This window comes from Salminus brasiliensis, chromosome 16 (genome assembly GCF_030463535.1).
Source record: "Salminus brasiliensis chromosome 16, fSalBra1.hap2, whole genome shotgun sequence".
Lineage (NCBI taxonomy): Eukaryota > Metazoa > Chordata > Actinopteri > Characiformes > Bryconidae > Salminus > Salminus brasiliensis.
In genome coordinates, this window is record NC_132893.1 from 14,526,082 (window position 1) to 14,598,170 (window position 72,089).

The following is a 72,089-nucleotide window of genomic DNA, read 5'->3' on the forward strand; positions in this document are numbered from 1 at the left end:
AGAAAAGGAGATAAAAACAAAGATAAATCAGACAAATAAAAATACAAAATACAAAGAAGAAAAAGATAAAGAAGACAAAAAAAGCCAAATAAAAGACAAAAGACAAAGACTATGAAAAGAAAAAAAGAAAAATAAGATAATTACAAAGATAACAAAGAAAAAGACAAAGAAGACAAGAAAAAGATGAAGACAAATAAGAAGACAAAGAAAAAAAAGCAAGAATAAAAAGACAAAGAAATCAAATACAAAGACAAATAATAGAAAAAAAAATTAAAAAGGAACAGAAGATGACAAAGAAAAGAGCAAAAAAGGAAAAACAACAGAGACAAAGTCAACCCCCCCCCCAAAAAAAATGAAGACAATGAAAATACAAAGAAGAAAAAGACAAAGAAGTGAAATACTAAGAAAACATAGAAAAAGAAGAAAAAGACAAAGAAGGACAACGATAAAGATAAAGACAAAGACAAAAGAAGACAAAGTGAAAATACAAAGAAGAAAAGGATAAAGAAGACAAAGACGAAAAAGAAGAAAAATATTAAAGAAGACAAAGAAAAGAGAAGGAAGATGACAAAATCAAAGGAAGTGAAAACAAAAGAGAAAAAGAAAAAAAAGAAGAAAGACAAAGACGAAAAAGAAGACAAAAAAAAACAAATACCAAGAAAAGAAATAAAGAAAAACAAAAGAAAACATGAAGACTAAGAAAACACAAAGAAAAAAAAGACAAAGATAAAAAAAGAAAGACAGAACAAAAAGAAGATGACAAAGAAGACAAAGATGACAGACAAAGAAGAAAAAATAAAGAACACAAAGAACACAAAGAAAAGAAAAAAAATAAAGAAGAGAATGGAAAGAAAAGACAAACAAAAAAGAAGACAAAGAAAAGAGGAAAAACAATGAAAAGACAATGAGGACAAAGAATAAGAAGACAAAGACCAAGACAAGAAAAGGAGCAAAAACAAAGGAAAAGAAGAAGGCAAAGAAAATACAAAGAAGAAAAAGACAAACAAAACAAACATGAAGAAGAGAAATACAAAGAAAATCAAGACAAAGAAGAAAAAGACAAAGAAAAAGATAAAGACAAAAGATAAAAAAGACAAATAAAATGAAACATACAAAATACAAAGAAGAAAAAGATTAAGAAGACAAAAAGCCAAAGAAAAGACAAAGATGAAGACCACAAAAGAAAAGAGAAGAATAAAAGGAAACGAAGAAGACAACAAAAAGACAAAAAGACAAAGACCACGAAAAGAAAAAACAAGAAAAAGAAGACAAAAAAAGACAAAGAAGAAAAAGACAAAGGAGAAAAGGATAAAGACAAAGATAAAAACAGAAAAAGACAAAGAAGACAAGAAAAAGATGAAGACAAATAAGAAGACAAAGAAAAAAAGCAAGAATAAAAAGACAAAGAAAAGAAAAAAGAAAAACAAAGGAAAGGAAGAAGAAAAAAGAAAAGAGGAAAAAAGGAAAGACAATAGAGACAAAAGTCAAAACCTCAAAAAAGACAAAGAATGAAAATACAAAGAAGAAAAAGACAAACAAGACAAAGACGTCAAATACTAAGAAAAAGAAGAAAAAGAGGAAGATCAAATAAAAAAGATAAAGACAAAAGATAAAAGAAGACAAATAAAATGACAGAAAATACAAAGAAGAAAGGGATAAAGAAGACAAAAAGACAAAGAAGAAAAATATTAAAGAAGATAAAGAAAAGACAAAGAAGGTGGATCAAAGGAAATGAAAACAAAATAGAAAAAGAAAAAAGAAAGAAGAAAGACAAAGATAAAAGAAGACAACTATAAAAACAAAGAGAATAAAGAAGACAAAAAAGACAAATACAAAGAACAGAAAAAAAAGAAAAACCAAAGAAAATATGAAGACTAAGAAAACACTAAGAAGAAAAAGACAAAGATAAAAAACAAAGAAGAAAAAGGAAAGACAGAACAAAAAGAAGAGGACAAAGAAGACAAGTACTACAGACAAAGAAGAAAAAAAAATTGGTAGACAAAGAACACCAAGAAAAGGAAAAAAAAACAAAGAAACAAATAGAAAGAAAAGACAAACACAAAAAAGAAGACAAAGAAAAGAGGAAAAAACAACAAAAAGACAATGAGGACAAAGAATAAGAAGACAAAGACCAAGAAAAGAAAAGGAACAAAAACAAAGGAAAAGAAGAAGGCAAAGAAAATACAAAGAAGAAAAAGACGAACAAGACAAAGACAAAGAAGAGAAATACAAAGAAAATCAAGACAAAGAAGAAAGACAAAGAAAAAAAAGACAAAGAAAAAGACAAAAGATAAAAAAGACAAATAAAATGAAAAATACAAAATACAAAGAAGAAAAAGATAAAGAACACAAAAAACAAAGAAAAGACAAAGATGAAGACCACAAAAGAAAAGAGAAGAAAAAGACAAAGAAAAAAAGAAGAAAAAGACAAAGGAGAAAAAAATAAAGACAAAGATAAAAAAGAAAAACACAAAGAAGACAAGAAAAAGATGAAGACAAACAAGAAGACAAAGAAAAAAGCAAGAAGAAAAAGACAAAGAAATCAAATACAAAAATAAAGAAAAGAAAAGAGAAAGTCAAAACCTCAAAAAAGAAAAAAACAAAAAACAAAAGAAGACAACAAAAATACAAAGAAGAAAAAGACAAAAAAGACAAACACATGAAATACAAAGAAAAAGAAGAAAAAGAAGAAAAAGAGGAAGATCAAAGAAAAACATAAAAATAAAAGATAAAAGAAGACAAATAAAATGACAAATAGAAAATACAAAGAAGAAAAGGATAAAGAAGACAAAAAGACAAAGAAGAAAAAGAAGAAAAATATGAAAGAAGACAAAAAAAGACGAAGATGACAAAAAATCAAAGGAAATGAAAACAAAAGAGAAAAAGAAAGAAAGAAAGAAAGAAAGAAGAACGACAAAGACAAAGACAAAAAAGACCAAGACGACAAAGATAAGAGAAGACAAAAAAGACAAATACCAAGAAAAGAATAAAAGGAAGACAAAAAAAAAATATGAAGACTAAGAAAACACAAAGAAAAAAAAAGACAAAGATAAAAACAAAGCAGAAAAAAGAAAGACAGAACAAAAAGAAGAGAACAAAGAAGACAAAGATAAAAAAGACAAATAAAACAAGACAAAGATAAAATACAAAAAAGAAAAAGATAAAGAAGAAAAAGATAAAGATAACAAAAAAGAAGACAAAGACAAAAAAGACAAAGAAAACACAAAGACAAAGAAGATGAAGAGAAATGCAAAGAAAATGAAGACAAAGAAGACAAAGAAAAGACAAACAAGACCAAGACAAAGACAAAGAACACAGAGGAAATAAATAGAAGACAAAAGGGAAAAAAGAAAAGACAAAGAACACAAAAACAAAAAAGAAACACAAAAAACAGAAGAAAAAGATAAAGAAAACAAAGAAAAAACAAAAAGAAGACAACAAAAAGACAAAGAGGATGAAGACCAAGAAAATCAAATTTAAAAAGGAAAAAAAAGACAAAGAAAGATCAAAAAGAAGACAGACAAAGGAGACAAAGACAAAAAAGAAACACAGAAACCAAGGATGAAAAAGATAAAGAAAACAAAGATAACAGAAGACAAATAAAAACAAATTTAAAAATACATAGAAGAAAAAGATAAAGAAGACAAAAAAGACAAATACCAAGAAAAGAATAAAAAGAAAACAAAAGAAAATATGAATTCTAAGAAAACACAAAGAAAAAAAGACAAAGATAAAAAACAAAAAAGACAAAGAAAACAAAAAGAAAAGCCAAAGACCAAGAAGACAAAGAAAAAAAGACGGAAAGAAAAGATAAAGAAGAATCAGACAAAGATATATAATATACAAATAAAAAACAATAGAAAGATATAATACAAAAAGATAAAGAAGACCAAAAAAAGAAAAAAACTAAGAAAAAGAAGACAAAGAAGACAAATTCCAAGAAAAGAAAGACAAAGAAAAAAGATAAAGAAGAAACAGATAAAGAAGAAAATACAAAGAAGACAAAGATAAAAGAAGACAAATAAAAACAAGGCAAAGATAAAATACCAAGATGAAAAATAAAAAAGAAAAGACAAAGAAGACAGAAAAAGACAAATAAGACAAAGAAGACAAAGAAAGGGAAAAAAGAAGAAAGAAAAAGAATAATGACAAAAAAAGGAAAAAAGAAATATAAGTTATGTATAATCTTTTCCATTTGCCCTCTTTTATCATTCCACTCTGTAGTAAGACCCGACTAAATAACAAAATGATAAGAGAAATAAATGTTAAAACTATAATAAGAATAAATAAGAATAAGAATAGATATTCTAAATGGTTCCTTCTTCACCAGTTCATCTCCTATCACTACTTCCTCATCATCGTCAATGTCAGTCCTGAGTCCAGTCCAAAAATGCAGAAATTGGACCATTTCTACTTATATGCAACAAACCCACTCATAAGGTGTCATATGTATTTCACACAGCTCACTTGATCTGACTCACCATTAACACCAAGACGCTGTTTAATTTCTCATTTTTACCTGAGGATATCCAATCTAGAAGTCCTCACCTGCTCATGACTTCTCTACACAAACACTTGGCAATAGACTGAGCATTCTACCATATAAACATCCTTTGCCAAACATCAGACTTACGACTTCTAGTTTACTTCTCAGTGGTTGGGGCAGCCCCCTCTGTATTTTAGCTTGTAAAATGGACTGTTCCATCTGATTTAAGTCCGGGTCATTTCCTGTGACATTTCTCCACACTTGCTGTGCTCTGGACACATAGGCCATCGAGTTCCCTTCTTGTCATTGATAGAGAATGTTTGTGGGGTGGTGGTAATCTTAGTAAGACACTAGTTTGAGTTTTTTGCTTCTTTACTGTATGAGTAACATTTAAACTCTTTAAACTCACGACACTTTTTGTTTTCATTGGTTGGAAACTCTGTTATGGGGTAAACACACTGGGACTGCAGATGTTTGGTTTTGTTTTTGCTTGATGTTTAGAGGAAATTGGTGTTAGGTAGGGGAAGGTCCATTGGAAGGTCCAATGGATCGACCAGCAGGAATTTGGACATTTTTTAATTTTATTTATGAGGTTTCAGATGTATTTGCTTAAGTCATATCCCTATACACATTGTCAAAGATCCTCTATTATAATTTGATCTGGAGTGCTGTAGGTGGTCGCCTAGGCAGAGGGGCTGTGAGAGAATTTTCTGTCTAGATTGTTTGATGGACATTAAGGAAAGATAACTGCCTGACAGGTTTTCACTCTTACACTCCTTAAAGTAGCTGTATTGTTCAGGTTCTGTTAAAGGAAGCATGTGCAGGAGGAGCTGCAATTTGCCACAACTGTAAACATGTGTTGCTTTCTTTATTTGTTTGAGACTCTGTCTCATCTCAAAGGGGGAAATATGTAGTGTATTCCGCTTCCTGGCTAAAATGTTTCATGCTAAAACTACTTAAGAGAAGCTAGGGCTGTTTAGGCTTGGATTTCATAAATACTCTTCTATATTCTGAAGCAATGTAGGAAGTCTTTAATCCCTTATTTTCTACTTATATATGTTTAACATTTGCTGTTGTTGTGTTCTAGTGGTTGGAGTTGGTCTCTTTGTAGTATGCCAGGTCATTTATAGCCATAAAAATATTAAACCTGAACTGGTCACTAATGCTGACAGAGGTTTCTGACAGGATTTTCACAACAGGCCAGAGCATGTCACAGTATGGTAATTGACAACTGGTTGCATAACAGTTACGAATGACTTTATATTAATTAATTTACTAAGAAGTGAATACTACATTCATTCACTGAACACAAATTTACATACGCTTTTATGGTAAATCTATCTTTACCCCTTATGTATTTGTTTATTTTTTTTCTATAATCTTCTCTTGAATTGAATTTAGAGCATATATTAACCTATGATTTTGGCTAAATGTAGGTCAAACTGTGAAACTCATTTCCTTCACTAGAATGCCAGGACTGAAGAAAGTTTCGACTGCCAACTAAACAAAATCTTCTACCTTGGCACTCAGGAGCCGAGCATGCAATTCTTGTTTCATTCTCTTTTTTTGTAGCACAGCCAGCCATTGCAGTGGCTTAAATCATGCTAGATATGACTGCAGAGGAGCATTTCAATATTTCTACATCAGAGTCTGTACTCTTTTGTTGGATGCAAATGCTGACATTTATTGACAACATATACAGTGGAGGAAATAAGTATTTGACCCCCCCTCACTGACTTTAAAAGTTTTAATAAAAAAAAAAAAGAAATGTCTCAATTTTATGCCAGCTTTATTTTAACAGTGACACATAGAATATCAAAAGAACTGAGAAAATTACATGAAATGAGAAATAAAAATTAACTTGATTTTCATTGAAGGAAATAAGTATTTGACCCCCTGGTAAAACATAATTTAGTACTTGGGGGCAAAAACCCTTGTTGGCAAGCACAGCAGTTTGCACACACTTCAGGAGTAATTTTGGCCCACTCCTCTCTGCAGATCATCTCCAAATCCTTAAGGTTTTTAGGCGTGCATTTGGAAACATGAATCTTCAGCTCTCTCCATAGATTTTCTATGGGATTGAAGTCAAGAGACTGGCTAGGCCATTCCATGACCTTTATATGCTTCTTATGGAGCCACTCCTTTGTTTCCTTGGCTGTATGCTTCGGGTCGTTGTCGTGCTGGAAGACCCACCCACGACCCATTTTCAGTGCCCTGGCAGAGGCAAGGAGGTTGTTACCCAGGATTTTACGATACATGGCCCCGTTCATCTTTAATGCGGTGAAGTTGGCCTGTGCCTTTAAAAGAAAAACACCCCCAAAACATAATACTTCTACTACCATGCTTGACGGTGGGGATGGTGTTCTTAGGGTCATGTTCTATATTTTTCTTCCTCCAAACACGTTGAGTTGAGGCCAAATAGCTAAATTTTGGTCTCATCTGACCACAGCACCTTCTCCCAGTCTCTCTCGGAGTCATTAATATGTTCATTGGCGAACTTTAGGCGGGCCTGGACATGAGCCTTCTTGAGCAGAGGAACCTTGCGTGCACTGCAGGATTTTAAACCATTACGTCTCAGTGTATTACCAATGTTTTTTTTGGAGACTGTGGTCCCAGCTGCCTTGAGATCATTAGCCAGCTCCTCCTGTGTAGTTCTTGGTGATTTTTAATCTTTCTCATGATCAGTGAGACGCCACGAGGTGATATCTTGCATGGAGCTCCAGGTCTAGGTTGATTGACCGTAATGTTGTACTTCTTCCACTTCCAAATAATTGCACAAACAGTTGTCACCTTCTCATCCAGCTTCTTACTTATGGCTTTGTAGCCCATTCCAGCCTTGTGTAGGTCAACAATTTTGTCCCTGACATCTTTAGACAGCTCTTTAGTCTTGCCCATGATGGAGATGTTATTGAGTCTTTTGGCAGTTGGCCTTTTACACAGGTGACAATTTGGGACAGGTGTCTCTTATGCAGGTAACGACTTCACTGAGATTAGGATGTGTCAGTGGTCTGTGGGAGCCAACATTAGTCATGGTTTTTAGGGGATCAAATACTTAGAGAGGTATATCTGTCCAGTCCTGGAGATTTTTCTGGTTTTGATCTAAAAATGGCTACGTACAACTCCTCATTATTCTTATAAAATATTTCAAAACTTTCTTGAATTTTCTGCGTTTTAGATTCTAGCTCTTCTAGTCTTTTGGATTCCTACTTTTATCAATAATATTATCCGCTTGATGTTTCCCTGTTTCTTGTGAGTTTAGCTATCTTCCTCCTACCTTGTAATGTCTTTGTTTAAGGTATAAAACTGCCTCCTGTGTTTTTAAACTATATATCTCAATTCATTTCATGATTCAAGATTGGGGCATGATCGGAAAGATCTATTCTACCATTATCACTGCCCCCACCTTATCTCGAGCTCTGCTAAAAATAAGAAAAGTCTATTGTTGAGCAGGTTGAATGTGGAGAAGAGTCATGTGTATAGTCCTTACCGGACGGGTACATTTCCCTCCAGATATCTGTTGATTCCAATTCTTTCATCATCCTATTTATTTATTTATTTATTTACTGGACTTTGTTGTGCAGTCACTCTAGAAGAATCAACTTTGGTTTAAACAAACATTCCAGCCCCCACCACAAATCAGTGTACCCTGTGAGCTAGTCATCATACCAAACCATCTTTTATAGAAATTCAGTTCACTTCCCGGAGGGGCATATACAGTGCCCTCCATAATTATTGGCACCCCTGGTTAAGATGTGTTCTTTAGCTTCTAATAAATTGAGTTTTTTTTCTAAATAATCTAGGACCTCGATGGAAAAAAGAGCAAAATCCAACCTTTAACTCAAGTGAATTTTAAGGGGGAAAAAAAAATCCCTGACTAAGAAATAATTATTCTTCATAAAATCACCTGTTCCATAATTATTGGCACCCCTAACATTTCTTTGGAAATAAATGTAATGAAAGTATTTCTGTCAATTCTACAATAGTTTACGAAGTTGATCAGAGTATGTAGGAACATTTCATTAGTAATTCACAACTTCCTGTTTCCCTGGGGTATAAATATGACGTGACACAGAGGCCATTTCTCTTCAACATGGGAAAGACAAAGGAACATACCATTCAAGTAAGGCAGATGTGTGTTGACCTCCACAAGTCAGGTAATGGCAAAGAAAGAAGACAAATATAAGGGACAAAGAAGAAAAAGACAAATAAGATGAGAAGAAATAGAGGACGAAAACAAAGAAGATGAACAAGAACAGTAAGAATAAAAATACAAAGACGATGACAAAGAAGAGAAATACAAAGAAAACTAACACAAAGATGAAAACGATAAAGACAAAAGATAAAAAAGACAAACAGAAAATACAAAGAAGAAAAAGATGAAGATGAAGACCAAGAAAAAGAAGAACAAAAGGAAACGAAGAAGACAACAAAAAGAAAAAGACAAAGAAAAGACAGAAGAAAAAGAAGAAAAGGACAAAGATAAAAAAGACAAAGACAAAGAAGAAAAAGGAAACAAAGGAAAAGACAAAAAACACAAAGAAAATACAAATAAGAAAAAGGCAAACATGACAAACACAAAGAAGAGAAATACAAAGAAAACAAAAACAAACTAGAAAGACAAAGAAGACAAAGACGACAGACACAGAACACAAAGAAAAGAAAAAAACAAAAGAAAAGAAGACACAGCAAAGACAAACACAACAAAGAAGACAAAGAAAAGAGGAAAAAACAACGAAAAGACAACGAGGACAAAAAAAAAGAAAAGAAAAGGAACAAAAACAAAGGAAAAGAAGAAGACAAAGAAAATACAAAGAAGAAAAAGACAAACAAGACAAAGACAAAGAAGAGAAATACAAAGAAAATGAAGACAAAGAAGAAAAAGACAAAGAAAAGGAGATAAAAACAAAGATAAATCAGACAAATAAAAATACAAAATACAAAGAAGAAAAAGATAAAGAAGACAAAAAAAGCCAAATAAAAGACAAAAGACAAAGACTATGAAAAGAAAAAAAGAAAAATAAGATAATTACAAAGATAACAAAGAAAAAGACAAAGAAGACAAGAAAAAGATGAAGAAGACAAATAAGAAGACAAAGAAAAAAAAGCAAGAATAAAAAGACAAAGAAATCAAATACAAAGACAAATAATAAAAAAAAAATTTAAAAGGAACAGAAGACGACAAAGAAAAGAGCAAAAAAGGAAAAACAACAGAGACAAAGTCAACCCCCCCCCAAAAAAATGAAGACAATGAAAATACAAAGAAGAAAAAGACAAAGAAGTGAAATACTAAGAAAACATAGAAAAAGAAGAAAAAGACAAAGAAGGACAACGATAAAGATAAAGACAAAGACAAAAGAAGACAAAGTGAAAATACAAAGAAGAAAAGGATAAAGAAGACAAAGACGAAAAAGAAGAAAAATATTAAAGAAGACAAAGAAAAGAGAAGGAAGATGACAAAATCAAAGGAAGTGAAAACAAAAGAGAAAAAGAAAAAAAAGAAGAAAGACAAAGACGAAAAAGAAGACAAAAAAAAAACAAATACCAAGAAAAGAAAAAAAGAAAAACAAAAGAAAACATGAAGACTAAGAAAACACAAAGAAAAAAAAGACAAAGATAAAAAAAGAAAGACAGAACAAAAAGAAGATGACAAAGAAGACAAAGATGACAGACAAAGAAGAAAAAATAAAGAACACAAAGAACACAAAGAAAAGAAAAAAAATAAAGAAGAGAATGGAAAGAAAAGACAAACAAAAAAGAAGACAAAGAAAAGAGGAAAAACAATGAAAAGACAATGAGGACAAAGAATAAGAAGACAAAGACCAAGACAAGAAAAGGAGCAAAAACAAAGGAAAAGAAGAAGGCAAAGAAAATACAAAGAAGAAAAAGACAAACAAAACAAACATGAAGAAGAGAAATACAAAGAAAATCAAGACAAAGAAGAAAAAGACAAAGAAAAAGATAAAGACAAAAGATAAAAAAGACAAATAAAATGAAACATACAAAATACAAAGAAGAAAAAGATTAAGAAGACAAAAAGCCAAAGAAAAGACAAAGATGAAGACCACAAAAGAAAAGAGAAGAATAAAAGGAAACGAAGAAGACAACAAAAAGACAAAGACCACGAAAAGAAAAAACAAGAAAAAGAAGACAAAAAAAGACAAAGAAGAAAAAGACAAAGGAGAAAAAGATAAAGACAAAGATAAAAAAAGAAAAAGACAAAGAAGACAAGAAAAAGATGAAGACAAATAAGAAGACAAAGAAAAAAAGCAAGAATAAAAAGACAAAGAAAAGAAAAAAGAAAAACAAAGGAAAGGAAGAAGAAAAAAGAAAAGAGGAAAAAAGGAAAGACAATAGAGACAAAAGTCAAAACCTCAAAAAAGACAAAGAATGAAAATACAAAGAAGAAAAAGACAAACAAGACAAAGACATCAAATACTAAGAAAAAGAAGAAAAAGAGGAAGATCAAATAAAGATAAAGACAAAAGATAAAAGAAGACAAATAAAATGACAGAAAATACAAAGAAGAAAGGGATAAAGAAGACAAAAAGACAAAGAAGAAAAATATTAAAGAAGACAAAGAAAAGACAAAGAAGGTGGATCAAAGGAAATGAAAACAAAATAGAAAAAGAAAAAAAGAAAGAAGAAAGACAAAGATAAAAGAAGACAACTATAAAAACAAAGAGAATAAAGAAGACAAAAAAGACAAATACAAAGAACAGAAAAAAAAGAAAAACCAAAGAAAATATGAAGACTAAGAAAACACTAAGAAGAAAAAGACAAAGATAAAAAACAAAGAAGAAAAAGGAAAGACAGAACAAAAAGAAGAGGACAAAGAAGACAAGTACTACAGACAAAGAAGAAAAAAAATTGGTAGACAAAGAACACCAAGAAAAGGAAAAAAAACAAAGAAACAAATAGAAAGAAAAGACAAACACAAAAAAGAAGACAAAGAAAAGAGGAAAAAACAACAAAAAGACAATGAGGACAAAGAAAAAGAAGACAAAGACCAAGAAAAGAAAAGGAACAAAAACAAAGGAAAAGAAGAAGGCAAAGAAAATACAAAGAAGAAAAAGACGAACAAGACAAAGACAAAGAAGAGAAATACAAAGAAAATCAAGACAAAGAAGAAAGACAAAGAAAAAAAAGACAAAGAAAAAGACAAAAGATAAAAAAGACAAATAAAATGAAAAATACAAAATACAAAGAAGAAAAAGATAAAGAACACAAAAAACAAAGAAAAGACAAAGATGAAGACCACAAAAGAAAAGAGAAGAAAAAGACAAAGAAAAAAAGAAGAAAAAGACAAAGGAGAAAAAAATAAAGACAAAGATAAAAAAGAAAAACACAAAGAAGAAGACAAACAAGAAGACAAAGAAAAAAGCAAGAAGAAAAAGACAAAGAAATCAAATACAAAAATAAAGAAAAGAAAAGAGAAAGTCAAAACCTCAAAAAAGAAAAAAACAAAAAGAAGACAACAAAAATACAAAGAAGAAAAAGACAAAAAAGACAAACACATGAAATACAAAGAAAAAGAAGAAAAAGAAGAAAAAGAGGAAGATCAAAGAAAAACATAAAAATAAAAGATAAAAGAAGACAAATAAAATGACAAATAGAAAATACAAAGAAGAAAAGGATAAAGAAGACAAAAAGACAAAGAAGAAAAAGAAGAAAAATATGAAAGAAGACAAAAAAAGACAAAGAAGATGACAAAAAATCAAAGGAAATGAAAACAAAAGAGAAAAAGAAAGAAAGAAAGAAAGAAAGAAGAACGACAAAGACAAAGACAAAAAAGACCAAGACGACAAAGATAAGAGAAGACAAAAAAGACAAATACCAAGAAAAGAATAAAAGGAAGACAAAAAAAAATATGAAGACTAAGAAAACACAAAGAAAAAAAAAGACAAAGATAAAAACAAAGAAGAAAAAAGAAAGACAGAACAAAAAGAAGAGAACAAAGAAGACAAAGATAAAAAAGACAAATAAAACAAGACAAAGATAAAATACAAAAAAGAAAAAGATAAAGAAGAAAAAGATAAAGATAACAAAAAAGAAGACAAAGACAAAAAAGACAAAGAAAACACAAAGACAAAGAAGATGAAGAGAAATGCAAAGAAAATGAAGACAAAGAAGACAAAGAAAAGACAAACAAGACCAAGACAAAGACAAAGAACACAGAGGAAATAAATAGAAGACAAAAGGGAAAAAAGAAAAGACAAAGAACACAAAAACAAAAAAGAAACACAAAAAACAGAAGAAAAAGATAAAGAAAACAAAGAAAAGACAAAGAAGACAACAAAAAGACAAAGAGGATGAAGACCAAGAAAATCAAATTTAAAAAGGAAAAAAAAAGACAAAGAAAGATCAAAAAGAAGACAGACAAAGGAGACAAAGACAAAAAAGAAACACAGAAACCAAGGATGAAAAAGATAAAGAAAACAAAGATAACAGAAGACAAATAAAAACAAATTTAAAAATACATAGAAGAAAAAGATAAAGAAGACAAAAAAGACAAATACCAAGAAAAGAATAAAAAGAAAACAAAAGAAAATATGAATTCTAAGAAAACACAAAGAAAAAAAGACAAAGATAAAAAACAAAAAAGACAAAGAAAACAAAAAGAAAAGCCAAAGACCAAGAAGACAAAGACAAAAAGACGGAAAGAAAAGATAAAGAAGAATCAGACAAAGATATATAATATACAAATAAAAAACAATAGAAAGATATAATACAAAAAGAAGACCAAAAAAAGAAAAAAACTAAGAAAAAGAAGACAAAGAAGACAAATTCCAAGAAAAGAAAGACAAAGAAAAAAGATAAAGAAGAAACAGATAAAGAAGAAAATACAAAGACGACAAAGATAAAAGAAGACAAATAAAAACAAGGCAAAGATAAAATACCAAGATGAAAAATAAAAAAGAAAAGACAAAGAAGACAGAAAAAGACAAATAAGACAAAGAAGACAAAGAAAGGGAAAAAAGAAGAAAGAAAAAGAATAATGACAAAAAAAGGAAAAAAGAAATATGTTATGTATAATCTTTTCCATTTGCCCTCTTTTATCATTCCACTCTGTAGTAAGACCCGACTAAATAACAAAATGATAAGAGAAATAAATGTTAAAACTATAATAAGAATAAATAAGAATAAGAATAGATATTCTAAATGGTTCCTTCTTCACCAGTTCATCTCCTATCACTACTTCCTCATCATCGTCAATGTCAGTCCTGAGTCCAGTCCAAAAATGCAGAAATTGGACCATTTCTACTTATATGCAACAAACCCACTCATAAGGTGTCATATGTATTTCACACAGCTCACTTGATCTGACTCACCATTAACACCAAGACGCTGTTTAATTTCTCATTTTTACCTGAGGATATCCAATCTAGAAGTCCTCACCTGCTCATGACTTCTCTACACAAACACTTGGCAATAGACTGAGCATTCTACCATATAAACATCCTTTGCCAAACATCAGACTTACGACTTCTAGTTTACTTCTCAGTGGTTGGGGCAGCCCCCTCTGTATTTTAGCTTGTAAAATGGACTGTTCCATCTGATTTAAGTCCGGGTCATTTCCTGTGACATTTCTCCACACTTGCTGTGCTCTGGACACATAGGCCATCGAGTTCCCTTCTTGTCATTGATAGAGAATGTTTGTGGGGTGGTGGTAATCTTAGTAAGACACTAGTTTGAGTTTTTTGCTTCTTTACTGTATGAGTAACATTTAAACTCTTTAAACTCACGACACTTTTTGTTTTCATTGGTTGGAAACTCTGTTATGGGGTAAACACACTGGGACTGCAGATGTTTGGTTTTGTTTTTGCTTGATGTTTAGAGGAAATTGGTGTTAGGTAGGGGAAGGTCCATTGGAAGGTCCAATGGATCGACCAGCAGGAATTTGGACATTTTTTAATTTTATTTATGAGGTTTCAGATGTATTTGCTTAAGTCATATCCCTATACACATTGTCAAAGATCCTCTATTATAATTTGATCTGGAGTGCTGTAGGTGGTCGCCTAGGCAGAGGGGCTGTGAGAGAATTTTCTGTCTAGATTGTTTGATGGACATTAAGGAAAGATAACTGCCTGACAGGTTTTCACTCTTACACTCCTTAAAGTAGCTGTATTGTTCAGGTTCTGTTAAAGGAAGCATGTGCAGGAGGAGCTGCAATTTGCCACAACTGTAAACATGTGTTGCTTTCTTTATTTGTTTGAGACTCTGTCTCATCTCAAAGGGGGAAATATGTAGTGTATTCCGCTTCCTGGCTAAAATGTTTCATGCTAAAACTACTTAAGAGAAGCTAGGGCTGTTTAGGCTTGGATTTCATAAATACTCTTCTATATTCTGAAGCAATGTAGGAAGTCTTTAATCCCTTATTTTCTACTTATATATGTTTAACATTTGCTGTTGTTGTGTTCTAGTGGTTGGAGTTGGTCTCTTTGTAGTATGCCAGGTCATTTATAGCCATAAAAATATTAAACCTGAACTGGTCACTAATGCTGACAGAGGTTTCTGACAGGATTTTCACAACAGGCCAGAGCATGTCACAGTATGGTAATTGACAACTGGTTGCATAACAGTTACGAATGACTTTATATTAATTAATTTACTAAGAAGTGAATACTACATTCATTCACTGAACACAAATTTACATACGCTTTTATGGTAAATCTATCTTTACCCCTTATGTATTTGTTTATTTTTTTTCTATAATCTTCTCTTGAATTGAATTTAGAGCATATATTAACCTATGATTTTGGCTAAATGTAGGTCAAACTGTGAAACTCATTTCCTTCACTAGAATGCCAGGACTGAAGACAGTTTCGACTGCCAACTAAACAAAATCTTCTACCTTGGCACTCAGGAGCCGAGCATGCAATTCTTGTTTCATTCTCTTTTTTTGTAGCACAGCCAGCCATTGCAGTGGCTTAAATCATGCTAGATATGACTGCAGAGGAGCATTTCAATATTTCTACATCAGAGTCTGTACTCTTTTGTTGGATGCAAATGCTGACATTTATTGACAACATATACAGTGGAGGAAATAAGTATTTGACCCCCCCTCACTGACTTTAAAAGTTTTAATAAAAAAAAAAAATGAAATGTCTCAATTTTATGCCAGCTTTATTTTAACAGTGACACATAGAATATCAAAAGAACTGAGAAAATTACATGAAATGAGAAATAAAAATTAACTTGATTTTCATTGAAGGAAATAAGTATTTGACCCCCTGGTAAAACATAATTTAGTACTTGGGGGCAAAAACCCTTGTTGGCAAGCACAGCAGTTTGCACACACTTCAGGAGTAATTTTGGCCCACTCCTCTCTGCAGATCATCTCCAAATCCTTAAGGTTTTTAGGCGTGCATTTGGAAACATGAATCTTCAGCTCTCTCCATAGATTTTCTATGGGATTGAAGTCAAGAGACTGGCTAGGCCATTCCATGACCTTTATATGCTTCTTATGGAGCCACTCCTTTGTTTCCTTGGCTGTATGTTTCGGGTCGTTGTCGTGCTGGAAGACCCATCCACGACCCATTTTCAGTGCCCTGGCAGAGGCAAGGAGGTTGTTACCCAGGATTTTACGATACATGGCCCCGTTCATCTTCAATGCGGTGAAGTTGGCCTGTGCCTTTAAAAGAAAAACACCCCCAAAACATAATACTTCTACTACCATGCTTGACGGTGGGGATGGTGTTCTTAGGGTCATGTTCTATATTTTTCTTCCTCCAAACACATTGAGTTGAGGCCAAATAGCTAAATTTTGGTCTCATCTGACCACAGCACCTTCTCCCAGTCTCTCTCGGAGTCATTAATATGTTCATTGGCGAACTTTAGGCGGGCCTGGACATGAGCCTTCTTGAGCAGAGGAACCTTGCGTGCACTGCAGGATTTTAAACCATTACGTCTCAGTGTATTACCAATGTTTTTTTTGGAGACTGTGGTCCCAGCTGCCTTGAGATCATTAGCCAGCTCCTCCTGTGTAGTTCTTGGTGATTTTTAATCTTTCTCATGATCAGTGAGACGCCACGAGGTGATATCTTGCATGGAGCTCCAGGTCTAGGTCGATTGACCGTAATGTTGTACTTCTTCCACTTCCAAATAATTGCACAAACAGTTGTCACCTTCTCATCCAGCTTCTTACTTATGGCTTTGTAGCCCATTCCAGCCTTGTGTAGGTCAACAATTTTGTCCCTGACATCTTTAGACAGCTCTTTAGTCTTGCCCATGATGGAGATGTTATTGAGTCTTTTGGCAGTTGGCCTTTTACACAGGTGACAATTTGGGACAGGTGTCTCTTATGCAGGTAACGACTTCACTGAGATTAGGATGTGTCAGTGGTCTGTGGGAGCCAACATTAGTCATGGTTTTTAGGGGATCAAATACTTAGAGAGGTATATCCGTCCAGTCCTGGAGATTTTTCTGGTTTTGATCTAAAAATGGCTACGTACAACTCCTCATTATTCTTATAAAATATTTCAAAACTTTCTTGAATTTTCTGCGTTTTAGATTCTAGCTCTTCTAGTCTTTTGGATTCCTACTTTTATCAATAATTATCCGCTTGATGTTTCCCTGTTTCTTGTGAGTTTAGCTATCTTCCTCCTACCTTGTAATGTCTTTGTTTAAGGTATAAAACTGCCTCCTGTGTTTTTAAACTATATATCTCAATTCATTTCATGATTCAAGATTGGGGCATGATCGGAAAGATCTATTCTACCATTATCACTGCCCCCACCTTATCTCGAGCTCTGCTAAAAATAAGAAAAGTCTATTGTTGAGCAGGTTGAATGTGGAGAAGAGTCATGTGTTCCCTCCTGGGGTATAAATATGACGTGACACAGAGGCCATTTCTCTTCAACATGGGAAAGACAAAGGAACATACCATTCAAGTAAGGCAGATGTGTGTTGACCTCCACAAGTCAGGCAATGGCTACAAGAAAATAGCCACTCACCTACACCTGTCCATATCTACTGTCAGAGGAATTATTAAGAAGTTTAAAACAACTGGAACAGTGGTAAACAAGCCTGGACGAGGACGCAAGTTTATTTTGCCACCACGCACAGTGAGGAGGATGATAAGAGAAATAAAAAGGTCTCCAAAGCTCACTTTTACAGAATTACAACAAATGGTAGCTTCTTGGGGTCACAAAGTCTCCAAAACAACCATCAGGCGCTATCTGCATGCCAACAAGCTGTTTGGGAGGCATGCACAGAAAAAACCTTTTCTCACTCACAATCATAAACGCAAACGTTTGGAGTTTGCTAAGCAGTACTGGAACTTCAACTGGGACCGTGTGCTTTGGTCAGATGAAACTAAGATAGAGCTTTTTGGCAACAAATGCTCTAAGTGGGTCTGGCGTAACACAAGAGCTGAGTATGCAGAAAAGCACCTCATGCCCACTGTGAAATATGGGGGAGGATCATTGATGCTGTGGGCCTGTTTCTCTTCCAAAGGCACTGGGAACCTTGTTAGGGTGCATGGCATCATGAATGGTTTGAAATACCAGGACATTTTAAAACAACATCTGGTGGCTTCTGCCCAAAAGCTGAAGATGGGTCGTCACTGGGTCTTTCAGCAAGATAATGACCCAAAACATATGGCCAAATCTACACAGAAATGGTTCACCACACACAGAATCAAGCTCCTCCCATGGCCATCTCCGTCCCCAGACCTCATCCCCATTGAAAACCTGTGAGGTGAGCTGAAGAGGAGAGTGCAGAGGAGAGGACCCAGGTCGCTGGATGATTTAGAGAGATTGTGCAAAGAGGAATGGTCAAAGATCCCTCCATCTGTATTCTCCCATCTTGTATAACATTATAAGAGAAGATTAGGTGCTGTTTTGTTGGCAAAAGGGGGTTGTACAAAGTATTAACATCAGGGGTGCCAATAATTGTGGCACACATGATTTGATGTTAAACAATTATTTCTTAATGTAGAATTTTTTTCCTACTGAATAAATTCACTTGAGTTAAAGGTTGGATTTTACTCTTTTTTCCATCGTGGTCCTATATTATTTAGAAAAAAACTCAATTTATTAGAAGCTAAAGAACACATCTTAACCAGGGGTGCCAATAATTATGGAGGGCACTGTATATATATTTAATAGTGTTTCTACTAATCCTTCTATTTTCCTTGTGACATCACAAATCTCCCATCAGAAATATCTGATGTGTTCAAATAACAGTGTATTCCATATCAAAAGAGCAACACCTGTTCTATACAAGTGCTTGAAACCCCTAGATTTTAGTTTCACTGAGACACTACTGGTAGATTACTACTGGTAGACTACTGGTAGATGTGACTTCAAACGTATATCTCACATGAACAATTTTCAGGTGTTTTCTAAAGACTGCAAAACTTTGGAACTGCTGAGAACAACTATCATGAGCACATCAGACCAAATTTCTTTCCTGCATCTGAACCATGCAACAACTTAATATGCCGAATCAAGGTGCCAGGTGTGTCATGCAGTGATCTGCAAATGTAACATTATTCAACAATATTCAAAGAACTCCGTTCTCTCTTGTGGTGCCTACATCAATACTGTACACTGTTGTCTGGAGAAATTTGTACATGCTGCTGAGTGATTCTTCATAGCTTAGACTGACTATAAAATGAACCTTGAAAAAGTTAATCGAATGCTGCCAACGAGGTCCTTCCCTGGCTTGGTATTAGCTTCTTGTCCTTGAAGTTGCTGATGGCCTGCTAATAATATCTTATTAGTAATATCTTAATTGTTGTCATAACAAATTGCAAGCAGACATTATCGAGTAGGTCACTCACTTCGCAGAAACCCCTCAAAACCACACATATTCGCCAGTCGCTTAAAACCTTTACATTTATTTCATGTTAGTCATTTTCATTGTAATATATATATTACATTCAAAGTATTGTCTAAATAACATTGTCGGCAGAATCCAAGAAAATATTGATCTAAGTTTTTGTCAAGATTGCACACCCCTACTGTACACTAACTCTTACTTCCACTAGGTAAAATTATACAATATATTATATAGCATAACCCAAACAAAAGTGGCGGAAGCTATTACACCCAGTTAGCTAAGCATGTTCTATACACTCGTCGACAAAAAAAGCCTGCAAAACAGCCACTCTGTCCGTCATTTACATAATTGCCTGTTAAGACGTCCTAACTGCATATCATGTTTTACAATAATCCAACATCTCTAATAATCCAATAGCTGGGTGCATTTATTTATTTATTTATTTATTTTTTTTTGTTGTTGTTGGTCAAGGAGTGTAAGAAACCTCAAGTTAAGCCTGAGACTACAAACACCAATTGTGAAATAAACTGAAAAAAAGAAATTTTGTGGTCACTACAGGAACACACAAAATCGAGGCAATCGATGTTTGCCAGATAAAATTAATCCGGTCCAAATAGGGCTTTAAACCAGCTTAATTAGCAATACAAATGTATATTATTGAGTGTAACTACAGCTGCAAGTTATGAATGTCTTCATAATTTTACTAAAGTCAAGATACAGCAAAAGGGTTTGTCTGTGTGTTTTAGATCCACATCACTGTCAGACACTTCTGTCGGTTACGTCAGTAAGTGACAACTCTGACTTTCTTTTTTGTCTTACAGGTTCTCAGGACTCCAGTAGCACCTCCTTCACCGAAGGTGGATCCGGCCAACAAGTGGTCCCGGCCCGGCTCCCTTTGCCTCCATTTAGCCCCCTTGACACTCACCACAGCAGGATTAAAAGGTAAGTACATGTAACCTGTTTACAATAATACATTTAAGGTGTCCTCCACCCTAGATACTCATTTACACTGGCTGACAACTGTGTGTGACTGACTGTCTATTCATAGGCGACTCTGGTTGGTGGTCTCCATTCGCAACTCTGGCTGGCTGTCTGTCTGGCTGCCCATCCAAGACCATCTGCAACTGTGTGTGACAATTCAGACACAGTTGCACGGGTAGAGTCTGACCTGCATTAGAGAGTCATCCGCCACTAAATACACATGCTGAGAATTTAGGTTTTAAGCCCAGCCCCAGAATAAACCAGTACGTCCTTAGAGGGATGACGTCAATTATGTTTAAACATGCAAACACCCTCAGCGCTATTACCATACACATTCCTCAAGACATAACAGGTAAGTGATCATTCAGTTTCTATACATGTATTGACTTTCTTTTTTGTCTTACAGGTTCTCAGGACCACCTCCCTGGCTGAAGGTGGATCCATCCAACAAGGACAAGGTATCCCAGCTCCCTTTGCGTCCATTTTGCCCCCTAACACTCGCTGCAGCAGGAGTAGAACTACATGTAACCTGTTTACAATAATACATTTGAACATATCTTCCACACTAGAGTCTTACTTAAACTTCTTTAAAGCTACCTTGCCTCATCACAGCCTGACTATCTGTCTGCAACTGTGGTTGGCTGTCTTCATGCCCGTGTGCAACTCTCTTGCTGGCTGGCTGGCTGTCCATCCGTGTGCAATTCTAGATTGATGTCTGTCCAACCGTCCATGTGCAACTTTTTGGCTGGCTGTCTATACATGTACAGCTGTGTCTGACTGGCTGTCTACAACTCTGTGGCTGACTGGATGGCTGTCTCTCTGTGGGCAACGCTGGCTGGTTGTTTGTCTGGGTGGCTGTCTTTTTGTTAGTGTACAAATCTGGCTGTCCATCCATCTGTGGCTGTCTATATACTTGGCAAACTTTCTGTCTATCTTTAACTCTGGCTGACTAGATGTCAGTCTACAACTTCGTGGCTGGCTGGGTCACTGTACAACTGTTTATGGCTGTCTGCATGTCCATCTGCAACTCTGGCTGGCTGAATGTCCGTATACAACTGTGTGGCTGTCTGGAAGGCTGGTTGTCCTTGTGCAACTATGTGTTTGTCACTCTGCTACTGTCTGGCTGTCAATCCATCTGTTGCAGTTCATTCTGTTAAGACTCTGGCTGCAATGCTGGCTGGCTTTTTTTTGTTGTTTATCCATGTCCATCTGCAATGGTGTCTGGAAACCTAACCCTAGTCTGTACACTGTAGCCCTATACACTGTAGCCCTGTATCTGTTTCTCCATCTAAAACTTTGTGGCTGTCTGACTGACTTTGACCATACACCTGCACTCTGTCTGACAATTCTCTATGTGAAACAGTCTGATTTTAGTTCTCAAAGATGATTTTTGTTTAAGTGTGACCAGTTGCCAAGGGCTGCGAGTATGAAGTTGTACTGAATGTTTCGGGTCATGTCTTGTGCATCAAGTCATTTATTAATTCACACAAAGAGAAGGTGGATCCGCCCAACAAGGATAAGGTATTCTGGCTCCCTTTGCCTTCCTTCTGCCCCTCTCACACTCACTGCAGCAGAAAGTACATGTAACCGGTTTCCAATAATTCATTTAACATCATCTTCCAGTCTAGATACTTGTTTAAACTGGGGATGAGCTACCTTGTCTCAATAGTTTGAATATTTGTCTGCAGCTGTGTGACTGTCTGCATGCCCATGTGCAACTCAGGTTTTCTGTTCATCCGTGTGCTACTCTGGCTGGCTGTCTGTCTACATGTAAACTGTGACTATCCATCTACAACAGTTCTGGCTAGCTGTTTGTCTGTCCAAGTGGCCGTGTGCAAATCTGGCTGTCTGGCTGTCCATCAGCAATTCATTCTGTTTTACCTGCCTACAGGTCTGTAGCTGGTTGGCTGTCTCTGTGATGTGGTAGTGTGGCTTCAATATGACACAGCCAAATACTTTCAGTTCCAGTGATACTAAACTGATACAATTCAATAAAAAAAAAGTAAAGGGAAAGTTTATACAAAATGAAACCCAAACCAACTAAGTCGCACTCTTTACATGATGAGGCCTCAGCGACCTTTATCTGAGGGCTGCGAAGCTTTACAGATTTCTGCCATGACTTCAGCTTAATCTGCACAACCTGACCTCCTATTGCTTCCTACGCAGTCTTTGGCGCTCCTCCTTTCCTTAGTAAATCCCCCTGTTTTGCTGCGCTCCTCCTAATCCTAATGTTTTTCCTTCCCCCTCTTTCTCGCTGCCCACTGATATGCTGTCCTGCTCTGGGTTCTCATATTGAGTCATTCTCTCTTCACTGCATAGCTGTGCATATGACTATTTACCTGCATGCACTTTCACATTGCTCACTCTCATTTTTGGCTTGATGTCACCTTTGCAGCAGCTTAAAATTCACTATTGTTTCTTTTGTTGATTTTTATTCTTGTTCTGTCATTTGTTGTGCTATCCGGTGTTGACCAGGGGAGAACTGGTTCCCCTTTTGAGTCTTGGTTCCTCTCAGGGTTTCTTCCTCTTCTACTTTTGAACATATGAGATTTTACTTTATTTTATGATAAATTACCACAAATGTGTAAAAACCTGCTTTGACTTTGTCATTGTGTAGAGTTGTGTAGAACTGTCTATTGTAAAATAAGTGTGTAACAAAATGAAATGTGGAGAAGGTGAAAGGAGTGTGCAGACTCCGGCTTGACTGTATGTACTCCTTATGTACTTGATCAATGTGTAGTTCTCTTCAAATGACCGGAGTGGCACTTGTTATTGTTTGTATTTTAAGATGTGTGTGATCAGAAGATGTGACCATCTGAAGAGTCAATGGCAACGGCTGGTAAACAATCATCCTGACTCCATCCTACGTTGACGACAGTATAAGGTGTGAGCGTAGTGCCGCCTTTGCTGCCTGCGATGACTCTGAAGGGCAAAGACTGTGACAGGACAAGTCTTGACACAGCATCATTTGAACAACGGCATTGGACTGATTGTGTTGCTTGCTTCCCACCATCCGATCAGATCTGATCCAGGACGCTTTTTCAGTTGGAACAGAAATGGACTTTTAGGTTGGGGATGTGCCCAGAACAGAAATTAACTCTGGACTATTTTGAACACTTTCTGCGGAATATGGCCCAGAACATTGTGCACCCTTGGCATCCTTTCAGGAACCCAGGACTCTGATAGGAACCACAATAATTGTAGCAATCAAACAAATTGTTCTCAGGCCACATTTTCACACACCAGGAAAATGTTTTGTCAATCCTACCAATGTCTCTTGTAATTTTCTGGGTGTTGCGTCCAAACGGGCTGAGCTGTTCTCATGTTTAAGACACTTACCAATGCTACTTTAAGGAATGACATGTGGGTGTCCTATGTAGCTTTTACAGCCAAAGTGCTTCAGGACTGAAATTAGGGTTGAGTACAGCAGTCTTTATGGGATGGTTGGATTCCATGTTTTGTAACTGGAAAAGGTTTTTGGTCATTCTCTCTAGTCTCATCATATGGATTGCAATGCTTGTGCTTGGTGGCTGCTGTATTATCCTGTGCATTCAAGGCCTTATTATCTGAGTGGTAAATAAGTCTGTTTCTTTCCCGTGTATTTTGGCCACAATTCTGTTTCTACTGTGTTGACCCTGATTACTTCTGCCTGTGTCATTTGTACAGTCCCATGCCAAAGGAGGCCTGTGTTTAGAGAAGGACATTTTATTGTATCCAGTCCTTTGAGTATAAATGTGTAGTCAGTCCTTGTTTTCTCTAAGATGTTTTAATTTGGCTTGAAACCTTTAGTGTTTTCTGCTCACCGTGACTCAGAAGACACGTGTAGCTTCACTGGTGGGTTTGGATAGGAAATAAAATGGCTATATCGGAGTTGTAGTCATGGCGACCGACATCTGGTTCCATTCAAGATCACTGCAAAGAAATCAGAGTGGGTAGGTTTCTCTACAGTGAAGCACAATTTCACTGCAGTGACCCTGTCTGACCTGTCCAGCTCTCTGAATCACTGCTGAATCTGAACGTCCTGAACAGCAGATTCTCTATAATAAAAATCTGATGGTTTTGATCTTCTCTTACTCCTCACTCTGGTCTTCACTCTGTAACCAGGTTTGTTTCTGAGAGAACCACAAAGGTTTCTGTGAGATTTTAAGCTTTTATATTTTAGAGTAGTCTGTCCTTGTTTTCTCTAAGATGTTTTAATTTGGCTTGAATCCTTTAGTGTTTTCTGCTCACCGTGATCTTGTCCCACTGTAACCCTTCCCCCAACTACCCTCTTCACCCTCATCCACCCATCCACTATCCTCATCCACCCATCGCAATGTTGCCGCGCTTCTCCTAACTTGTGTTTTCCCTCCTTTCTTTTCTTTCCTCCACTACCCTGCTGCCCGCTGTCCTGCTCTGGGGTTTGGCATGGATTCATCCTCTTCTCACTGCATGACCATGCATACCTGCCTGGACTTTAACATTTCACTCACCTTCATCTTTTATGGCTTAACCGCAAATTTGCATATTCTCTTAATTCAATTATTGTGCTATCTGATGTCGACCAGAGGAGGATGGGCTCCCCATCTCAAGTTTTCTTCCAGGTCTCTGTAAAGCTGCTTTGTGACATTTGTTGTAAAAAGTGCTGTATAAATAAACTTAAATTGAATTGAGAAAAAAGAAAAATATATATCATGGTAAAAAAAGAAAAGAAAAGAAGAAAAAAAGAAATTATAAATTGTCCAGACTGACATGTTATCCACCTTTATGCTTTCTGCCTCAGCTAACTTACTTTAGCCAGTCACTTCACTGTAAAGCTAAAAACAATTACATGAGCAAAACTAAGGTGATTTCTAAGCAAACTTTAGACAATATTAAAGTACAAGTTAGATTTAACCCATTAAGATTACATACAGATAATCTTACTTACATAAATATAATCTTACATACATAAATATAATATTACTTACATACAGATAATCTTACTTACATAAATATAATCTTACATACATAAATATAATATTACTTACATACAGATAATCTTACTTACATAAATATAATCTTACATACATAAATATAATATTACTTACATTTACTTACTTACTTACAGATAATCTTAAATCACAAATCAACTTCTGTTCAAATCTCCATTAGTGAGGCAGGTGAAGATTTTCCACCGGGGCCGCTGTTACACACAGCTCCGTGTGTAAAATCCTTAACATTACATCTCACTAAAATGGTGGAGGGATACATGCTGCTGGGCGTTGTGCTGCAAAAAATAGTCCTGAAAGAAAATTGTACTGTTCTCAGATCAGACACTTTTTCCCCATCATCATCCTCTCTCCATATAAAACGCAGAAGACACGTGTAGCTTCTCTGGTAGGTTTGGATAGGAAATAAAATGGCTACATCTGATTTGTAGTCATGGCAACCAACTTCTGGTTCCATTCAAGATCACTGCAAAGAAATCAGAGTGGGTAGGTTTCTCTACAGTGAAGCACAATTTCACTGCAGTGACCCTGTCTGACCTGTCCAGCTCTCTGAATCACTGCTGAATCTGAACGTCCTGAACAGCAGATTCTCTATAATAAAGATCTGATGGGTTTGATCTTCTCTTACTCCTCACTCTGGTCTTCACTCTGTAACCAGGTTTGTTTCTGAGAGAACCACAAAGGTTTCTGTGAGATTTTAAGCTTTTATTTTTTAGAGAGGTGAGTTCAGGCTCCTGTAGGGGGCGCTATTAAACCCACACAGTAAAGCATCACAGTGCAGAATGACACACACACTCTCTCTCAATGTGAGATTTTAGCTTTTACGATTCCTTTAAGACTAAATAGACAAAAAAATAAATAATTCTCTCAGCTCTTCTGTTTCACTAAACCAGCTGACCCCAGCCTGCACTGGTCTTACTGGGAGGTCTGTACTGGTTTAGAGGCAGAGCTGCTGGTAAGGGAAAGTCCAGTCAGCAGTGAACTCCTGGCACTGATCCCAGTGCAGCTGCGTCGGTGGACCTGGGTCGGAACCCTCCTTTATGACATCATCTGTGACGTCACAGCGAGGCCCAGTGCAGTGTGCCATTCTCTCCAGCAGGTCAGGGTCAGTAGGTGTCCTCCTGCTGACCTCCTACAGGACCTTAAATAGTTCTCCGTTTAGAGGAACTTCCAGTCGCTGTTGGAACCAGTATGTTAGAGTGGGAGAACACTGAAGAACGTAGCAGCAAAACCCAACAGAGGCATCAGCTCTGTGAGTCCAAACCTGTTTTTTTTTTTTTTTGTGGAGTTGAACTCTCCCTCACTCATCTCTCCTCTCATTTCTTCTTCTAGATGTTTTATTAGGTAATCTAACGTACTCTGTTAGGATCCAGAATCAGGCCTGTCTGTCACTGAAAGAGTCTAATAATGTAATTGATCATCAGAACAGAGAGCAGACATTAACATTAGTTCACCCTAATCCAGTTGTCTAAGAAGAAAAAAATTAAAGAAGACAAAGAAAAGACAAAGATGACAAAAAATCTAAAGAAATGAAAACAAAAGAGAAAAAGAAAGAAAGAAAGAAGAAGGATAAAGACAAAAACAAAAAAGACCAAGACGACAAAGATAAAAGAAGACAACTATAAACACAAAGAGGATAAAGAAGACAAAAAAGACAAATACCAAGAAAAGAATAGAAGAAAAACAAAAGGAAAATATAAAGACTAAGAAAACACAAAGAAAAAAAGACAAAGATAAAAAACAAAGAAGAAAAAAGAAAGACAGAACAAAAAGAAGAGAACAAAAAAGACAAATAAAAACAAGATAAAGACAAAGATAAAAAAGAAAAAGACAAAGAAGACAAGAAAAAGATGTTGAAGACAAAAAAGAAGACAAAGACAAAGGAAAAGAAGAAGAAAAAAGAAAAGAGGAAAAAAAGGAAAGACAATAGAGACAAAGTCAAAACCTCAAAAAACAAAAAAAACAAAAGAAGACAACAAAAATACAAAGAAGAAAAAGACAAACAAGACAAGACGTGAAATACAAAGAAAACAAAGAAAAAGACAAAGAAAAGGATAAAGACAAAAGATAAAATAAGACAAATAAAATGACAAATAGATAATACAAAGAAGAAAATGATAAAGGAAACAAAAAGACAAAGCAGAAAAAGAAGAAAAAGTTTAATGAAGACAAAGAAGATGATGAAAATCTAGGGAAATGAAAACAAGAGAGAAAAAGAAAGAAAGTAGAAAGAGAAAGACAAAGACAAAAAAGACCAAGACAACAAAGATAAATGAAGACAACTATAAACACAAAGAGGATAAAGAAGACAAAAAATACCAATACCAAGAAAAGAATAAAAGAAAAATATATATATATGAAGACTAAGAAAACACAAAGAAAAAAAGACAAAGATAAAAAACAAAGAAGAAAAAAGAAAAAGACAAAGAAGACAAGAAAAAGATGATGAAGACAAATAAGAAGACCAAGAAAAAAGCAAGAATAAAAAGACAAAGAAATGAAATACAAAGAAAAATAATAGATTTTTTTTTTAAAAGGAAAAGAAGAAGACAAAGAAAAGAGGAAAGGACAATAGAGACAAAGTCAAAACCCCCAAAAAAGAAGAAAAAAAAACAAAAGAAGACAACAAAAATACAAAGAAAAAAAGACAAAGACAAAGAAGTGAAATACAAAGAAAACAAAAAAAGAAAAGACAAAGAAGAATGACAAAGAAAAACATAAAAGAAAACTAATAAAATGACAAATAGAAAATACAAAGAAGAAAAGGATAAAGAAGACAAAACGACAAAGAAGAAAAGACAATAAGGACGAAGAATAAGAAGACAAAGACCAAGAAAAGAAAAGGAACAAAAACAGGAAAAGAAGGAAAAGAAGAAGGCTAAGAAAATACAAAGAAAAAAAGACAAATAAGACAAAGACGAAGAAGAGAAATACAAAGAAAATCAAGACAAAGAAGAAAGACAAAGAATAAAGACAAAGAAATCAAATATAAAGACAAAGAAAAGTAAAGAAAAAAGAAAAACAAAGGAAAAGAAGAAGAAAAAAGAAAAGAGGAAAAAAGGAAAGACAATAGAGACAAAGTCAAAACCTAAAAAAAGAAAAAAAAAAAGAAAAAGACAACAACGACAAAGATAAAAGAAGAAAACTATAAACACAAAGAGGATAAACAAGACAAAAAAGCCAAAGAAAAGACAAAGATGAAGACCACAAAAGAAAAAAGAAGAATCTCTCTGCTCCCTGTGTTACTGTGCAGTACTCAATAACGATTGTTTACGTTTCTGTCTGTGTTTACTCTCGAAAAACTTGGCAAACATGGAGGAGTGATCTATCCAGGCGCTCTGCAAGGAGGTCGTCAAACTTAACTGCTGCTGTTGTAGAGGCAGTCCAAACTCCACAGACGGAAGACGAGGCTGGAGGCTGCCCATAACTCCTCCAACGCTGCTGTCTTAAAACCAGCACTACGGCGTGGTGGACACAGCATTGTTGTCTCCACTCCTGCACCGGAGAGGGCCTGGGGGTGTCTGCATGGCCTGGAAAAGCAGAGGGCTGCTCCACCACCACAGCTGGTTTTCACCTCAACTAACTGGTGCGAGGTTCAGTTCACTTATAATTTGATGTTTAAGCTGTGTTCAGTTCTTTTGGAGTTTGGAAATTAAAAGTCTTGTTATACTTGAGTTTATTTTTAATCTTTATGGTTTTGAATGTCTTGAGCTGAAATATTTTAATGGTTTAAACGTTCATAAAATGAATTCACCTTGGTCTGATTAAAGAGCCCCATCTAAGAGATTTTGATATTTCCAAATGCAATAAATTCTATAGAGTTGCTTCTTATGCAACTGCAAATAACAACTAAAGGAGTTCTTATCTATGTACAGAAGAATTGGGAGATTACTATTTGAAACCAAGGAAGGGGTGAAGAAAGGAGAATAACATACATTACAACAAAAGTAAGAAATGGAAGTATTGCCTTTATTTCAGTTTACGCTCCAACTCTAAGAGATACCAGTTCTTTTCTGTTAGATGATCTAACAAATATATTGGACCTTCGGTTAGTGGTGGGAGCAGATATGATCATTTCGGTTAGTGGTGGGAGCAGATATATAATCATTTATTAATTAAACAGGTCAGGGGGTGATATTTCTCAGTCAGCTGGCCGCTAGCTCCAAGCTTAAGCTATGTATTACCACATTGTCTTTACTCGACTGCTTGCAACATCTTAATCCGAGCACTAAGCAACATACTTTATCTGCAAGCACAAATCTTTCGGCTCTGAATTTACGAGTGAATTAACCAAATTTCTTCTGTTTAATCAGGGTTCAGTGGACGATCAAAGGTTTGTTGGAAACAGTGAATGGTTTCTTTAGGAATAATTATATTGCTTTTGTATCTTGGTGACAGAAAAGACACACAAATCTGGACCTTTCTTGTGCTTCAAGTTGAAATTCAAGTGCAATCAACACTTTCTGGTGATATTGCAATACAAAAAAAGTTTTATTTAAAAATGAGCTCAATATTATTCTATTCAGAATTCCTTATTATAAGGGTTGTATTATAATTAATGTACCTTATTATAATGTCTATTTTAATGGAAGCAGGCCCAGTCACCTCATGGTGCTAAAACTCAGTAATGAGAAATTTTCAAATATTGCAGCAATAAGGTCTCATGATGGAGAACTACTTACAGAACATGCACAAAGCAATGAAGCTTTTTACAGGTTCTATTCAGAATTATATAAATCAGATGTCCCAAAGGAAACCTTAGATATTGCCCCCCTTTTCCTTTCCTTAGATTTGCCACAATTGTCCACTGACAAGGCGTCTTATTTATTTAGTTCTGTTATGATACCTTTGCCCTTCCTAAAAAAATTGGGATACACTCTAAGGTATTATCCATGTATATTTGGAGTGGTAAATGACCTAGAATTAAATTATCCACTTTACAGAGATGTAAGTAAGATGGTGGTCTTGTGTTTCTAGATTTTAAAATGTATGCTCAGACATTTACCTTAAAACCTCGATCAACATGCCTGAGTCAAAGTGCTCATAATTTATGCTGTTCTTGTAGCCCCATATAAATTACAAGGTCTTATTTTGTGATGTTTCCACTAGATACTGTAAACTATATTTTGGACCCATAATTTCACACCATATATTAATTTGGCATTAACAGTTGTTAGGGAAACAAACTCTAATATGGCATGAGCCATATGCAGCTTTGGATTTGTCTTCCTTAGGTGACCTTAGCACCTTTCTACATACATTTTGGATTGGATTTGGATTTGGGTTTATTATTTATTTATTTATTTATTTATTGGCATCAGATTTCTACCAATCTAACTGCACAACTGGACCATGATGATCTGTGCTCAGCGCTTATTTACCTTTTGAATGATTTCTCCTCACACCCTTTTTTTTTACTTGGATTTCATCTTTAGCTTGTAAGGTAGGCTGGTTTTTAAATATACTTTTAACTAGATTCTGCAAAAACTCTTGTCTTTGGGTAACATAGAAGCTTGGTGCTCATTAGTCAGGACACGTCCGCTTCTTGTTTTTCCACACCTCGCTCCTGGCGTTCCACAAGGCTGGGTTCTTGGTCCTCTTTTCTCACTCTACACTAGCTCTCTTGGTAAATCTCATGGATTCTCTTACCACTGTTACACCGATGACTCTCAACTCATCCTTTCTTTCCCACCGTCTGACACAGGTTTCTACCCGCATCTAAGCATGTCTCGCTGATGTCTTTTCTTGGATGGCAGCTCGCTACCTCAAACTCAACCCCAGCAAGACAGAGCTGCTGTACATCCCGGGAACTGCTGGACTTCAAAACGATCTTGCCATCTCCTTTGAGAACTCACCGGCCACTCCATCTACAGAAGCTTGACGCCTTGGTGTAGTCCTGGATGAGCAGTTATCTTTCTCAAGCCATGTTGCAACTGTAACTCTGTCATGCAGATTTCTCCTGTACAACATCAAGAGAATTCGACCCTTCTAGAGAGGACACCCGGGTGCTTGTTCAGTCTTTTGTCAACTTATCCAGAATGCAACAGCATGGGTCACCTTCAATGTTTCAGCCACGTCACTCCTCTGCTGCGTTCTCTTCACTGGCTTCCTGTTGCTGCCCGCATCAGATTCATAACCCTGATGCTGGCCTACAAGGCCAAGAACGGACCAGCCCCTCCGTACTTGATGGCAGTGGTCAAAGGATGATCCGCACCAAGAGCCCTTCAAGCTTCAAGCACGACTCTGCTTGACCCGCCATCCCTCAAAATCCACAAAAGACAAGCGTCCAGGCTTTTTTCTGTTCTGGCACCAAAGTGGTGGAACGAACTTTCCCCTGGGCGTCCGAACGGCAGAGTCGTTCGCTGTCTTCAAACGCAAATGGAAGATCCTCCTCTTCTGACAAAAACAAAACACCAAAGCGCTAGCACTTTGTACAGCGGCCTTCATCTGAGGGCTGCAAAGCTTCACAGGCATCTACTTCTGCTTCAGCCTATTCTGTACAAGCTGAACCCCCTTATTGCCTCCCACACAGCCCTTTTAAGCCGTACGCTCCTCCCTCATCATCCTGGAGTGGACCAGGTGTCTACTAAGGGGGTGGTTATCACAAACGATGACAATACAACAGATAACATGGACGTTATAAATGATGCTAGCTGTAATTATATGTATATCCTAGGGTTATTGGTTGTGTGTGGGTTTCTCTCTGATAACGTTGTGGTGTACAATATGTTGCTTTCTTGGAGAGACGCTAGAAAATATATTGAAGTCCCTAATTGTATCTCTTTATGGTCACCACTCTCCTTAAATCCAGATCTATCCCTTCAGCTTGGGCTTGACATTGGGCTTAGTAATTGGACATTAAGGGGCATAGAGGATTTTTCTAGTTTAGTCACAGCAGGAGTTTTAAACTTATTTGAACAACTCAAAGCACTTTCTGGACTCCCTAATACTGAGCTTTATCATTTTCTTCAAGTCAGACTTTACCCAGTCCTGTCAGAAAAGTGGCAAGTTTAGATTTCAACTCAACGAATTGGAGGAACAGCTCACCTCAAACAGCTCAAAGTAGAATCTCACCCCTTTACATTACTTTATCCAACATGGACCCATGTTGAAACTAACTTGGGAGAGGGATCTAGGATTGACATTTGAGGTCTGGGGTCTCGGATATTTGTAATTGGACCTTTTCTTTACACCTGTCTGCCTGCACAGTAGATTCCCTAATACTTCAAACATGTGTTTTAAATGCTTTTCTGAAGTGGTCACAGTTTTACATGTTTTCTGGTTGTGTGTGAAGTTGCAGAACTACTGGAAGGAAATTAATTTTCCCATACAAAAAAAAAACTGGCATACAGTTTGTCTCCAGCAGTGTAACTCTGAAACGCTGTAGACCCCTCACTGGAAGATGACTCCATCAGTCTTTTACATATTCTATTTTATCTAGTTAAAAAGTGTATTCTGTTATTCTGCTCAAAATCAGATATTCCTTCCAGAAGGATGTGGTTGAAGCAGATTGCCAAATGGTTCTATATGGAAAAGCTAACCTGTGAGTTGCATCAGAACTCAGAACGCTTCAGCAGAATTTGGTCCCCTGTACTTGGAAAAGGCCTGAACTGAACTTTGTTGTCTCGGTTCGTCTTTCTCCGAAGGAGGTCTTTTTTTTTTAAGAAAGGAGACTCATAACCACCGTCTTTTAGTTGTAACAATGAAATATTTTATTCCAATTAAAAGTACAGTGTGGAGAGAGTCTGCCAATTCTGAGTGCCCCTCGATCTCTCTCTCCCCGACATAGGAATGCCTTGAGTTTTTATACCCTACTACACGTCATATTCTGTTGGATTGTTCCCATATGCAGAATGTTTGCATTTCATCCATAAGGAACACTCATTAGCCCCCACCATTACATACGTGGTCCACAGACACATCTGGACCATGGTTAAATCTATGTCACGTACACCCAAAGAGATGTCCAATCTAAACAACATCTTATGTTAGTTCGGTTTATGTACAGTTTTCCACATCTACCCCATGGGCCTCACCATATCATTCCTCAACTCCATACCATTCCTTCAGGCCTATGAACATCTGCATGGCCAATAAATACACCACAACTTCCTTACAGATATTCATTTTTACACCTGGACATCCTGTTGTATTACATTCCATTTTCCTTGTATTTGGATTTGACAATGAGGAAGTGTTATTATACGTATTACACTGAGAGACACAAACTTTCTCTATTGTCTATATGTGCACAGCTCACATTGTTTCCCCGGGCTCAGGATGGTTTTTGTTTTTTGTAAATATTGTAAAACCCAATTGACAGTGACTGCTTTAGGTTTTGATTAAGTTATGACTGCTAAGCCACCTTATTTAACTAGGTCTCTGTGAAACCGAATCAATGGCGTATTATGTTGGTGGGGGGCATAATCGGTTCACAGCATCACAGCTGGCTTACTGTACTTCATGATGGAACATCTAAATAAGCAAACATTCATCATTGAAAATTCTGCAATGTTCCGGGATTGTGTTGTGTTGTGCCACTCAAATTGTGAAGGAAAACTAGTAAATAATCCTCAACCCAGATCATCAGTATTATCCTCCTGATTTCAGTGTGTTTGTAGACCAGTGCACAGCTGGGTTCTGTGTAAAGCCATTTTAATCTAAACTGACAAGCTTTTCACCTGTATTTGACTTTTCTTTCAAATCCCTCTGATTGCTTCACATACATTTCACAATCAGAGTGTGTTGTGACGTCCATCTGGTGGAGGTGAAGGTAGTACTGTGCGGTCATCTGCATCAAAGTGTGTATTGGTGTAACATCTGCAGTTGTGGTGGTGTAACACCACTGCATGTTCAGCTTCTGGCAGGGGGGGGGGGGGGGTCAGAGTAAATGTGTCATTTTCAATGAGATATCTGTGATGGTGAACACCTTGCCTCTTTAAAGCTCTGTGGTACGTTACATACCCTGTATTACTGATCAGTGTCTGATCTTCAATATCTGAAACTGTCAGCTAAGTACTGAGGTGCTTTCCTTTCTCCCTTATAGATAACATGTGCGATGTCTCCCTCTATTTGCGCACCATCTTGAGCATCAGTTTGAGATTCTAAAACCTCTTTTGGAGTCTGAACACAGCTGTTGGCTTTTCCCATGGAAATCCTCCACTGCCATTGTCTGGTCAGTCTCGGTTTGGTGTTCTGTAACACACATAAGAAATTTCACAAGCCTGTGTTTAAGGACTTTCCCTGTGTCTGTAGGGTACGACAGAGTCCATCATATCTAGTCAACTATCCAAAGACAATCTTTTGAAAGGTTAGGCTTTCAAATGCAAATGACTGTATTGGTCATTGCAGCATATGTCCAGAATTCTTAAGGAAAATTGCTCTATACTAGCATGCACATTTCCATATCAAATAGGGTTCTCCGATTTCTCTCTGTTGCATCATTTTGATGTGATTGAAGGTGTTGGTTTCACACCTTATGCCCTTCTTACTGAGCAATGACTGACAATCCCTTGCTGTGAACTCTGTACCATTATCTGAAAAGACATTTTACTGTTCCATATGGAGAGGAGTCTGCCAAGATTCGCTCAGTGGCTTTTACAGTGTCACTCTTCATTTTCAGGAAGTACACAGACTGCACCTGAGTAATCCTCAGTAAACTTCAATGTATCTTACCCTTGATTTTCATGCCCTCTACTGCATAATGTGAATCATAGTTACAGTGAACAAGGATTTCATGCTGTTTGAATATTGTAACACCCTGCAACCATCACCACTGTGATCATTGACCACATTCAGGTAATAAAGCCTATTGTACTCTTTAATGGGGAAGTTGGTACAGTTTTTATGGATAAAATTTACGTGGAAGTGATCGTAGGGGCATAACCACAATTTTTATGGTTCAGTTCTATGCACAACCCAAAACTCATTCTAAAGCGAAATACTTGACAGCTACTGTTTTCGTTAATAACTTTCCAGATTTCTCCATCTTCTTCCCATTTCACCCTAAAGATCTAGAGCATGTAACAGAATCTGCAGACTGTGCTCTGTTCTAGCCTTGAAAATGTTGCAATCCAAATCCAACAAATTGGCTAGAAAAAGCTAGCACTGTGGTATAATGCCCACACATGCATTATGAACCCAGTTACTCGTAGCTGTGAACGGCAATGGTGACGCAGAATTTGAATTTCTCTGCCCCTATTTTATAGTGTTTAATATTAGATTTTCTTCTATCTGAGCCAGTTGTTGTGATCCTATTGCTCTCTGCTCCCTGTGTTACAGTACAGTGATCTGTCTCACTGACCGTTGTTTCTTTTTCTGTGTTTACCCTGGAGGAACATGGCGACCAGAGAAGGACGAGCTCTGCGGGGAGGTCATCAAGCTTGAACCAGCTGCTGTTGTAGAGGCCGTCCAAACTGCACAGACGGAAGATGGAGCGTCAGTGTGGCCAGAAAAAAGCCAAGGGTATCTCCACCACAGTTGGTTTTCACCTCTGCTGGTTTGAGGTCCTTAGCTCTTTGCCTTCTCTTTCACCTGCTCTGTCACTGAGGACAACACCTTAGGGCGATGTTCTCATTGTTGGAAATTCTGCTTTAAAACGAGTTCTCAACGAGTAACACCACTATCTCCTTTTTTTCAGGCACCCGTGTCCTGTATGGCTTCGGCACTATCTTTCTCCACTATTCTGTTTCTGGACGTCATTTGAAAAAAGAGCAGGATCACCATGATCATTGTCTTCCTTGCCCTCCTTGCCCACCTACCAACGAGTGAGCAAGCTGTTTACCCACCTTTTCACGATCCACTGCTGACTGCGGGACAGGTGTATCAGCGCTGAATTCGTAGGGAGAGCTTTCGGGAGTGGCTGGTCCTTTACCGCAGAAATGAGCTTTCTCCCGAGCTGCCTAGGATCAATCGTTCTCTCCAGGAACAACAAGAAGGTGCTACACCAGGACTGACTGGCCCTCCCAGTCAGGTTAGTGAAATGCATAGTGGGCAGGTAAGTGTTTTACGTGATTTACTCGATTTTATAGTAATTTATTGTCATTTCTCTGTGTCTGTCTCCCACATGGTTTGTAATTGTAACACCCAGAAAATTTGCTTTTAAAAACAATTCAGTAAAAGCAGTTCTCTCTTTGAATTTGGGCTGTTAAATATACAATCTCTAGCCTCTAAAGCAGTAATTATCAGTGACAGGTTTCTACAGGAGGACACAATGGGGAAATCTTTCCAGGGTATTTCACCTGAACAATGGTCCATGCTTATCAAGGCAGTGCAGTACAGAGGTTTTTAATGTCTCCGTCTGCCCCAGCTTTAAACTAATTTACCAATTTTGGGTAGGAAAGGTTTAAAAACATTTCTTTGTCTATTAATACTGATTCTTGTGTTTGGAACATTGCCTCTTTGAAACTGTCTGATTTGGCTCATCACCCTATTTGGTCTGTCAAGGATGATTGTGGTCTTCTAGATATGGATCCAGTTGTTTTCACAGGCCATCAACCTCTTTGTGCTAAACAATATCCTATTAACAAGGAAGCTTTGCAGGGTATCAAGCCTATCACAGAGCAGCTTAAGAATAGAGGTATCTTGGTCAAAACAGTATCTCAAACAGTCCTGTGTAGCCAGTTCGTAAAGCTAATGGAACTTGGCGGCTAACTGTGGACTACAGAGTATCAGCATATAGACAAGCTAACTCAATTAGTTACTGACCCATCCACCATTTTTGATGGAATTCCCATAGCACACAGGGTTTCTTCTGTCATTGATATGGCCAATGTTGTTTGGTTAGTTCCATTAGCATCACAAAGCCAGCCATGGCTTGCATTCACTGTGGGGAATGTGCAGTATCAATGGACACGGGTGCCACGGTTTTCAAAACAGGCTGGATACATTTTGCAGTCATCTGAATCATCATGTTTTGTTGAGCAGTGAGAATGAGATTTTTGGGTAGCAAGGGACACTATGCCAGTCATGACAAAGCTTAGTTGTGGTGGTCTGGTGTGCAATTTTTAGGACAGGGGGTTACCCAGGGTTCCAGAGGAATTTTACCTGCTAGACGATCAGCAATTAATGCAGTGTCATTACCAACCGCAGTGCACAAATTGTGAGCTTTCTTAGGTCTCTGCAACTACTGTAGACCTTGAATGAATTCTTATGCTGCTCTTTCACAACCACTATACAATCTGCTTTAAGGTATCCCTGGACAACATGCCCCTCTTATGCACACAGAAGACACAACCACTGCTTTTGCAAATTTGAAATCAGCCTTCATATCTGCACCAGCTCTTGGTCTTTGTGATCCAAGCAAGCCTGTCTTTGGGCATGAAGGCACTGGTTTTATGACATCCTGTCTGAATCAGGAACATGGTGGTATGCAGCGTCCAGTAGCTTATCATTCAGCTAAGTTAGATTCTGTAGCATGTGTGGGTACATGTTTAAGAGCAGTACAGGCCACTTATCTGGCACTGTTGGCATGTGAGCCGCAGACACTAGAACAAAGAGTCACAGTCAAATGTCCTCATTCTGTGTCTGCACTGCTGAACAATGTCTGTATGTTTTTAGTAACGGCCTCCGGATGGGGCAACTGGCTTACAGTTTTGACAGCTCCTCATGTGGTGATTGAGAATGCACCCATGAACAACCCTTCCTCCTTTATGATGTCCTCACTGGCTGATGCTGAGGAGTGGGGCTGGGGCGACGCGCTGATGTAATGGGCATTAAATTACGAGATTACGTTGATTTGCATTACATGCATTGATGAGTCGCAAAGATGGCTGCGCCTACTGAGCCCGGGATTTATCCAAAGCTGCATCTACAAAAAATTGCCTGCATGCGTCTAAAGTGTGGGAGTATTTCAGTCACATTGCTAACCGTTTCTTAATCGTTTAGTGTAGATAGCTGGTAAGGTAGATACCTAAGGCTTTTCATGGTACTGTGGGAGCTTTAATACACATGTAGCTGGTTCTCAAATCGCTTTCGGTCAACCTGTATAATCCACAAAATGTCAGATTTCTTGTCCTTGAGGTGTGTAGGATACATGTCATTTGTGCATCTAAAAGTCCAGTCAGAGCATAGCCATTTAGTCTTTTTATCCATTTATAGATCACATGCGTTTTAATCTAACCTTTAATATATTAAGTCTAGGATGGCTATGCGTTTTCCTCATGCTTCAGAAATTTGTGTGTGTGTGTACAGTGGAGAAAATAAGTATTTGACCCCCCACTTACTTTAAAAGTTTTAATAAAAAAAATAAATGAAACATCTCATAATTTCATGCCAGCTTTATTTTAACAGTGACACATAGAATATCAAAAGAACTGAGAAAATTACATGAAATGAGAAATAAAAACTTTAATTTCATTGAATACCTTTCTTAGGGTCATATTCTGTACTTTTCTTCTTCCAAACATGTCAAGTTGAGTTGAGGCCAAAAAGCTCAATTTTGGTCTCATCTGACCACCTTCTCCCAGTCTCTCTCAGACTCATTATGTTCATTGGTGAAGTTTAGGCGGGCCTGGACATGAGCCTTCATAAGCAGAGGAACCTTGCGTGCACTGCAGGATTTTAAACCATTATATCTCAGGGTATTACCAATGTTTTTTTTGAAGACTGTGGTCCCAGCTGCCTTGAGATCATTAACCAGCTCCTCCTGTGTAGTTCTTGGTGATTTTTAATCTTTCTCATGATCAGTGAGACGCCACGAGGTGATACCTTGCATGGGACTCCAGGTCTAGGTCGACTGACAGTAATGTTGTACTTCTTCCACTTCCAAATAATTGCACCAACAGTTGTCACCTTCTCATCCAACTTCTTACTTATGGCTTTGTAGCCCATTCCAGCCTTGTGTGGGTCAACAGTTTTGTCCCTGACATCTTTAGACAGCTCTTTAGTCTTGCCCATGATGGAGATGTTGGAGTGTCACTGAGTCTTTTGGCAGGTGGCCTTTTACACAGGTGACAATTTGGGACAGGTGTCTCTCATGCAGGTAACGACTTCACTGAGATTAGGGTGTGTCAGTGGTCTGTGGGAGCCAACATTAGTCATGTTTTTTAGGGGATCAAAGACTTAGTTCCCTCAATTATTTTTATTTAAATATTATTCCTTTTCTAGATTTTCTTTTTGATGTTCCATCTCTCACTGTTAAAATAAAGCTACTATAAAAATCATAGACTGTTTAATCATTTGTCAGAGTACAAACTTTCAAAATCAGTGATGATCAAATACTTATTTCCTCCACTGTATATATAGCTGCTGAGGTCTCACGCCTTATCCCCTGCTTACAGAGCAATAACTGTAAATGTGTTGCTGTGAACTCTGAACCATTATGTGAACAAATACATTTTACTGATCCATATGGAGAAGAATCAGCCAAACATCGCTCAGTAGCTTTAACTGTTTCACCCTTAGTTTTCAGGAGGTTCACAGACTGCATCTGAGTAATCCTCAGTAAATGTCTGAGTGGATCTCCAACCCTGGATCTGTCCAAAAGCTCCTTAAATCAGTGACCTCATTTAATATTCACCAAGCTTCAGCCGCATTGGTCAGTATATAATGCGGAGTCTCAGCCAATCAGGAGCTTCAGCTGTAAAGCAGCAGTGTGGTCTTGCAGCAGTGTGCAGGGTGAACGAGCCGGTGTGACCGAGCTCTGTAGCTCCTCTGGAAGACTGAGCTTTAGAAACTGCTCAAGCTGTGTGACTGTGGGTGCCTTTAATTTAGAGTCTGAGACACAAAGTAAGCTGCTGTTCATTTAGTTTGGGAATGGCTTAGTTCTGTTGCTATGCTAGCTTTCTCCTTAGCAATGTAGCTTCAGTGTTTGCATATGTATTACTGAATTTTCATGGTTTCTGTTATTTCTTCATGTTTTGCGCTACTGAATGTTTTAGGTTAGTATGGATGGTGTAATTCTGTGGATTTGTGCTAAATTTGTGTTCTTACTCAACGAGGCTGTTGCTGTTCCTCTTTTCGTCCTTGTGGGGGCGCTAAAACCCCATAGTTTAACCAGTGGAAACGGTCAGAGGCATGTTAAAGCTGGTGTCTTGCTAGAAGCTTTGAGTGGTAATTATTAGCTTGGTTTCTCCTGCCTGTTGAGCGTATACACATCTCTCTCTGAATGAAGTCATTTAGTAGCACTACGATATAGACCTGGAGCCTTTCTGAACTTTTATTTAATATTGTGCATGTATTCTGTTTATTTCAGAGTCTTTATTCCTCAGCCTGTCCTCAATTCTTCCTCACTTATTCATCATTCACCCATAACGCTGTCATATTTCTAATGCCCAGTGCTCCATGCTTCAGCCTCATTTTCAGTCCAGTCTCCTTCAATACAACAATTTCTAGGAGCAGCTAGGTCAGTATGTACTAGTTCAAGTACTGCTTTTGCTCGAGCATCAGGTTCTGTTTCTACTCTGAGCAGATTTCTCTTGTCTGCAGACTTCGCAGTTCAGTTCTTCAATCTTACCCTTGATCTTCATGCCCTCTACTGCATAATGTGAATCATCATAATTCCAGTGAACAAGGATTTCATGCTGTTAGAATATTGTAACACACTGCAACCATCAGCATTGTGATCATTGACCACATTCAGGTAATAAAGCCTATTGTACTCTTTAATGACAAAGTTGGTCCCATTTTTGTGGCCATGTCTTCTTTTTATTAGCTTTGTCTTCTTATCTTATCCAGGTGTTGTGATCCTTGTGCTCTCTGCTCTGTGTTACTGAGTTTCTGTCTGTGTATTTACTCTGAGGCGACCACAGAGAAACGAACTCTCCCGGAGGTCGTCAAGCTTGTATGGCAGATCCAGCTGCAGTTGTAGATGCAGCCAAACTCCACCGACGGAAGACAAGGCTGGAGGCTGCCTGTGACTCCTCTAATGCGGCCATCTTAATTCCAGCACTAGCGTCTCCACTCCCGCACCTGAGATGACCTGGAAGCGTCAGCATGGCTAGGAAAAGCAGAGGCTAACTGGTTCAAAGGTCCTCAACTCTTCAACTTTAGCTTCACCTGCTCCGGTACCAAGGACAGCTCCTCAGAGTGGTGTTCTCACTGTTGGAGATTCTTTTGTAAAACACTAAAAAGTATCGACCCTAAAGAGTAATGTCGCGGTCTCCTGTTTTCTAGGTGCCCGTATCCTGGGCGTCACCAGGTGGCTTTGGCACCATTGTTCTCCACTATTTTCTGACTGATGCAGCGTGGCCCTGAAGAAGCACTGCCGTACGCTTCTGGACACTTTTTGGAAAAAGCCAGACACCAGGATCATCGTCTCCTACCCCCTGAACACTTAACGATGAGTGAGTGAGCAGTTTCCCCAGCTCTTCACACTCCACTGCTGGCTGTGGGACAGGTCAGTCTGTGCTGAGCTTTCGGCTGGGTCCGATTCTCTAACACAGATGAGCTTCACCTGAGCCGCCTGGCCAGGACTGACTTATTTATTCTTTTCACTTGTATTAAAAAGTAATATCAGTGTTACTCATAGTATTATAGACACATTCTGCAGTATTGAGACTCTGTCCCCCGCATGTTTTTTAATTGTAATGTTGGAAAATCTGAATTTATATAATTTCTTCCATCTTTCCGAGTGCAAGCATTTCTGCATTGAGCTTGGGATGTTAAATATACAGTAGGGCAAAAACATATTTAGTCAGCCACTGATTGTGCAAGTTCTTCAACTTCAGACAGATGGTCAGTAATTTATGAGAGACAAAATGAGAAAGATTCAGGAAATTACATTGTAGGATTTTTTTTAAAAGAATTGTTTTCGAAGTTATGGTGGAAAATAAGTATTTGGTCACCCACAAACAAGCAAGATTTCTGGCTCTCAGACCTGTAACTTCTTTAAGAAGCTCTTCTGTCCTCCACTCGTTACCTGTATTAATGGCACCTGTTTGAGCTCGTTATCTGTATAAAAGACACCTGTCCACAGTGTCTAACAGTCAGACTCCAAACCTCCAACCTGCTTAAGCCAGTACAAGTCCAGACCCGTCTGAAGTGAACCATCTTAGTTCACTAGATCTCTGTGAAACTAAATCAAGGGCGCAGGTCTGTTTATTACATTGGTGGGGGTCATAAAATCGGTTCGCACAGGACCCCCTGGAAGCAGAGTCTTTTTACATTTATTAAAACTCTAATTGTAAAAATACAGGTAATTTCTGAATATGAAGTTATAAAAGCACATACAAGTGTCCAAAGAAATGCAAAGGGTAAAAGAGTAAATGTAAATGGTTGCAGAATTTTAAATAGTGAAATAGATTTCAAACTGGGAGCTAACCAGCCAATTAATCCTCAGAGGCCATATTGTCTATTTAAGTCAAGACAGGTTGCCAAGTAGTATTAATTTCACCACTGCACCCAGTTTTAGGTAGGAGGGTTTTTCTCTTTCCATTTAAGTAATCTAAATAGTCAAGTCAAGTCAAATTTATTTGTATAGCGCTTTTTACAACTGTTGTCACAAAGCAGCTTCACATAATTAGTACTTAATAAAGAACAGAGACAGAGAAGAAAGAAGGAATAACATGAAGCGTCAAAGACCCCCGTGAGCAAGCCAAAGGTGACAGTGGCAAGGAAAAACTCCCTCAGAGCTGGAGGAAGAAACCTTGGGAGGAACCAAGACTCACAAGGGGGACCCATCCTCCTCTGGCCAGACTGTTTTAAACATTAATGATAAAAATTACCAAAGCAGATACAACAGAAAGTTAATAGTGGTGATATTAATAGTGTCAGACAGGCACGAGTCCATCTAGGTTTCAGCACGGCCACCAAACAGGCAGCAGCAGCTGGCGGGTGAGCCATGGGTGGTGGCGGGTTGGGGGGGACCCGCTGGCCGGACTGGTAGGTGGCAGCTGGTTAGATGCAGGTAGCGGGGACCTCAGCGGGCAATCTTCCTGCAGATCGGGCTGGGTGGCCATTTACTCGGGGAAGGTAAAGAGAGAGAAGTTAGTTCTAAGAGGAATTTTAGAGGAGTGCAGAGAATGTTGAGAATCAGCATCTGGGTATGTCTGACGACTCCGGCAGGTCTGATTATCACAGCATAATTAAAAGGAGAGAGCCAGAAGGTAACACGGACACGGGCGTACCCTGAGAACACCAGCATCTGTCTGCTCCACCGTCAACAAACCTGAGTGATCGCGTGTAAGCAGCGAGACGACAGCTCCAGCATCTCAGTGTACTACAATTCCCTGGGTCCGCGAACCCCTGGACCTGCAGCCCTTATCTAAGAAACATTAATTACCAAAAGCTAAACTAAACATATAAGTTTTCAGCTTAGATTTAAAGATTGAGACTGTGTCTGAGTCCCGAACATTATCTGGAAGGTTATTCCAGAGCTGGGGGGCTTTATAAGAAAAGGCTCTTCCCCCTGCAGAGGTTTTCTGAATTTTGGGAACGCGTAAGGCCAGCACCCTGAGATCTAAGTAGTCTTGATGGTTCGTAATATACTATAAGATCCTGCAGGTACTCAGGAGCGAGGCCATATAGGGCTTTATATGTTAATAAAAGAATTTTGTATTCGATACGAAATTTAACTGGGAGCCAATGAAGTGCTGATAGAACTGGACTGATATGGTCAAATTTTCTAGTTTTAGTAAGGACCCTGGCTGCAGCATTTTGCACCAGCTGAAGTTTATTGAGGTTCCTGCTGGAACAACCTGACAGTAATGCGTTACAATAATCTAGCCTTGAGGTAATAAAAGCATGTACTAGCTTTTCTGCGTCTTGTAGTGATAAGGAGTTTCTTAGTTTGGAGATGTTCCTAAGCTGCATAAAGGCTGTTCTACTAATATTAGCTATATGTTGCTCAAATGATAAATCTGAGTCGAATGTGACGCCAAGATTTTTAGCTGCTAAACCAGGAATGATGGAAGAATCAGCCAAGTCTAACATTAAGTCTGATAGTTTATTTCTAGAGTCTTTTGGACCTAAAAGGAGAACTTCGGTTTTGTCACTGTTGAGGAGAAGGAAGTTATGTGACATCCAGAGTTTTATATCCTTTACACAGTCCTCCATTTTCTGTAATCTAAATTTATCGTCAGGTTTGGCTGATATATAGAGCTGTGTGTCATCTGCATAGAAATGGAAATTAACGCCATGTCTGCTTATAACTGAGCCCAGTGGTAACATGTATAGTATAAATAATAGTGGTCCTAAAATTGAGGCTTGCGGAACTCCATATCTTACTTCTGCGTAGTTTGAAGATAAATCATTTATCTTTACAAATTGGAAGCGTCCCGTTAGATATGATTGGAACCATGATAGGGCTGTCCCTGTGATTCCAACCATTTTCTCTAATCTTTCTAGTAATATAGAATGATCTATTGTATCAAAGACTGCACTAAGGTCTAGTAGGACTAATAAAGATACGTAGCCTTGATCAGAGGCAAGAAGGAGATCATTCGTAATCTTCACTAGGGCTGTCTCTGTGCTGTGATTGAGTCTAAATCAAGACTGGAATTTTTCATACATGTAATTTTTACTCAGGTATAAGCAGAGTTGTTGGGCCACAGCTTTTTCTAATATCTTAGATACGAATGTTAAGTTTGAGATGGGTCTATAATTAGATAATACGCTAGGATCAAGATTTGGTTTTTTGATTAAAGGTTTTATAACTGCTATTTTAAAGGTTTGGGGTACATGCCCAAGGCTAAGGGATAAATTTACAATTGTTAAAAGAGGTCCGATTATAATTGGGAGAATTTCTTTTAGCAATTTAGAGGGAATCGGGTCGAGTGTACATGTTGTACAATTAGCTGAGGATATAATTTTTTCTAGTTCAGGCTGTGGAAGTGGGTAGAAGGCTTCCAGCCTTTGTTCTACAACTAAGTTTTGTTCTAAAGCAACTACATCAGGTGACGGCCATGTTTGATTTAATAAGCAGGGTTGGATTTGTTGTCTAATATTTTCTATTTTATTATTAAAATAGTCCATAAAAACATGACTAGTTAAAGATGTTGGGATCTGGGGTTGAGTATCTGCCTGGCTTTTAGTAAGTTTAGAGATCTCATTAAAAAGAACTCTGGGATTGTTTTTGTTTTTGTTTTTCTCGATCAGCGAGGCCAGATACACTGAGCGAGCTTTAATGAGTGCCTTTCTATATTGACTAAGGCTGTCCTTCCACGCAGAGTGGAACACCTGTAGTTTGGTCGTCCGCCATTTACGCTCTAGTTTCCGCACTGATTGTTTTTAGGTACGAGTTTGATCACTGTACCACGGTGCGAGCCTTTTTTGCCTCATCATTTTATTTTTGAACGGTGCTACTTTGTCTAAGGTTGATCGAAGGGTATTCTCTAGATCGTTTGTTAATTTGACGAGCTCCGTTTGGTCTGACGGAGTGTAAGCTAAGGTTGATAGGGGTGGGAGATTTTTTGTAAACTGTACAGCTGTCATTGGTGTTATTGTGCGCTTTAGGCAGTGTTGGGGAGAAGAATTTACATTTTGCCTAAGATGTAGCTCAAAGGAGATTAGATAATGATCTGATATTACTGAGCTTTGAGGTAGAATATTTAGCTGATCAATGCTAACACCCAGGGTCAGGACTAAATCTAGGGTATGATTACAGTAATGTGTGGGTCCAGTTACGTTTTGTATAATGCCAACAGAATCTAAAATTGATACAAACGCCTTTGTTAATGGATCGTCTGCTTTTTCAAAGTGAATATTAAAATCTCCTACTATTATAACTTTGTTGCTGCACACTGCCAAGTCTGCAGAAAAATTACTGAATTCTTTTAAAAATTCAGAGTAGGGCCCTGGAGGCCTATAAATATTAATCAGTGAGAAAACATTTTTATTTGTGGCCGGATTTGATATATTAATGTAGATAAGCTCAAAAGAAGTGAAGGTGTTACAGTGTTTATGAATAATATCTAGTGTATTCTGGTAGATTATACATACTCCACCTTCTCTGCCTGATAATCTAGGGCTATGTACATATTTATAGCCTGCGGGGGTGGCTTCATTTAGAGCTATATATTGATCAGGTCTAATCCAGGTTTCGGTGAGGCAGAAAACATCTAGTTTCTGATCACATATAATTTCATTTACGATCACTGCTTTCGAGGATAGTGATCTAATGTTAAGTAGACCGAGCTTTAGGTCTGAGGTGCTGCTGTTATCGTTGAAATGAGAGATTTTAACACTGATTAAATTATTAAAACGAGCTGATCTAGATGTTCTCTGTTTGGCTTTAATTCGGCGCACAGACACAGTCTCAATACAGTGAAACCTGGGTGACGCCTCAAAGCAGCTTGCAGGCAGTCGGTTTAGCCGGTCTGTCTGCGGCCTGGTCTCGGCTCTGGATTGTCAGCAGCCTTTTACGCTCCTCTGCCGACTAACTAGCAGACTATGGGCTATGCTGCACGAAAGTAAGGCAGCACCCTCCCGCGTGGGGTGGACACCATCCCTACCAAAAAAACCAGGCTTGCCCTCAAACTTTAACCAATTATCTATGAAGCCCACATGATTTTCGGAACACCACTTGGACATCCAGCGGTTCAGCGCTGTGAGTCGGCTGTAGGACTCAGCGCCGCGCCTCATTGGGATGGGACCAGAGCAAATTACGGCATCGGACATCGTCTGGGCCAGTTTAACCACCTCTTTAATATTATCCTTAGTTATTTCTGACTGCCGCAGACGGATATCATTGGCCCCTACATGAATCACTATCCTCGAATATCTCCTGTTCGCTTAAGGTTGCCGCTAATGTCCGGCGCTCTGGCTCCCGGTAAACAGCTAACGGTCACTGCTGGAGCCCCTAAAGGACGAGCTATTTTCACGTGTCGAACAATAGAGTCTCCTATTACCAGAGTACTTTGAACAGGCTCCTCAGCGGGTGTTTCGCTGAGCGGGGCAAACCTGTTTGACACGCGAATCGGGGGGGAGCGTGGTGTTCCGGTGGGCTAGCTTCGGCCTTTGCGCTAGCATTAGCCTTAGCTTTCCGGCTATGCCGCCGAGACGTCACCCATTCGCCCCGCTGTGAGGGCTCTAACGCCGGAGTGGGGGGGGTGCTAGCTCTCCCTGAGGCAACGGGGGGCAACTCTTGCTCTCTATCCTTCAGTAACCCCATGATGCACACCTCTAACTGCTCCACCTTTTCCACCAGAGAGCTAACTAACTCACATTTAGTGCAAACACTATCATTATCACTAGCGGTGGGAAAAGGGTCTAGACTAAACATGCCACACTTCTCACACTCAAAAAGTCCAGCAACAGCCATAATAAAATACAAACTTACCGCTTTCAGCTGATTTAGGCACCGAAATAAGGTTGTTGTTGTGGGGTACTCCGCTTTTTTAATAAACCTGTGGACTGTAAACACAATCTAAAAGCAGTTACGAGGAAAAGCGCTAGAAAGTGATAGAAAGCAGAAAGAACAAGCTAAACACGGAGACAGTGATTCCTCCAAGGACCGGGTCTGGAGTAAGGATTTCCCACAAGCGTTTCCTTAGTCTTAGCTAGCACCTTTTGAACAAGATTTCCCCAGATAAAGCCCCTGAGGAGTCACCCCGAATATTGCTGTTGTGGGGGAAGGCTGGGTTGGCCGTTTGAAGACTCCTGACATAATTCCAAAAGACTGTCATTTTTAGACAAAACCAGAACGTGTGCCTGTGTTGATTCTGTTTGAGATCTATCACACATTAGATTCATGTTTTAAACAAATTCTGCCAGCCTTGTCTTAGTCCAGAGTAAGGAATGCACTATTTTAAATTGAATTATAATGTGTTTTAAACACATAGATGAGGAGCGTTATCTACAATATTTTACCACCATTCAGTAAATATATTGATGGACAGATGGATCCTCCACCTACTGCTGCTTTAATACTTGTAAGGGTTTCATATGAAATGAGTTCAGTAACAGATATGGTGCCAGTTACATTTTTTTATCTGTGGGTTGACGTTCAGAACCGTATCTAATAATGACGAGGAAGTTTGTGGACACAAAACTACGTAGCTGCAAATACCTGAAAAAATGAGCTTGAGGATTAAATTCAGTTCTAAGTTCAAAGGATACAAACTTTTTATCAATAAACGGATCCTTTAAGACATTTCCTCCTTTTTCTCTCCAAGATGAAAAGGCCTTATCAATGGTAGAGGTAGTGAACATTGTTTTTCATCATCAGGCTCTATGTAGATAATTCATTTAGTGAAAAGACTCTTCCAAACTGCAGCCAGATTTTCAGGGACTGTTTCACAGTCTGGTTTAGTGAACAGCTAGACAAAGATTCTGGTATGGGATTATCTGGTAACGATAAGCAGATGTAGGGGCAGTTAGAGCTCCGGGCTATTGATGACCGTGATTCTCAGTCAATTCAGGCGCTCTACTGACTCTGAGACTCTGTACCCGAGATGACCGTAAGTAAATTAATTAGGCCGCTTGCCCTACGAATTTAGATGTTTTTTAGATTTAAATAAACGGGAGGAGACGGAAATCTGAGAGCTTTTTGTATCCTTCCCCACCTAGTTTTGTCTCTGGTGAAGGAGGTGTGTTAAGGACGACTGTTAAGGGTTGATGTGGATATTAATTGGTGGAGTATGTATGTGTTTATAAATATTTATGCACCTAATTAGGGGGGGGGCGGGGGAGAGAGTGGCTGTTTTCACGTCCTTACAAAAAGAAGTCAAGTTTCCCAAGATGCTTTTATTGTTTTAGGTGGTGACTGGAACTGCACAACTAATAGCGTAATGGATAGAGCGGGACGAGAGCCTCATGCTTCATCTGCTGGGATATTAACAGATGTAGAGCGCCACTTTAATTTGGTTGATTCTTGGAGGCTGAAAAACCCCTCTAAAACAATTTACTTGGGTTAAAGTGGTGGATGGGGTGGGTCAGTGCTGCTCGTTTAGATGGCTTATATCTACTGAAAGACCACGTTAATAGTTTGCTTAGAGCCTCAATTTTTCCTGTAGGTTTTGTCAGACCATCATTTTGTGTTGGTTCAGTTGTCCACTGTGTACGGCAGCACAGAGCAACTGTGCTTAATTTACAGCTCTTGCAAGATGCTGCCTTTTGCTCTGCTTTTCAGCAGTTTTGGGAAATGTGGAGGTTAAGGAAAGGGGACTATGATTCTCTCAGACAGGGGTGGGATGTTGGGAAAGCTCAAATCTGACTATTCTGCCAACAATATACAGCCCTATCCACCATGGGAAGGAGGAGGGTTCTTTTGGACCTTGAAGCTGACTTGGCGGCGCTGCGCAGAGAACTGGGAACTTTTCTGCAAGAGAGAGCAAAAGGTGCTCTTGAGAGCTTGTTTTAAACTGTTCAGTGAAATGGATGCCCCTACGTCTTTTTGTTTTTGGATTGTTTTTGGCTGTAATGAACCCAAACAGATACATGGGTTGGACATGTCTGATGGGAGACTAACTTCCCATGTGGGGGAAATGCAGGAGAGGGCGGTTGAGTTTCATTCTGCTTTATTTACAGCTGATCCAGGTGATACTGCATGCATGAAATCCTTGCTGTTAAACCTGCATAAGTTGTCCTTGGATCAGAAGTGTAGCCTGGATCAACCAATCTCAGTACATGAACTTCACACCTCGACATTCCAGAGGGCGGGTGGATGGTCTGCCTGTGGAGTTTTATAAAGCGTTCTGGAAATTGGTTGGTTCTGACCTGTATGAAATGTTATGTGAATGCATTGTGCAGGAGAACTGCCTCTGGGCCTCTGGGCGGTTCTGTCCGTTCTCCCAAAAAAGGGAGATCTGTGTGACATTAGAAACTGGCGTCCAGTAGCTCTTCTGTGCTGTGACTACAAAATCTTCTCGAAGCTTCTGGCCAACCGCCTTAAAGATCATCTTAATCATCTTAAGTCATCCATTGTGCACACGGGCCAATCGTACTGTATACCAGGGCGCTCGATTATGGACACTATGGATTATGGATTATGTTTTTAATACAGGATCTGATCAATCTTTCCAACCTTACTGATGTAAACTTTTGCCTGATTTCCTTGGATCAGGTGAAGGCGTTTGATCGAGTGGACCATGACTACCTTTTCGAGACTTCGTGACAAACTGCTCCCCAAATCCGAAATTGGTCAGTTACATTGAGCTGCTGTATTCTAATGTTTATTGTCTGGTTCAGGTGGGAAGGGGATTGAGTCGGCCTGTTGGTCACTGTTTCAGGATGGGGTTGGGTTAGAAAGCTGGAGGAGTGAAAATGGCTGCTCCCTCAAGTGTCATACTTGGTAGGGTGCTGAACCTAGTGACATCAACACTGTGGCACTGATTGATTGTTTTAAATGCTCCATCTGGTCTGCTGACTGAGGTCCAGAGGAAGAGGATGGACTTTTTTTTTTTTTGGACTGGATACCACTGGATGAAGGTTGCAGTGCTCAATCTACCTACTCATGAGGGTGGGCAAGGTTTGGTGGACCTTGAAAGTGGGGTTTTGGCTTTCAGGTTGAAGGCTGCACAGAGGCTGCTGTACCATGATGTGGAGTGGAGTGAGTCTGCGTGTGCTCTGCTGAGGAGGATTGGGGGTAAGGGGGCTGGACCTCCAGTTGTTCCTCATGAATCTGGAAGGATTGAACCTTGCTGGACGATGTCTTGGAGATGTTCAAATTTTCTTGGGATGGAGGACTAGGAGTGGGCCCCTGGGGGTGGGAGTAACCTATCTTTCACAATCCTGAAATAAGGATGGACATGGATCTATCACCGAGCTTCAGGAACTGCTTCATGTCAGCGGGGGACACTAAGTTGGGCCACCTGCTGATTCCAGGTGAAGGCGGATGGAACACACTGCAGCTCTTCTCGGCAGACTGGTGTGAAGTCATTGAGGCTGCTGGAAGTCACCAGCGTCCAGAGGGATGTTGGACCAACTGTCGAAAGAGAAGAGTCCTCCCTTTCCATGGCTACAAGTGTCTGCGGCTGTTGGTGACTGGCAGGAGGGTAGGGGTAACCTCCTGACCTTCTCTTCTCCGAGCCGAGGGGAGTTCTCGACTGTCAGCAGTAAGGCACTGTATGGAGTGGCTGTGAAGATGAGGAATTTTGGTGCCTTGAGGGAGGTAAGAGAGCACTGGTGGCAGGGTCTCTTGGGTAAGCACAGCATGGCAAATTTCAGGTGGCGAATTTTGTATAAACTGCCTGTGCCCAAAAGAATTCGGGACCTGCAGTGGAGGATAATCCATGGGGCCTTGGCCACGAACAAGCATGCTGCTCACTTGAACCTCCTTGTTGATGTCCATATTGTAGGAGGCCTGAGACGGTAGAGCACGTGCTTGCTGGGTGCATGTGCCTGGAACCCCTGCTGGACTTGCTGAGGGGTGTGTGCGAAGGTTGGGGACCCTTTCAGATTAGACATATTCATACTGGGTCCACGCTACTGTCTCAGCGTCAGAGGTCCTGCCTACTGAACTTTCTGTTTGGACAGGCAAAATTATCCATCTGGCTTACAAGGCGGAATAGCCTTCGAGGTGAAGGTGTGACTGACCCGGTGCTGCTGTTGAAGACACTGGTCAGATCTCGCATCAGTGTGGAATTTGCATATTATAAACTGCTGAAGTTCCAGACTGTGTGGCGTGTTGGTGATGCTGTGTGTGCTGTGGTAGATGATCAGTTGGCTGTTTGTGTGTGACGTTTGGTGGGTTTTATTGTTTGTTATGTCTGTCCGTCTGTCTCTCTCTCACTCTCGCACTCACTGAGATGCCCTGCCATCCTGTCTGGAGGTGTCCATTTATCCATGTTCCAGAATCAGGCCTGTCCCTTTACTCAGTATGGACTTTAACATGAACCTCATAACCTGCTTCTACATTATCTAGAGCTCTTCATTATCTCTGTCTAGTTCTTTGGGTAATGTTATTTGTTTGTGCTGTGCGGGTCGACCTAAGGCAGATGGGTTCCTTGGACCATTGTGGTGCTTGCTCATAAGAGGTATGGACCCGGATCTCTGTGAAGCGCTTTGTGACATTTGTTGTTAAAGGCTCTATATAAATAAACTTAGAATTGAATTGGCAGCGTGAATCCTTCAGTACCATCATTCTCTACTGGAACACTGCTGCACGCTTATGGACATAGTCTTCTGCCCCCTGCCCACCTATCGATGAGTGAGCGAGCCGTTTACCCAGCTTTTTGAGCTCCACTGCTGGCTGCGGGACAGATGCGTCACATAGTGGGCAGGTAAGTTTTTTACATGATTTACTGGATTTTATATTTATTCTGTCATTTCTCTGCTTGTTTTAAAAAGTAATCCATCAGTGTCCCTCATAGTATCTCAGAAAAACCCTGCAGTATGGAGACTGTCTGTCCTCCACATTTGTTTGTATTTGGAGCTTCAGAAAATTTGCTTTAAAAATCTTAGTAGAATTGAAATAAATTCTTTTGCTACAACATCATTATTCAATACTGCGACTCTTAATGATATTCGAGGATTGTGTTACTGCTGCCTCCATCCTAAGGGTAGGAAAACTGGTAAATGATCATCAACCCAGATTATCAGTGTTATCTTCCTGATTTCAGTGTAAAGCCATTTTCATCTAGATCACGTTTCTGGTCCATCTACAGTTTTAAATCTTAGACCCACCTTCCTCTCACTGCATTCTCAGCTTCTGGGAGAGGGGTCAGAGTAAATGTGTCATACACTGGATCTATAGGAGCAGCTAGTTCAGTATGTACTAGTTCAAGTACTGCTTTTGCTCGAGCATCAGGTTCTGTTTCTACTCTGAGCAGATTTCTCTTGTCTGCAGACTTCACAGTTCAGTTTATCAATCTTACCCTTGATCTTCATGCTCTCTACTGCATAATGTGAAACATCATAGTTACTGTGAACAAGGATTGTACTCTTTAATGGGGAACTTGGTACCGTATTTTTGGCTGTGTTTGTCACGTCCTTGGTGAGAGTTCAGAGGCTGTCGCTGTTTTGTTCTGAATGCATCGACGACTCCCAGGTTTAGCTATTGCAGTTACTCATGCAGAAGTTGTCGTGGCGGAGTCACCACGATTTATGATTCAGTTCTATGCACAACCCAAGCCTCAGGTTCTGAAGCTAAATGCTGGACAGCTAGTGTTTTCATTAATAAACTTCTAGATTTCTCCATCTCCATCTCATTTCCCCCTAAAGATCTAGAGCATGTAACAGATGATCTGCAGACTGTACTCCGTTCTTGCCTTGAAAATGTTGCTGTTGTTGAGTCAAACAAATTAGCAAGGCAAAGTTAGCACCATGTTATAATGACCACACGACCACACATGCAGTATGAACCTGGTTACTCATAGCTGTGAACGTCGATAGTGACTCGAATGGTATCAATTTGGCCAAGCGGCCATCCCTACTTTATAGTCTTTTTAAGTTTGCGTTTCTGTCTCTGTGTTTACTCTGGAGGAACATGGTGACCACGGAGGAGTAATATCTCCTGACCGGCAGATCCAGCTGCTGTTGTAGAGGCAGTCGAAACTCCACCGATGGAACATGAGGCTTGAGGCTGCCTGTGACTCCAACAGTATTAACATGTAACCTATCAGACCTGTACCTTTCTTAAGAAGCTCTACTTTCCTCCACTCGTTACCTGTATTAATGGCACCTGTTTGGGGCTGTGGACAGGTGTTTTTTATACATTTAACAGGGTCAAACAGTCAGACTCCAATCTTGTGTGTCCCCCTGCTTAAGCCAGTACATGTCCAGGCCCATCTGAAATGAACCACCTTAGTTCACTAGATCTCTGTGTAACTAAATCAAGGGTGTAGGTCTGTTTATTACATTGGTGGGGGTCATAAAATCAGTTCACACAGAGACCCCTGGAAGCGAAGTCTTTTTACATTTATGATGAACTTAAAACTCTAACTGTAAAAATACAGGTCATTTCTGAATATGAAGTTATAAAAGCACATACAAGTGACCAAAGAAAAGCAAAGGGTAAAAGAGTAAATGTAAATGACTGCAGAATTTTAAATAGTGAAACAGATTTCAGACTGGGAGCTAACGAGCCAATTAATCCTCAGAGTCCATATTGTCTATCTAAGTCAAGACAGGTTGCCAAGTAGTATTAAATTCACCACTGCACCCAGTTTTAGGTAGGAGGGGTTTTCCTCTTTCTCTTTAAGTAATCTAAGCAGCCTTAGCCAGCACCTTTTGAACAGATAAAGCCCTTGAGGAGTCACCACGAATATTGCTGTTGTAGACTGAATGTTTATTTTCATCATCAAGCTGTATATAGATAATTAATTTAGTGAAAAGGCTTCTCCAAACTGCAAACTGCTGTTTCACAGTCTGGTTTAGTGAACAGTCAGACAAATATTCTGGTATGGGTAGTTCTGAAAAGAGCAACATGTGGAACAAAAAGGAACAGCCCTGATGTTCAAAGCCCAGTAATAATGGCGAAAATCTGGTAACGATAAGCAGCTGTAGGGGGCAGTGGCAGCTCAGCGATTAGAGCTCCGGGCTACTGATGACAGCGTTGTGGGTTCGATACCTGGGCTCTGCAAACTGCCACTCTTGAGCAAGGCCCTGGCTGCTCATTGTGTGTGTGTGTGTGTGAGAGAGTGAGTTACAGGGGGAAGCCAAATTCCATCTATGTCACAAAAAAAGTCAAATGGTGAATCTGGTGTTCTTGTCTGGTACGTCGACGCTGCAATATTGTGGGGGGATCTTTTCAGATATTTCAATATTCTATGTATACGTTGTTTTCAGGAACAGACAGATGGTGGCTTTTGATACTGTGAAACAATGGAGTCTATCAACTTCACACCAGCCTCATCACCGGTTGTTTACTTCAGGATTAAAGTGTTTCTCTACATTCCTAAGACTGACTGATCGAGTTGATTCTTTAAGTGCAGAGAAGCAAATCCCACTACCACAGTTCTGGAGGTTCCACCAAGATCCCAATATTCCTCTGGGTCCAGAGTGTTCAGAGACAGGATCAGAAACAGACAGAGGCGGCCGCCGTCATCCCAATGAGTGATTCTGAGTCAATTCAGGCGCTCTACTGACTCCGACACTCTGTACCCGAGGTGACTGTAAGTAAATTAATTATACAGCTTGCCTTATGAATTACGAGCTGCCATATTCTTAGACCTTCGAGTTACTTTAATCCGGATGCCTTTTGTAACCCAGGTTATAAAAGCCTGATTAAAGTACATTTTTTTAGTAAAAGTAAGTAGTATTAAGCAGATTTAATAATAATTAATTCTTAATAAAAAAATAAATAAATAGCAGATAACCTATTTATAATAAATACTTAAACTAGATCCAAGCTAAGTTGAGAAAATAATGTAAATAAACAGACACTTTAAAAAAAAAAAAAAAAAAACTTTATTAAGTCCAGAAATAATTATTATTATTTATTTATTTTTTTAGATTATTTTACATATTTAAGCATTATGTTACACCTACCAGCCAATAAGGTGATTAGTTAGATTTACATGCGCAGGAAATTCGGCTGACCTTGACCGAGATCTTCCTGCTGGTCAAGCAGCCGCCATGAGCAGTGGTGTTCCCTGGAGGAGAAAGTGTCAAAAAGTTAGAAAGGTTGGATTTATGTGATAAAAGCCATCGTAATATCTAGCTAAGCCTTCAGTTACTTAAAGCGCTGGGTCGTCGGACCCGAAAAACACTCCGCTGGTGAAAGAGGAGCGTTATTAGCTGGGATTTACTGGATTTTCACATCGGTGAGTTAGCTTTAGCCGGCTATGCTAAGCTAGCCGTGTATTTTCTGTGGGGTTCAGTGCTGGGCATGCCCGTGCTTAGACAGCTCTGTGTAACTGTATTAAATGATTTATGGTGGTGATAACTGAGTATGCTTAAAAATGATATCCGTTGGACATTAAAACGTTTATTTTTATTCTTATTTGAGATTTCTTCAGCGTGTGTAGCCACAGGCTGGGCCGCGTGAGGCTGGAAAAAAGGCGCGTAGTTTTAGCCTCGCGCTGCCGAGAGGTTAACCCCTTAAAAGCCAAACCATGCAGTCCACTCTGCTTCTTCATAGAAGCTTCATATACTGTAAATAAGCTCATTTAATTGTTAAAGAAACTGTAAATACTGTGTATAAGTGCTGTTAAATGTATATTTCTGTGGTTAAGTTGATGTTCACAGTCAGTTAAAACTTGAAATTAACTGAGATTTATGACCTTTTTTTTTTGCCAGTGTTCAAATGGGACCTTTCTACGCTGGATGGCGAGCCTCTCTGAACTGGGACCGTGTGTAAAGCAGTTCACACACCCTGAGGACATCACTGACCTGAGAAGCATTCTTTTTTATTTAATGTTTTCATCTGTAGCGCGGTAGGAGGAAATACTTACCTTTCCACAGACTGGACCTTTTGCACATTCACACCTCAAACTACAACCTGTGAACCACAAAGACATTCACACACACACAAACAAAAGGTATTCATATTGAATTGTACATATTTTTATTTTCTTTGTTTTATTAACATTTCCTATTTTTAATGAAAAAACAGGTAAGTGGATGTTATCCAAATCCCTCCGAATCTCAGTGAAGTGGTGAAGTGTTGCTTGCTTTTTTACTTGGGGTCATCTTTAGCTTGTAAGGTAGGCTGGTTTTTAAATATACTTCTAAGTAGATTCTGCTAACACTCTTGTCTTAAGGTTAACATAGAAGCTTGGTGCTTACTAGTTGATTGAGGTGCTGATTCAGGTGTAGTTTCAGGCCAGCAAATTCTTCTCCAACTTCCCCGTGGCTGTCAGATGTTCTCCGCAACAACCGTAGAGAGCTAAGACTGGCTGAAAGGAAGTGGCGGAAGTCACAACACGACTCCGACCTCCACTCCTATCAGTCTCTTCTGTGAATTGCAGAGGAGGAGCCAAGTGCCTCCAGTCTTGATAAATTAGGTGTGGTTTGTTAGACGTTATGACTCCTCACTAGAATATCAGCTGCAAAACATTTTTACCTAACTCTATTCTGTTGTACTTGAAGATGTGCTTTGCAATTCCTGTCCACACCTCTGACAGCAGCCGGAGGTGCAGATACCGATGCAGACGCTGCAATTCCGGTAACCTCATTTACCCACCTTGTTCTAATACCAATGTGATGGTAACTGGAGGACTGTGGAATTGCCAGTCTGCAGTGCAGAAGGCAGATTTCATTTCAGCTTTTACTTCTGCTCGGTCTCTAAACGTCCTGGCACTGACTGAGACGTGGATCACCCCGGACAACTCTGCAACTCCAGCTGCCTTGTCGTCTGCCTTTGCCTTCTCCCACTCTCCACGAAAGACTGGCAGGGGCGGCGGCACCGGTTTACTTCTCTCTGTGGCGCTTCACCCCGCTCTCTTTGTCTAATCTTGACATTTCCTCTTTTGAATACCATGCTGTTACTGTCTCTTCTCCCACTAGACTTCAAATCATTGTTCTCTATCATCCTCCTGGTCCTTTGGGCAGTTTCATTGATGAACTGGATGTTCTCTTGAGTGGACTCCCTGTTGACGCCCCACTTATTCTACTCGGCGACTTCAACCTTCCATCAGAGAAACTCCAGTCTTCATGCCTTCTCCCAATCCTATCCTCCTTTGATCTCGCGTTCAACCAGTCTGCACCAACACAGAGCAGGGAACACTCTGGACCTGATCTTCAGCAGACCTGTCCCTGCTCTGGATGTGGCTGTGACTCCTTTGGACTTCTCTGATCACCACTTTCTCTCCTTCTCACTCTCCCGCTCTGCTCCTTCAACCACCACTTCTGCAAGCTCTTCCACTCTTCACCGCACTCTTCGCTCTGTTTCCCCTTCAGCTCTTGCCTCAACTGTCCTGACCACTCTTCCTCATCTTGAATCTTTCTCCTCTCTCCCACTTGAAACTGCTACAGACACACTCCTCTCATCTATCTCCACCTCTGTCGACCTTCTCTGCCCTTTCTCCCCTAGGTCAGTAAATTCTTCTCCACCTTCCCCGTGGCTGTCAGATGTTCTCTGCAACAACCGTAGAGAGCTAAGACTGGCTGAAAGGAAGTGGCGGAAGTCACAACACGACTCCGACCTCCACTCCTATCAGTCTCTTCTCTCCAGGTTTAGAACAGAAGTTGCTGCCGCTAAAGCATCCTACTACAGGGGGAAATTGGAATCATCCGCATCTGACCCACACAAACTCTTCACCATCTTCTCCTCTTTCCTCAACCCTCCTACTCCCCCACCTCCCACTACCCTGTCTGCAGAAGATTTTGTCTCCTTCTTTGAAGAAAAGGTTGACAAGATCCGCCGATCTTTCCCCCTGCCTCTACCCCCCTCTCTAGGCACTGCCCTCCTCCTCCCTCTTCTCTGACCTGCTTCTCTCCTCTTTCCACAGATGACCTCCTACATCTTCTCACCTCCAGTAATCCTACCACCTGTCCACTAGACCCTGTTCCATCCCCTCTGTTCCAAACAATCGCTCCAAACCTCCTTCCTTTCATCTCCTCTATCATAAACAGCTCTTTGTTGTCAGGTCTAGACTTAATATTGTCTGATACAAGTACTCACTAAAGGAAAAAGCTTTTTGTCTTTTTGCCTTTTATCTTCATCTGAGACAGCTGTTGTGATGCTTGTGCTCTCTGCTTCCTGTGTTACTTTACAGTACTTTCACTGACCATTGTTTGCGTTTCTGTCTGTGTTTACTCTGTAGGAACCGTGGAGGAGCAAGATCTCCAGGTGCTCTGCAAAGAGGTCGAGCTTTACTGCTGCTGTTGTAGAGGCAGTCTAAACTCCACCAACGGAAGACGAGACTGGAGGCTGCTCGTAACTCCTCCAATGCTGGCCATCTTAAATCCAGCAGTACCTGCGTAGTGAACACAGAGGGTGGTTGTCTCCACTCCTGCACCGGAGAGGACCTGGGGCCGTCGACGTGGCCTGGAAAAGCAGAGGGCTCCTCCACCACCACAGCCAGTTTTCACCTCAACTAACTGGTGCGAGGTTATCAGTTCTTCAACCACACCTACTCCCTCACCGAGGACAGCTCCTCAGGGCGGTGTATTCATTCTTGGAGGTTGTACTGTAAATCCCTCAAAAGTATCTGGACCAGAGAAATGGCTCAATCTTTTTTTTCCCCCTCTCTCCAGGAGTCCTGGACATTGCCATGTGGCTTTGGTACCATCATTCTTCACTTTTCTCTGCCCGATGCAGTGAGGCCCTGAAGGTGCACTGCTACACACTTCTGGACACCACTCGGAAAAAGACAGGACCCCAGAGTAGGCAACTGGATAGAGGGCAGGTAATTAATTTACATGATTTACTGAATTTTATAATAATTTATTCTTTAGGGCGCGGGGAAAGACGACCCTAACAGTTTTATCAAGAAGCAGCTCAAAGTTTAGCTACCAGTACCAGTTAAGGGTCTTGTTATACTTGAATTTATTTTTATCTTTATGGTTTTGAGTCTTGAGCTGGAACATTTTAATTGTCTAAATGGACCTCTTAAACGTGCTAGTTTGGTCTGATTAATAATCCCATTTAAGAGATTGATATTCCCAAATGCAATAAATTTTATAGAGTTGCTTCTTACGCAACTGCAAATACTACAACTAAAGAAGTTCTTATCTTAGTACAGAGGAATTGGGAGATTACGATGTTAAACCAAGGATGGATCTAACCAATCTGGTGGACTTTGTTAGTGGTGGGAGCAGATAAAAATAGTCATTAATCATTTTAAATTAAACAGATCAGGGGGTGATATTTCTCAGTCAGCTGGCCGCTAGCTCAGAGCTTAAGCTATCTATTACTGCATTGTCTTTACTCGACTGCTGGCAACTTCCTAATCCGAGCACCAAGCAGTAAACTTTATCTGCGAGGCACAAATATTTCAGCTTTAATTTAGGAGTGAATTAACTGAATTGTTTAATCAGTGAACAATTTGAGGTTGTTTGGTAGCAGTGAATGGTTTCTTTAGGAATAATTCTATTGCATTTTCTTCTTGGCGACAGAAAAGACACAAGTATCGGGACCTTTCTTGTGCTTTTAGTTTAAATTCAAGAGCAATCAACAGTCTCTTTCTGGAATACAAATAGTTTTATTTAAGAATGAGCTTAATAGTCATTTTGTCAAACCCTAAAATGAGAAATTCTCAAATATTGCAGCAATAAGGTCTCATGATGGACAACTACTTGCAGAACATGCACAAATCAATGATGCTTTTTACAGCTTCTATTCTGAATTATATAAATCAGATGTCCCAAAGGAAACCTTATAGTGCCCCCTTTTTCCATTTCTTAGATTTGCCACAAATTTCCATTGACGAAGCATCTTATTTAGATCAGGATATTTCTCCTATAGAATTTAGAGACCCTCTGTCAGGGGCAGGGGTTTCTGTCTGGGCTGCAGTTTCTCCAGGTCTCTTCTGTAGCGGATCCATACATTGATTACTGCCACTGTAACGGTGTGCCACCAAATGTAGATCTTCGGGATCTGATGCTGAACTTGTACAATGCAGATAGCATATCAAGAAGGTCAACGCCTCCCGTGAACCTGTTGTATATGTCAACAATGGCTGGTCTTGGAACCATTATGTAGATTTTGGTTTTCCGATCCCAATGCTTCACATTGCCCAGTGGCTCAACGCCAACAAAAGAAGAGAGCAGGTTTACAGCTTTGTCATTCCATTTTACAATGATGTTCCTGGTTTCAAGTGCAAACTGGTCCCTGCTAGTAAATGCTAAATTAAAACTTAACCCTGAATACACTCCTCATATTTCTAAGTTGTTACATTTTTCTAAACAGCAATACTATGAGTTTGGAAATAAACCCAGTCGTTTATTAGCTCACCAGCTTAATTACAACAGACTGAACGATCTATAAAAGCTATTAAAACTCCTTCTGGTGAGATTTCCTACCACCCTCGCATAATTAATGATCCTTTCTTTTTAAAAATGGCTTTACACTTCAGACTGTAGCAGTTTACATTTAGATAGATCAAATTACTTGGATAACATTTCTCTCCCTAGAATGTGCTTCCTATCGACCCATTAGTCTACTTAATGTAGATTACACATTTCTAACTAAAGCACTGTCTCACCGACTGGCAACATTTCTTCCATACATCGTTAAACCTGATCAGACGGGATTCATTAAATCCAGATATGGATCTAATAACGTTCACCACCTTCGTAATATTATAAATCTTACCAAAAGAAAAGACTCCTTAGATGCTGAGAAAGTGTTCAGCAGGGTTGAGGAGTTTTTTCTTTTTGCACTACTGGAGAAAATCGTATTGGGGAATAGTTTTATAAATATAGTAAGTTTGCGTTAATAGAGGCTGTGGGGTCTAAATACAACAAACTGTCTTATATCCGATATTTTTCCAATTAGAAGACACTGCAGACAAGGCTACTCTTTTTGTCTCTCTCTCCTCATGTCCTGAGCGGCCTGTCTGGAGTTGCCCTTTTTTGGTTCAGTTCCTGCGTCTTGGTATCAGGCCTGTCACACTACTCAGTTCCAACAGTCATCCTAACCCCTTTCTCTCTCTCTCTCTCATTTACATGTACTGAGATGCCCTGCCATCCAGTCTGGAGGAGTCCATTCATCCATGTTCCGGAATCAGGCCTGTCCCTCTATTCCGCAGAGGTTTTGACACAATCTCCTAAAAAATAAAACATCAGGCAACTATTTGTCCAAAACGAAAGCAATCAGGAATCTCTATTACTGAAGAACCAGCTACTGCTGAATTGGCAGCATATAAACAGGAACCAGCCTTTGATGTAGATGATCAGTTGAAATGAAGTGTACAGTCAGTGACCTGTACAGAGTCATATTAGTGCTTCTCCACATGTCAGCTGTCTGAGTAAAACTCCGCTCTCTTGATCAAACGCTCAACTTCAGCTTGAACGTTATTCTACGTTTCCGCACCGCAGTCTTACTGAAGTACTTAAGGCTTAGTAGCTCGTATGGAGAGTTCAAGGTTTGTAGCGTTTCTCTGAATGATTTTTTTTTTCTTTTTCTTTTTTTTTTTTACTACACTGGAGGCAGTCCCTTCACGATATAACGGGTTCCACTCGAATTGTGCTCTCGCCATTTTGCGCTGTCAAGTTTGTGTATTTTGCGAAAGCATTTGTGATTGTCTAATTCAACAAACTGCCTTCTCTATGCGTTGGACCCAGTTTAGCATACTGAGCTGCATGATGTATCCTGAGATTTGCAGATTAGTAGCATTTCCACCCTCTGTGGTGATCCGTTTTCTACAAAGATGGCATGTAACACTGTTAACATCTAACAGTTCTTTGTGTTCGTCTGGTTATAAACTAAAATATTGCCAAACTGCCGCAGTGACACCCTTCTTCTGTATAGGCTCATCCATTTTCACCGTCTACCCGGGAGAAGGCCACATGAGGCGGATTCATGTTCATGTTCATTTGCATGTACCCAGCATTCTTTAACCACATCTCTACATTCTAATCTTTTTAAGTCGCGTTTTACAAAGGTAATTTGTAGCTGTAGTTAATTTTATATTAATGATGAGTCATCAATACTTAGATGCTGCCTTATTTGTTACATAGGACTAAATGTTTAGTTTACCGTAGAATACTTGCACAAAGTCAATGGTTAAATAAAGCCAAAAAAAAAAAAAAACACACACCTGGGATGATATTGCACTGAACATCGTCACTTGTTTAAATTATCGATATTTAATATCGTTTATCGTCCCAAGGCTAGTAGGGTCACACTAAATTAGAATTTCTTCAACTCAAATGGTGTCATGCAGAAAAAATCGTTATTAAAGCCGAATCATATTTCTCCTTTCTAATCTATAATAACTAAAACTGCCCTGGATTAATTTTCAGTACTGTAAACAAACTCACCAAACTCACAAACTGTTATTCTTGCTGACAGTAGTAATGATTATAATCTACTCCCCTTAACTAACTGCAACCCTTAGCAAGCACCTTCCCCTCCACAGCTTCACAGCTCTACTGTGCCACCTGTTTTACAAATACTACACCACTATTGCCTGATTCACTTGTGTTCATAAGCTTCGTCCAAACGGAAACGGGAGCTCCATACAGTGATGTCTGCCTGTGTTTCTTTTCATTGAACGTAATTTGATCTACATTTAATTGCATGTTTTTCATTTGAGTGTGTAACTGCTTTGTTCTCCTCGTAAGCAGTACTGCACATGTATATAGACTGAACATTTGTTGAACACAAAAATAACCAGAAATAGACATTTTTGTTGATGTTTAATTCAAGATAGTTTCACGTCATCTCCAATTAAAAACCCTTGAATACAAAGAGGGTTTGTGAACAATTTTTCTTTTGTGGGTTTGGAAACAATACCTGACCAAACCTACTTCATGTTTTATTGTCTTTTGAAATGAAAGTCGGCTAATTTTTACACATTTTGTACATTTCTATTTTACTTGAGTACATAATTCAGCGCGACCAGGGAGCTGACGTGCCTTGACCTGTGATTGTATTTCAGTGAGGCAACAATGCTTCGTTTTCAGTGAGACCCCGAGCTGCTGTTTCGATGAGGTCCTGCTTTGAAAGCTTGACACGTGATTCAACACAGAGCAGCAAGCCATCATTCCTACTTTATAGTCTTTAATATTAGCGCTGTCTTCTTTATCTGAGACAGTTGTTTTGATCCTTGTGCTCTCTGCTCCCTGTGTTACTGTACTCTCTTTTTTTCTCTGTTTACTCACAAGAAACGGTGCGACCATGGAGGAGCAAGCTCTGCAAGGAAGTTATCAAGCTTGACCCTCAGATCCAGCTGCTGTTTTAGAGGCAGTCCAAACTCCACAGATGGAAGACGAGGCTGCCTGTGGCGACTCCTCTAATGTGGTCATCTAAATTCCACTTCACTCCTGCAGAGGGCCTGGGTGTGTCTGTGTAGCCGGGAAAACAAAGGGCTCCTCCACAACCAAGCCGGTGTCCTGGACGACATCAGGTGGCTTCCCTTGGCACTGTTCTCCGCCCAACGCAGCGAAGTCCTAAAGGAGCCCTGCCTCACACTTAGGAAAAAGACAGATGCCGGGATCATCTTCAGTCCCCCTCCCACCTACCAACTAGTAAGTGCGGCATTTCCTGGCACCAAAGTAGTGGAACCAACTTTCCTGGGGTGTCCGAACAGTAGAGGTGCTTGCTGTCTGACGCAAACTGTCCAAACGCAGACTGAAGACCCACCTCTTCTGATGGTATTTGGGTGAAGAGTAGAGTACTATGGTCTCATTATTGGCTTGTGTTTAGCAGTGTCTAGGCTTAGAGGTATCTTTGAATTTTTAGTCTATTCAAACTAGCTGAGGTTATTCTTGAGTAAACAGTGAAGCTCTTTTGTAAGTCGCTCTGAATTAGAGCATCAGCTAAATGCCGTAAATGTAAATATACCACAACCAATATGAGAAAATATAAATGAAACAATGCATGTCTATCATAGACTTAACAAACTCCCTCAATACTTAAAACCCTAGTATTCTGATAGAACAGACTCCTTTTAGCTATTTAAAAACAGTGTATACAGAAAGAACTCTGACATAGCACAGAACAGCAGTATTATGTCCTTTCAAGATGCATTTTTAATATAGTTTCCTTTGTCCTGCACTGAAGCAACTGAAGCTGATGCCCCTTTTTGGAAAAACAGTCCCTATAAGCTGCTGTTTTGCACTGTGCTGCAGCACATGTTCAACCTCCTGTGTTTGTAGGAGTTCTTTGATGCTGCTTCTCTCCTGCTTCCTCTAAAGCAGGAGGCTTGTCAGTTTGGACAGAATCCTAACCTGTCCTCTGTGCTAAGACCAACTGATGTGGACTGTAGCCATGGACCTTTTGCCTGCTGCTCTTTTCCATAAGGCCTCAGTCCAGTGCAGTATCCCAGTCACAGCTGTTGCGTCTTTACTTTCACCATAATCTCAGTGTGTGTTTGGTTGTGCCGTTCCAAAAGTGCATTGCTCCATGGACTGTATGCAGCTGTTGTCTTTACTTCTATGTTGAAGTTTTCCTCCTTTTCTGTCACTTCATCATTGTTGAATTCTCCTCTGTTGTCATTGAACAGTTTCTGAGGTGGAGCATGCAGACTGATTATGAACAGCGTTTCACTATTTCAGAGGACTTCTTTGTGGTCAGAATGCGGTCTGCACTAAACCGTGAGAACTGGTCAATGAAATGAAGATACCACACGCCTAGTTCGAGTTCCTGCAGATTTATTGCCCCAATTTCATTGTACTGAGATTTCAGAGGTAATACCACTGCTGGCCTACTAAGATTTAGTGTTTCTCTGCTCAGTAAATTTTTTCTGAGACTGTCAGGATTTGGTTGTCACTGAGAGATTCCAGGTCTTTCTTCTTTGATTAATTTCATTGATGTGAAAGTCAACTTTGTACATGTAGTCAAAACCAGCTGTCGTTTTTTCACATCAAGCATGCTGGATCTAGCAACTTGAGCCCTTTCGGCTGCGTCTGTTCCTCTTGCACAGAGATAAGCTTCTCCCGAGGCGTCCGTCAGTGAACTGGATAGTTGGAAGGTAAGTGATTTTACATGATTTGCTTGATTTCATAACCATTTATTATTTATTTCTCTGCTTGTATTAAAATGTAATAAATCCATGTCTCTAATAGTATCTCAAACCCTGCAGTATCGAGACTGTCTGTTGCATAGTTTAATTGTAACATCAGAAAATTGGCTTTAACATCCTTGTTGTATGGAGTTTCATTTTAAGCCTAGTGGCTATTTAAGTCCTTGTTGCGAATGACTGCAGTGGTCATTACAGCAGATGTCCAGAATTCTTTAGGTAATTGGATCTCTACTAGTGTTCCCCGTTCCATATCAAATAGGGTTCTCCAATTTCTGTCTGCTGTTTTTAGATGTTGTGATCAAGGTGCTGAGGTCTCACGCCTTATGCTCTTCTCACTGACCAATGACTGAAAACCCCTTGCTGTGAACTCTGTGCCATTTTCTAAACAAATACATTTACTGTTCCATACAGTCCAGCATCACTCCGTAGCTTTTACAGTTTCACCCTTCATTTTCAGGAAGTACACAGACTGCACCTGAGTAATCTTCAGTAAACGCCAGAGTGGATCTACAACCCTCTTTTGCACACTGGATCTATAGGAGCAGCTAGGTCAGTATGTACTAGTTCAAGTACTGCTTTTGCTCGTGCATCAGGTTCTGTTTCTACTCTGAGCAGATTTCCTTGCAGACTTCACAGTTCAGTTTATCAATCTTGCCCTTGATCGTCATGCTCTCTACTGCATAATGTGAAACATCATAATTACAGTGATCAAGGATTTCATGCTGTGTTTGAATATTGTAACACTGTAACCATCACCGCTGTGATCATTGACCACATTCAGGTTATAAAGCCTATTGTACTCTTTAATGGGAAACTTGGTACCACTTTTGTGGCTGTGTCTTCTTTTTATTACCTTTGTGGTGTTGTGATCCTTGTGCTCTCTGCTCCCTGTGTTACTGTACAGTCCTCTCTCACTGACCGTCGTTCATGTTTTTATTCAGAGGAACGAACTCTCCAGGAGGTCGTCAAGCTATTATGGCAGATCCAGCTGCTGTTGTAGAGGCTGTCCAAACTCCACTGACGGAAGCCGAGGCTGGAGGCTGCCCGCGACTCCTCCAACACCGCCGTCTTAATTACAGCACTACCGGCGCAGCAGACAGAGTTGTCGTCTCCTGTCCCGCACCTGAGAGGGCCTAAAAGTATCAGTGTGGCTGGGAAAAGCAGAGGACTCTTCCACCACCACAACCATTTTTCGCCTCTGCTAACTGGTTCGAGAACCTCAGCTCTTCACCTGTTCCGGCACAGAGGACTACTCCTCAGGGCGGTGTTCTCACTGTTGGAGATTCTTCTGTAAAACACTGAAAAGTCTCGACCCTAAAGAGTAATGCCACAATCTCCTGTTTTCCAGCTGCCCGTGTCCTGGGCGTCACCAGGTGGCTTTGGCTCCATCGTTCTCCACTATTCTCTGCCTGTTGCAGCGTGGCCCTGAAGAAGCACTGCTGTACGCTTCTGGACACTGTTCGGAAAAAGGATCATCGTCTTCAGCCCCCTGCCCACTTGACGACGAGTGAGTGAGCCTCTTCTTGCTCCACTGCTGGCTGACAGGTCCGTCTGCGCTGACTTCGTAGACAACTGGCAGAGCTTTCCTGCGTCTGGTCCTCTTACACAGAGATGAGCTTCACCTGAGCCACCTGGGGTCCATCGTTCTCTCCGGGCACATCAAGAAGGTGACAGGCCAGGACTGACTGGCCCTTCCCAGTCACACTGTCAGGTTAGTGAACTGCATAGTTGGCAGGTGAGTGATTTACATGGTTTACTTGATTCAACCCATTTATTCTGTCACTTTTCTGCTTGTATTAAAAAGTAATATCAGTGACACTTATAGTATTTCAGACAAATCCTGCAGTGTTGAGACTGTCATGGTTTTTAATTGTAATGATCTCTAGCCCCTAAAGCAGTCCTTTTCAATTAAGTTATGATTGCTAACCACCTTAGTTCACCAGATCTCTGTGAAACTAAATCAAGGGCGTAGGTCTGTTTATTACATTGGTGAGGGTCGGTTCACACAGGGCCCCCTGGAAGCTTTTGCATTTATGACTGTAACTGTAAAAATACAGGTAATTTCTGAATATGAAGTTATAAAAGCACATACAAGTGTCCAAAGAAACGCAAAGGGTAAGAGAGTAAATGTAAATGACTGCAGAATTTTAAGTAGTGAAATAGATTTCAGACTGGGAGCTAACCAGCCAATTAATCCAATCAGAGTCCATATTGTCTATTTAAGTCGACAGGTTGCCAAGTAGTATTAAATTCACCACTGCACCCAATTTTAGGTAGGAGGGTTTTCTCTTTAAGTAATCTAAGCAGTCTTAGCCAGCACCTTTTGAACAAGATTTCAGTGTAACTGACTGTACTGCAAGGACACAGTTCTGAAGTCTTCCACCGGCGTTACATTTACTGCAGGATTAAAGTGTTTCTCTACATTCCTAAGACTGACTGATCGAGTTGATTCTTTAAGCGCAGAGAAGCAAATCCAACTACCACAGTTTTGGAGATTCCACCGAGATCCCAATATTTCTCTGGGTCCAGAGTTTTCAGAGACAGGATCAGAAACCGACAGAGGCGGCCGCCGTCATCCCAATGAGTGATTCCTAGTCAATTTAGGCGCTCTACTGACTCCGAGACCCTGTACCCGAGGTGACTGTGTAAATTAATTGGACCGCTTGCCTTACGAATTTAGAATAAACTGGAGGAGACGAGACGCCGTATTCTTAGACCTTCTAGTTACTTTAACCCAGATCCCTTTTTATATTTTAATTTTCACATTTGTTTAAGGCCGTTGACTTTTTGCAGCCATCTGGACTCGAAGGACGAAGATGTGCATTGCCTTAAGATAATTTCAGTCTCACAGTTGTCTGAACTGGGAATCAGATTTGTTTTAAATTGGAAAATTCTAGGATATTGTGTTTCCACGTCTAATAGGCCCAGTAGAATATTCTTGGTATCTGAAAGAGCAGAGAACCTGATGCGTCACATGGAGCTCTGTCAGAGGTTGAATGGGAAAATCCTCCATTTTTACATTGTTTTATTTGTCTCCAGATGGTGTTGACAATATGTATGAACATATAGTGGTACAAAAGATTGCAGCTGAAACAATATCAGTATCTTGTACTATGAGGATCAGTTTGCAGCTGTGCATGTAGTCTTGGATGAAGGACAGAGACAGTTGTTTAGAGAGCCAGGTGAATCACATAAGTCCCTAGGCAAGACAGGGGGCAAATAATTGATACTACTTTTACACGGTCAAGATCTGAGCTGCCAAGTGAGAATGACAAGACTAAGACTAACTTACCAAACATTTCCCAAACATTTCTGGTCTCAGAATGAATGATATTGAGCATGGTAAGGCCAATCAGCTGTTTTGCTTGCACCACTTTAACCAGAGATGCCCCCCTTATTGACTAAATGTCCCATGTCCAAGGAAGCAGAAGTTATAAAGAAATAAATTCCCTTTTGGAAAATGAAGTCATTGTTGCATGTGAATCTTCACTGGTGAATAGTCCTCTGAGAGCGGTAAGTGCAGCAGTATATCCTGCTGGTCCAATTGTACCTAATCCAGCAACTATTGGGATGCAATATCTGCTGAGAATTCATCGGTTCATTCAGTTGCAGCTGGCTAGAGCTCCCGAATTTGGTCCTTATTTCATTTCTTCTTTTTGGTTACAGTGCAGTTAAGGATGTTTCTCAGCAGGAAACCTCTGCCTTTTACTCCAAACTCGTCACCAGCAAAATCATATCTGTCTTCTCCTCGCCTCAATCCAACATGGTGGATCCTCTGGTGCACTGAAGAAGATCATCATGGCGTGGCTCTCAGCAACGCGGGAAGAATTCTTTACACACATGTCTACATTTCAGGATGTGTTCAAAGCTAGACTATCTCATGGGTGAGCAAAGACAGCAGAATAAACTTCTAGCAGGGCACTTTTTATATAGCAGGTTATATTTGTATTTTTGTGTATTTGGGCAGTTCACTTATTTTATGTTTTTTTTTTATTTGACTCGTTTGAAAGTCTGGACATTTAGGTATAACAAGACCCTTGTCTTTATGATTTTAAATGTTTTTAATGGTCCAAATAAGCCTCTTAAACATTTTTTCCGTTGTTCTTGCTCTATCAAAAACGAACTGACCTTGATCTGATTATGAATCCCAATTGAGAGATTTTGATATTCCCAAATGCAATAAATTCTATAGAGTTGCTTCTTATGCAGCTGCAAATAACAACTAAAGGAGTTCTTATCTTGGTACAGAGGAAGTGGGAGATTACTATTATAAGGAAGGGGTGAAGAAAGAAGAATAATACACATTGCAACAAAAGTAAGAAATGAGAATATTGCCTTTATTTCAGTTTACGCTCCAACTCTAAGAGATACCAGTTTTTCTTTTCTGTTAGATTCTCTAACAAATCTAGTGGTCTTTCAGTTAGTGGTGGGAGCAGATATGAAAAGTCATTAATCATTTATTAATTAAACAGATCAGGGGGTGATATTTCTCAGTCAGCTGGCCGCTAGCTCTGAGCTTAAGCTATGTAATACCACATTGTCTTTACTCGACTGCTTGCAGCATCTTAATCCGAGCACTAAGCAACATACTTTACATGCAAGCACAAATCTTTCGGCTCTGATTTTAGGAGTGAATTCAGGATCAGGATTCAGTGCACGATCAGAGGTTTATTGGGAGCAGTGAATGGTTTCTTTAGGAATAATTCTGTTTTTGGTTCTTGGTGACAGAAAAGAGAAGTATCTGGACCTTTCTGGTAATATTCTTAAATAAAATGATTTGTATTGCAATGAGCTTAATATTCTTCTAAGAGAAAAAGCAGAATTCCTTATTATAAGGGTTAGACAAAATGACTATTTTAATGGAAGCAGGCCCAGTCACCTCTTGGTGCTAAAACTCAGTAATGAGAAGTTCTCAAATATTGCAGCAATAAGGTCCCAATGATGAACTACTTATAGAACATGCACAAATCAATTGTACTTTTTACAGCTTCTATTCAGAATGATATAAATCAGACCAGTCCCCAAAAAACCTTAAATATTGCCTCCTTTTTCCATTCCTTAGAGTTACCACAATTGTCTACTGACGAGGCATCTTATTTAGATCAGGAGATTTCTCCTCTAGAATTGAAAGAGACCCTCTGTCAGATGAAAAAAGTAAAGTCTCCTGGTTTGGGCGGCATCCTTGAGAATGCCTTTTCACTATATTGCTGGAACCTCTAGCTCAAGCAGTGCGCTGTTTTATTCCTAGCTCCCTATAATAAAGAAAGCCCAACGTCATATTTCAGTTTATATGACGAGGTTTTGTTCTTTTTAGATAAATCAACAGATTCAGTTACCTCTGCTTAAAAATGTCAGGCCACAAGATAAACTGGGATAAATCTTCACTTCTCCCCTTAAATTTTCAGTTAGACCAAAGCATGCTACCCATTTATGTCTACCCCCAAATACCTAAAGTGGTCCACCACTGGATTGTGTGTCCCGCAGTGAGTGACTGTCCTCAAAAAAATGGTATACTTGAACAAATTAAATAGATACTAAATTGGATAAACTTGCCCTCACTGCACTCCAGATCGTAGTGGTAAAAAAGAATATTCTGTCTAGACTGAATTTCTATAGTTATATGATACATTTGCTCCTGCCTATAAAAAATATTGGGATATGACCATTCCCAATACACATGCATACAACCTTGAATAAAATGATCTACTGTACAGAGGTGTGAGTCAGGTGGTGTTCTTGCATTTCTGGAGTTTGAAATGTATGTATCAACATGCCTGAATCAAAGTGCTCATAATTCATGCTGCTCAATAGAGGAGGCTCTGGTACAGGCTCTGGTAGCCCCGTGTAAAGTAAAGGTCTTATATTTTGTGTTTTTTCCCCACTAGATACTGTGAACTATATTTTGGACCCATAATTTCGCACCTTATATTAATTTGGCATTAACAGTTGTTTAGGCAGACATACTCTAATATGGCATGAGCGCTCTCCACTCTTTCATAATCATTATTTACTGATGGGGAATGCTCCGTTTCATTGCCCCCCAATGGGAGAGCAAAGGAGTTTAACCTCCAGGTGATATCTTTGAGGAATCCTGATCACCAAATAATCCACTGGATATTTCTACATAAATTTTATCTGACATCATTAAGATGATTCCATATGCAACTTTTCCAATCTCCAGCTTTTGATTTGTGCTCCTTAGGTAAGCTTGGCACCTTTCTGCATACATTTTAAAATAGTTAATAAACATTTGTTCTCAAAAAAAAGAATTTGTTTTAAAAACGTGACCAGGTAAGAGATGGCTGCTTAGACTTTTACTCCGTTTTTACACCTGTCTTTATTCACACTCCACCTCGGTTTAATCTCTTTAATGCAGTCCCACTTTTGATATACCTATGACTGATACTTCTGGGGATAAAGATTTTCCCATTTCTTTATCTACGCAGTCCCAGAGACTTAAAGACAAGAAAACAAGTT